General features: G+C 37.8%; 5 protein-coding genes and 1 long non-coding RNA gene across 9 annotated transcripts; 4 read left to right on the forward strand and 2 right to left on the reverse strand.

Moving 5' to 3' along the window:
- Positions 1–1,639: 1,639 nt before the first annotated feature.
- On the forward strand, positions 1,640–7,796 carry atf5a (activating transcription factor 5a). Its single transcript, XM_039659472.2, has 4 exons — positions 1,640–2,237; positions 3,761–4,006; positions 4,331–5,540; positions 5,749–7,796. Exons 2-4 carry the CDS (start codon positions 3,865–3,867, stop codon positions 5,939–5,941), a joined length of 1,545 nt encoding a protein of 514 aa, XP_039515406.2. The 5' UTR covers positions 1,640–2,237; positions 3,761–3,864; the 3' UTR covers positions 5,942–7,796.
- Positions 7,797–8,971: 1,175 nt separating this feature from the next.
- On the reverse strand, positions 8,972–18,685 carry stk36 (serine/threonine kinase 36 (fused homolog, Drosophila)). 2 transcript variants are annotated; one of them, XM_039659689.2, is made up of 20 exons: positions 18,556–18,685; positions 17,941–18,081; positions 17,533–17,610; positions 16,533–16,663; positions 15,703–15,952; positions 15,415–15,508; positions 15,087–15,253; positions 14,711–14,859; positions 14,322–14,463; positions 14,108–14,227; positions 13,847–14,023; positions 13,592–13,683; positions 13,285–13,348; positions 13,044–13,154; positions 12,802–12,876; positions 11,933–12,050; positions 11,710–11,836; positions 11,409–11,583; positions 9,932–11,296; positions 8,972–9,665 (listed from the first exon to the last, which is right to left on the reverse strand). In XM_039659689.2, the coding sequence occupies exons 1-20, from the start codon at positions 18,640–18,642 to the stop codon at positions 9,546–9,548; spliced, it is 3,783 nt and encodes a 1,260-aa protein (XP_039515623.2). In that variant the 5' UTR covers positions 18,643–18,685; the 3' UTR covers positions 8,972–9,545. The 2 variants fall into 2 exon arrangements, with proteins under 2 accessions (XP_039515623.2, XP_039515620.2); XM_039659686.2 differs by having other exon boundaries at positions 15,379–15,508.
- Positions 18,532–19,979, forward strand: LOC120470214 (uncharacterized). Its single transcript, XR_005620472.2, has 2 exons — positions 18,532–18,669; positions 19,776–19,979. It is a non-coding gene; the product is annotated as an uncharacterized LOC120470214 (long non-coding RNA).
- Positions 19,633–25,286, reverse strand: pou2af2b (POU class 2 homeobox associating factor 2b). Of its 2 annotated transcripts, none has more exons than XM_039659691.2 (5): positions 24,829–25,286; positions 23,018–23,118; positions 21,868–21,910; positions 21,423–21,733; positions 19,633–20,196 (listed from the first exon to the last, which is right to left on the reverse strand). In XM_039659691.2, the coding sequence occupies exons 1-5, from the start codon at positions 24,839–24,841 to the stop codon at positions 19,780–19,782; spliced, it is 885 nt and encodes a 294-aa protein (XP_039515625.1). In that variant the 5' UTR covers positions 24,842–25,286; the 3' UTR covers positions 19,633–19,779. The 2 variants fall into 2 exon arrangements, with proteins under 2 accessions (XP_039515625.1, XP_088986439.1); XM_089130313.1 differs by lacking the exon at positions 24,829–25,286 and adding an exon at positions 24,294–24,790.
- Positions 25,287–28,362: 3,076 nt separating this feature from the next.
- Positions 28,363–29,416, forward strand: gig2o (grass carp reovirus (GCRV)-induced gene 2o). Its single transcript, XM_039658262.2, has 2 exons — positions 28,363–28,468; positions 28,581–29,416. Exon 2 carries the CDS (start codon positions 28,582–28,584, stop codon positions 29,233–29,235), a length of 654 nt encoding a protein of 217 aa, XP_039514196.1. The 5' UTR covers positions 28,363–28,468; position 28,581; the 3' UTR covers positions 29,236–29,416.
- Positions 29,417–31,077: 1,661 nt separating this feature from the next.
- snx19a (sorting nexin 19a) lies at positions 31,078–49,767 on the forward strand. Of its 2 annotated transcripts, XM_039658416.2 has the most exons (11): positions 31,078–32,655; positions 32,833–32,965; positions 34,080–34,180; positions 34,278–34,394; positions 34,531–34,619; positions 34,706–34,799; positions 36,092–36,236; positions 36,538–36,661; positions 47,307–47,491; positions 47,703–47,790; positions 47,943–49,767. In XM_039658416.2, exons 1-11 carry the CDS (start codon positions 31,111–31,113, stop codon positions 48,070–48,072), a joined length of 2,751 nt encoding a protein of 916 aa, XP_039514350.2. In that variant the 5' UTR covers positions 31,078–31,110; the 3' UTR covers positions 48,073–49,767. The 2 variants fall into 2 exon arrangements, with proteins under 2 accessions (XP_039514350.2, XP_039514354.2); XM_039658420.2 differs by lacking the exons at positions 47,703–47,790; positions 47,943–49,767 and having other exon boundaries at positions 36,588–36,661; positions 47,307–47,436.
- The last annotated feature ends 21,217 nt before the right edge of the window (positions 49,768–70,984 follow it).

The following is a 70,984-nucleotide window of genomic DNA, read 5'->3' on the forward strand; positions in this document are numbered from 1 at the left end:
TAAGACACGGCGAGTTGGGAGAGTCAGCGCTTTCCTGGGAGAGATCCCACACTTCAACAACCATTATTATCTCAGTCTCTTCAACGTTACGACTGCGGTCACGAAGATTGCATCAGGCCTCACTTCTACAACTGCGAGGCTGAGCCGACTCACAAGAGGAATTACAGTATCACAGTACCTTCAGAAGCCCCTCTTTGATCCCGTCGCTCAACTGCTCCTCGAGAAAGCAGGTGTCATCTCGGTTCATGCAGGGCTATTAAGTGTAAATAAAATCAATTTCTCCTCAGTCGAGGAAGACGTAACCTTCTGCTAAAGCTACGGCATATTCCTTCTGACAGTTTTACACTTTCCTGTGTCTGTTCAGGTTTCCCATGTTTTGGCAAGACGATTGCATATGGCGCTTTTCGAATTTATTACATATCCCATCATCATAAACACAATATTTCTGAGGACTCAACTTGGTTCATTTGTGTGGTGACTATATCTGGACAGTGAAAAACTCGTATTAATTATTAAAAGGTCATTTCAATGGAAAAGGCTATCATTGACACTTGTTGCAGTTGTGTTTATTCAAGACTGAAGTTACTTTGCAGGGAATGTCGTTTTACTCAACAGAGACAAAACTGGAAAAACACGGGCCGAAAGGGGGAGCGAGAGCGCGCTCGTTGCAAATCCCATGGCAACAGCAACCAGAAAACATGTCTAAAATAGGGGGCAGTGTTCGCTATTACTATAGCAACAGGAAGACATCGCTCCTTCAATCAGCTTTAGGATTTGCTGAGGGGGGAAAACAAAGCTTGATTCTATGAAAACACGTTATTAAGGGGAATTAAGTTTGCGAGTTTGAGGGTAATAATTTGTCTAGTCTCACCGTGGCCGCGCATGACTTCATTGAAGCTCAGCGTAATGTGGCGCGGGGTCCTTCTGAAGTTGAAACTGAATATGGCAAAAAATGAATTAAACTTTCTTTCTCCCGCTAGATAGGGTTTGAGTTTTGCTCGATCGCAGAGTTTAACTCGCACTTTTCCCAATGGCAGTTATGCTGATGTTGAAACAATGATGTTAAGACGCCACCTGTTACACCACATTAGAATGTAAATATTGTTAATTTTTAAATGAAAATGGATGTTTCTCTTCAGAATTACGCAACTACGATGTCGGTTAATTAAGGGAACATATAATAATAAACCTGAGCATATTTGTGCTAATTGCACACCAAGTCAGTCGACATGTAGCCTAGATTACAAAATGTAATCACCCAACCAACAGTTGAAATGAACTTCCAGGCTACAACTCAACTGAACCGCTAAATACAGCGCCCAAAGTCAAGTGGGAAGCGTCCAAAACGCGTATCAGCAAATGCCACAACAAATGTTTTGTCAGTAAAGTTCCGTAAACTGCCCTTCCGCGACATGAAAGTTTTACCACTTTAAGAATTTGCTCTCGGGATGTTTACGTGAAACATGTGCAGGGAGAGTGGAAAACCGAAGACCACTGGGAAGCAACGTCTCTCTAGCGGCAGCCAATAAGGGAAGACAACAGTTCCTCTCCAGCCAATCGCTGCACGACAGGCTCAGTCCGTCCAGCGAATCTGCTTGCAGCTTGAAGCGCTGATGCAACTAAGCTGCAACAACAGCCACGTATCTCCTGGGTAGCAGAAAGTGTTCTTCCTCGCTAGAAGAAATCAAGTAGTCCCCGTGAAACAATACATATTTGAACGGCAGTGTATGCTATGCGTGATATAATATGAATTTTTCATGCATAACCAGATACTGCAACTGTATGATAATCATCCAAACTCTAGACGAACAGCCGCTTTCATCACATATTCTACTCTCAGAGCTTTAAAACCGTAGTATGTTCAAGTTGAGGACATGCCAACGGGATTTTGTGTTTTCTCGGAAGTTGTTGAGAAAGTGAGTCCTAATATTGTGGGCGTTTTCACCGGCCCGAAGTGTGAAAATTATCTCGCCCAATACATCCATAGGGCGGAGGAATCTATAGCCGACCGCGTGACGCAGCTGGTTGCTAGGTGTGGGTGACCTGATGCATTGACTCAATTAGCCGATTCTCAGTCATCAACTCCATCACAACAAAGCAAGACCAACAGCACTTCAGTCCTAGACACTCCGGAGGAGACATGGCTTTTTAATTTAGTAAAGTCTTCGATCCTAAAGAAACGCCGTGCTTTGCACTTGCAACGCACCCCAAACCCACAACATTTAAGCAAGAATGGAGTAAGTACAACTTATTTACTGCTTTTTGTCAGAAATTTGCTGTTTTGTCTCTTGGCTTGCACTTTTTGGGTGTATTGCTTTTGTTTAACTGTTGTTAAGCATGTTGTCACACTTGTAATAGCGCTTCAGCCGATGTTTTATGCACATTGCTGTCTTATTAGAAAGTTTCAGAAACTCACTTTAGCTGTATTAATCGTTGCTATATAGTTTTGCAACTTTAGGAGTGATCACACAATAATCAGTTTGACCTATTTACTTAGCATGTTTACATGTTACATTTATTTTTTAGACCCAATCCATTATTTTACGCATTTTGAAGTGATAGTTGTTTGTTGAACATCGTGTCTGCTGGTTTTATAGAGTGATTATCAATATTATACAGATGCATTACCTGTTTATTTAAACAATAGTCATCAGGGCCACACAGGGTCTTCTGTCATTATGTCATAGCAAAAGTTGTTCTTTTGTCCATTTGCGTCATCCATATCTGCTACATTATTGTATAGTTTCATGTTGCATGCAGCGATGTTGCTTTTCTTTTCTTAGAAATTGCCTTTGAGAAAAAGCTCGAGTCGTTTTCAGTGGTTTCACGAAGATTTGCTATCTTTAGTTTCGCATTACGTCATAGATTGTAACCCACGTGCTGGCCAAGTTCAGACATCCAGTTCAGAGGAGTATGCCTCTGCAATACTGCTAGAAAGAAGTACTTCTTTTAACTTTTTTTTTAAATACTTGTTTTTTAAAAAAAAAAAGGCTTTGTTTTGCTGTTTGTCATTTGTATTTAGAGTTGTTGAGTCTAATGATTCTGTCTGCATAAAATGTTGTCCTGTGTCTGACCTTAGACTGTAAACAAACTGGACTTCAGTGTAGGTGCAAAGGTTATTGGGGCGTTTGGAGGTGCTAGCTTAGGTTGTATCATACAAACAAAAGATGGTGGCGATAACTTATATATATATATATATATATATATATATATATATATATAAGAAAGTTCTTGGTATTGTGATTTATTATTGGCACGATCCAAAATATGATCTGAAGAAGTTTTACATTTGTGTGTGTGTTGTATATTTAGGCTGCTAATAAATTTCCCACAAGTAGAGCATTCGCCTGCTTCTCTAGGATCTCAGTAGAACTCCCCTAAGTAGGCACAAGGGACTTTGATGGATGGAAGAGTGGTAGTTTTCTAAATTGGTCCCTCGCTAATCACCAGTGTGTCTAAGCTGATGCTTTAGGAATATTGGGGGGTTATGGTTATTTTACTCAGTTTGCACTGCATCTCTCATTGTTAACAACCTAAAATAGGAATTCATGGTCAGTTGGAGATATTTTTAGATATTTTAGAAGAGACAGGATAAGTTTAGAATGGAAAGTCCCACCAACTAGGACATAATGATTTTTTTTCTCCTCCATCCTACTTTATCAACTAAAGAATTATGTTGGTGTCTTCTCAATACCAGATAGACCGAAACCTCCGTAGACATTAACACGCCATCCCTCATCATATTTTCCCTCTTTTTTAGGTTTCATAATGCTCACCCAGCCCTATTTTCTGTGGCTCAACTCTCAAACTTCACTATCGTGCACTGTAAGCTCGGACATTTGAATCGTAGGATCAACGGACAGGATGATGACAATGTCAGCACCTATTTGGAAGACTCTGCTCGTCTGCCCGGCAGACCCCCTCACTCTCTCTCACCCACAGGCTAACCACAGCCAATCGGAGGGGCGCAGAGGGGAGGGGCCAGAGGAGAACCAGCACTTAATTGGTGAGTTGCAGTGAATACAGTTTTTTATTTTTCCCAGTTTCAGGTGGGCACCGCACTGCAGCACATTTCGTTCTCCTTGAACAGTGAGTAAAACTACCAACGTGGATCTATTTTATATTGTTTGTTGATGACGTGTTAGTTTAATGCTGCCTTTCGCATTTTGGATTTAGGAAGCGCATTGAGATGTAATTCGAATTATTTTTTATTTTTTTTAACGAGTTGTTAAAATACTGCCGGTATAGTTGTTTATTTGGTTTAAATAATTGTGCTACATTAGATCTCTAGGCCAGTGATTAACATGTTGAACTCTTGTTTTCCCCATAGGTGATGGTCTTAGTGACTGGATGACGGAAGAAGTAGATTTCTCCTCTTACCTCCCAACCCCTCACTCCTCTCCCTCCCCCAATGCATCCCTTCCCCCCTCGCCCCTCCAGCATGACATCCAGGTGCCCTCAGATTTGGAGGTCATGACCTCTCTGCTGCAAGAGGAGCTTGCTCAGCTGGAGGATTACTTCCTGTCTGACCCACTCCCAGAAAAAGCCTCCAAACTGGGCAAATGCGACAAGGGTCCAACGGCTGTGTGTCCGCCGTCATATTACCAGTTGCCCTACGCATCATATTCTACTTCCAACCAATCCGAATCCAGCCCTCTACTTGTTACCCTGGCAACTGGGGAACTTGACTTGCTGAGCTTTTGTGGGGGTCCCATTGGCCGTACCAAGATTCCTAGACATGCCCCTTACAGTTGCAGCCGCCCCAACAGCAACGTCTTCAGCCGCAAGAGAGTTCCCGATGGGGTGAGGGTGGGTGACAGCTACGAGAGTAGCATCTGGAGTTCCAAAGGAAATTCCTCAGGTAACTCAGCTGTTGCGCCTGGTGGGAGCTACAGCTGTGCTGAAGAAGAACGGGTGGTAGGCAAAGGCTACTGCCTAGGCAGTGCAGTGGAGATCAGGAGGTGCGCCATTTTACCCAAAGAGGAGAAGAACTGCCGCTACACGGAAGAGGCCGGCGGGGCGAGCAAGGCCGGCGGCGGCTACAACTTCAGCGGAACCGTTCAAATTCCCCACAAGAAAGACGAAATGATGATGTATGGTGTCAGAGAAGTCAATTTAAGCGGCATAGGCGGAAGCGCAGAGATGGAGATGATGGGCGAAGTGAAGAACGGTGCTAGCGATGAGAAGGCCGACATCCCTTGGAAGTCCGAACCCAATGAAAGCTCTTTCATCCAAAGCACATCCCAAGAAGAGGCCTACCACAGCTTCCTCGGGGCCATCAATGACCCAGTAAAGGCAGAGAGCGTAGAGATTCACCGGCAACATAACTTCCACTGCAGCTTTCTTGAAGGCCAAAGCCCCGACTGCCTGAGCGGTGACCGCCACAGACCTGAAATGGGGTCCCCGTGTGCCAGAGGAGTCTGTGCGCTGAAAGACGACCCCTGCATTGTGAAACCAGACCTTGAGGAGGCACTAATCGAAGGGAACCACGGTCAGCGCAAACAGAAGAAGAGAGACCAGAACAAGACTGCAGCTCACAGGTATAGTATTTTCAGTCATAATGATCTCGAATGTATTCAACATGAGCAAATATAGAACAGTTTGGCTTTTTGTGACATTTAGTTCATCCTTAATAGAGAATTGTATTATGCTCCAGACTACAATGCCTGCGAACATTACAATGTTGCTGCTTGTGGAGGAAAAGTGTGACAATTTCTGACTTTCCTCTGTATTAATCGTTTTGAACAGATATCGTCAAAGGAAGCGAGCGGAGTTGGACACGTTGGAGGAACAGCTTCATGGTCTGGAGGGTAGAAACCGTGAGCTACGGGACAAGGCAGAATCGGTGGAACGGGAGATCCAGTACGTGAAAGACCTCCTGATTGAGGTGTACAAGGCCCGCAGCCAACGCCTCAAACAGGAAACCACAACCAGCGCCTGACCAAAAGCTCGACCACCTGACGATGGTCCTGCAAGTAGAATTGTAAGCAGTCTGAAAGGCAATGGAGATTTGAGTTGGAATGTTTTCAGACTGAATGTTTTTAGGATGTGGTGGAGGTTGTACTATTGCACGTTAATCAATCATTTCATTTTCGTTACAAACTGACAAAGTCCATCAACAGCTGCAGCACAGACATCCACTTTCTCAGAAATAACTCCAAATCAGTTAATATGCACTGTGATTATGTCTTTGACTGTAATGACAGCCGTTTTTTCTTTTCTCTTGCTTTTCTCAAGAGGGGCTAGACGACTCATCCTCTCGGTTTCATGAATGAGCTTTAACAACAGAGCATTTACGATTGACACAAATAAACCACCGAATAACGCAAGATAGACTTGAACGCATCTTCATTTATTTAGAAAAGGCTGTAAGGTAATATCACAAGTTCCGCATATGACCTGCATTGATCTTAATTTATACAGAGTTTTTTTTTTTTTTTTTAATTTAAAAAAAAATGTATTTATTTATTAGCAGTTTCAACATTTATGGTACTAATATTAACAATGTACAATTAGTACAACATTGGTAGCTCCTTTTTTTCCCTTCCGTACATTAAATAAGGAATAAGCACTGATATTAAAAGCAATCTGTTTCTTATATATTGAGTTTCAGGGGAAGCACTTCTCAAAACGAATTTCCCTCAGGAATAATGAACCTGAAGATGTGTTTTTGAATTCCCAATTTTAGATTAGTCCTGCAGCTCAGGTATATACGATTTATGTCCAAAGTCATGGAGGTATGTCAGTTTGTAACTGCTGAAGATATGGCACTGCCTAATAATGTTATGTGTGTTGTTTTCTTGTATTTTGATTCTTGCATGCAGAAGATTTCATGGCTCTTTACAAAGAATATTTGTTTTTCTTTCATCTGAATGACATGTTATTGCTAAAGTCTTTCTTGCTTAAGAAGCCCAATTTTATATTCTCTTGGCTAACACATTTCATTAGAGATGAATGAGTTGCATTTGATTCACAAACTACTGTTTGGCTCAATGTCTCTGCTGTTATTGCGACTACAATCAGGGTTTGTGATTTTATAAAGCTTGTTTGCTCTAATGTGCAAGTGTGTGTTGGGGGACAGAAAGTAAAATCTTTGTAGTGATACAGCTTTTTTTTTTTTTTAATAATCACTGAAATGATTGTGGTGGCTTTAGAATTGCAGATTTCCCAGCGTCTTAGCAATATTTCATCAACAATGTAAATGACTCAAGTTGTGAATTTTTTGCAATTGCGATCATACACAATCCTTGACAAATGTTATGATTTCATGTTTACAATTTAGTCAATTTCAGGAATTTATTAAGGTAAACCTGTTTAGTGACTGATTTTCTACTTGTTCAAATAGGAGACATGCATTTATCACAGTAACAACTGCAAATCAGGCTTTGATTAGTTACTCTTTATTCTTCCTATTTATTCATTTGAGGGCATTTTTACCGAGGTGTCGTGTGTACCTTAATACTACGTAGCAATATTACAAATATCATTTAATTCCTCTAAATAAGCAACATAGATACTGAGAGAGCATTGCATATCGAAATATGCTTTCCTTGGCGGTATACAATCATGTTTATGAAATATAGCTAATTATGCGCTGTGTTATGCGGTCATTTTGTGAAGTTGAGATTTTTTTTTTTACAACCCAAAATTAAGGCACAAGATTTCCAAGAGTTTACACCAGCTATAATACTAAGACTAGTCATTTTGTACCAGACATTCCGATGTATCGTCTCCGATTAATTCTTTGTGTTTCCTGTTATTCCATTGAATTCAAATAAAGTGATTTATGTCAGCAACTTTGCATGTTGGCGATGATGGCTTCATATGATATTTTTAGAGCTTAATATGTAGACCTTGAGTTTAACGTAAACGGAGTTTATCCCTTGTTTGGCCGGAAAATTGTGTATAGCTCTGAAAGCCAAATACAGCTATTCCAATATCCGCAATTCACGATGTGGAGGGAAAATAAACTCAAATGACATAGAAAACTCATATAGAGCGTGTCAGTTACGGTGTGTGTGTGTGTGTGTGTGTGTGTGTGTGTGTGTGTGTGTGTGTGAGAGAGAGAGAGAGAGAGAGAGAGAGACCGAGAGAATGAGCAAAAAAAAAAGGATAGCCTAGAACAATTCTTATCAACGCAGGATGTCTAAAATAATTACTTTTTTATTTTTATTATTAACCATAGTGTTCACTCCTGCATTTTTTTATCCCGAAATTCCTGAACACTGTTTTTTATTGAATAATTATTATTATAAAACCCAGACAGAACCAAATGTATAAAGAACAGATAATAGGCTAGGTGGGAAATCATATTTGTTCGTACCGTCAAAAGTCTTTTTTTTTTTTTTATGAAGCGCAATTATTAATATTTAGCCTATGTAAAATATGTTTTAACGGGTATGGCTGCGGTTCACAGTAGTGAACTATACCTATTTGAAATATAGTTTCTGAACACCGATCAGTCTTGTTTGTTGTTCAATTTATCTTCAAATAAAATCACATCGATCAGTAATCATCCGATTAGCTTTTTAGAGCATTTAAATAATCACACAATATAAAAAATAGCCTAATTAAATGTATTCAGTTTTTCTTTGAAAATGTGTAACAAGGCATCTTGAAAATATATATTTTTAAGTGTTCTGACAAGTACAAAGGGTGGGTTGATATTCAAAACAAATCTGCGCGCTATTTAATATTTTACTCTAGTGTTCGTTCAGTCTGTTTCACGCCTGCCTGAAAAAAAACCTGAAATATATAGGCTATAATATATTGGCTATATCTATCGATAGTGGCAATTACTGGAAAAGTTTCAAGTCGTTTCAGATAACAGATCTCCGGTAAATTAGCCATCTTGAAAACAAAACAAATTGATATGGTGAGAAGATATAACCTATATTCAGTGAAGACAAAACGAAAAAAAAAAAAAACTAAACTAAAAATAAAACACATAAAACAGACAAGACAGAAACAATTTTAGGAAATTGTCAATTTATTAATTTAAGATAACTAAATGGATTTCGCAATATTTTTCCCGTACATATTACATTTAGGCTACATCATAACAATAATCCTTTTTGATAGCCTTTCGATAACCCGAAATAAATAGGCCTATCGGATTTTTCGATACAGACAATTAACTTTGAGCTGAGGGTAATTAGCCTATATAAAACAGTGTGAAATAATAATAAATACACGTAAGTCTGGCAAATTAGTTAACGTCATAAAAAATGAAAGTTAAGTTTTGTTATTTTAAACAGAAAAAAAACAAGCAATCAACATCGCAACATTTTTAAATAACGTAGGCTATGTGAATCAAAAATGCGAATATTTGCTGAATTATATATATATTTGAAATACATTTTAATTTATTTTGAGGGTGTTTCTGAGTCGCTGCCATTTTCTTAAAATACATAACAGATTCAAATTCCGTCAAACTTTTGATCACAGATCAAATAAATATAGACAAAAAGAAAGCTATCCCAGCCACAGAAGCAGCTAGCAACCAATTTTTCCTCTCTCTTACACACAAACTATGAGGCTGACATTTATGTTTTTCCTTCAGCTGACCCGTCCAACTTGCTGACAAGCCATTGATAATCCCTCTGAAACAAAGAGCTTTGGGATGTGCCACAGAGTTTTCTTCCTGCATCTAGAGACCTAAGAGCCTTGAGGAAGGGAAGGAGAAAATGTGAAAATGACAGTAAGGATTTTTCCCCAACCAGCTTTGTCTGTCTTTCAAATTTTTTTTGCACAATTGTCAAAATGATGCAATACAGCACACAAGCAGCTCTATATTAATTTTGCTTCAGTGTTTAAATACAATTCGACAAAAACTGAACACTTTGTCTGACTGCAGGAGTGTAATGAATCCCATTACTCTCTTAATTCTTAAATAAATATTTTAGTCAAAACCAATTCACACTGCTCTTACCTGTAGCAATGTGTTTTGTTGGCTAAACACACGCAGAGTGGCCAGGGCTGCCCGTCGCACTGCATGATGGGAATCATTACAGGCAGTTTGGAGAATCAAGCCTGGAGCATCTACATTAAGAAGTGCTCTATCCCCACCGCTGAAAGCAGCCAGGTTACCCAAGGCCCCACAGCAGTGCTGTCGAATGACATTATCAGCATCTGACAGCAGTGACACGAGTGGAGGGGCGGCTCCTATGATGAGCTCCATCCATAGGTGTTCCTCACTATGTCTGACGCCTTCCACTGCTGGTGTCCTCCTTGATTTGCCTTGTGCCGACAAGGCATTTATGTCAGTCGTATTCTTGAAACCTTTACTGGAAATATTTAGATCGCTTCCCGTTCCACTTAGCCAGTTTCCCACCGCCTTGCAGGCCGTCCTGCGAACGGATGAAGCAGGATCGCACAGGCAACCTAACAGGTCTAGGAATAGGTCAAAGTTTGATTCATTAATGACCTGCCGTACACCTGAGCCCAGGTGGCCCAGCAAGCCACAGCATGCGGCTCGGATTCCATCATCTCGGTGGTGCAATGCAAGCCGCAGTTGGGCGATTTTGACGGGAACAAAGAAGGAAGATTGATTGGTGAGATGAAGTGTTAGCTGGGAGAGAAGGATAAGAAGTTCCACTGCACACCCACAGAGAACTTCACTTTGTAGCAGCACAGCCAACAGAGAACTTGCTGTTCTGACCTCTTCTGGTGAGGATCGAATTTTAGCCGTGGAGACCTTGGGGCGATCGCCACTTCTCCTTAACTCCTCCAGACTGTCCAAAAGCCAGCCGATGCTGCACCCTTGCTGAGCTGAAAGATCTTGGAGACGTCCTGCAGAACTGCCGAGGATCTCCAAACTGTCCATGAGCTCCTCTTTACAACCGCTCTGCTGCTCGATTTTCTCTCTTAGACGTTCCATGGTCTTCTGCGGATATATTTTGGTTTTTGGTTGCACCTCCCTGAACTTTTCAGTCTTGCTTTTGGATGGCTGGTGTTGAGCCTTTAGGGAATCATTTTTTTCCTTAGATGCATCTACACAGCCTTTGAGCACCTGTAGCCTCTTCTTCGAATTGTTGTCACCTTTGATTTGATCCATCTTGGTTTTCTTTGCAATTCTATTGCTCTTAAATTGCTCCACGCCATTCCCGAAGTGGTTAAGTTGATACTGAGTGTGGTCTGCTCCATTGTCTGGGCTTTCTGTGCCGTGAGGGAGGAAAGCAGAGGCCTGGGCTGCAGTGATAAGGCATGGAGCGGTGTGCTGTGGGTCAGATAGCAGTAGACGATTCAGAAGACACAGCGGAAGCTCCACCAGGGCAACGGGAAGAGTTTGAATCATCTGAGCAAGTAGACAAGTCAGCAGAAAAATAAGCAATACAAAAATTCCATTTTCCGATATTCCAATAGACATCCGCCATCTACAAATACTGGAGTATTTTTTTAAACCATACCTGCACTAGACCGGCCACAACATTTGCGCTTTGATACGATCGGAGAACAGACAGAAGTTTTTCTAAGGATAACTCCAAAGAGAATGGGATGCAGAGAAGATGACAGCTCATCACTGATATGCTGTTTATTTCTGAGTCACCCCAGAAAAGACCGTGCTCAAGCAATGCAGCGCTGCTGTGAGGAATAAAATGAGAAATATATATGAACTACTGAGAGATGCACTTAAAATAAGCACTAATATTAAAAAAAATAAACTGTTTGACACCAAAGTAAGGCTTTAAGGTGATGTTTGATGCTCACCAACTGGTGGTGAGAAGGTGGCTGAGGGCAGAAGAGCAGTTTGTGGAGTTATCTGATAGGAGAGCCACACAGTTGTATGGATGGCTGGAGAAAACCAATAAAGCGAGAGAGAGGAACACATACAGACCTGTGAGAAAAACAGAGGCAAATGTATGTTATTAAATTACTGGTATATTAAAGCTACAATAAAGAAATAAGTGAATGTTCTCTTGGTGTTCAGTACCATTAGGAGAGAAATGGCATCTCTGGGATGTTGTGTTTTCCAGTGTCGTGTTCACTTTAGCCCACAAGCAGGGCCAAAGCTCTGAGTCCTGAAACTCGAGCAGTGAGCTGCTTTCACACTTTCATAAGTGAAGGAAAAATAAATCATTTTATTTCTTTATCCAGAAAAAAAAATATTCACACTAAAATTCACGTATTTTGTAAATGCATATTATTGATCACGATTCTGAGCATGCGTTTCATTTTTCTTTTTTTAACTTCGAACTTGTAACCAAAATCTCATGACTCGTTTTTCTCGACAGTAAACTCGCTTTCATTTTCGAGTACAATGCCCACATCTCAAAAAAATAAACAATCGATGGAAAGAACCAAGTCCCCTCCCTACATTTTTTCTTCTTTAATCCACTACGATCGATCACAATATGTTCACACTCGATATTTTAGAGATACAGATGTTGAGTGTCCCATAAACAATATGCCAAACTGGTTTTAATTGTTGATTTATTTCTTGCTTATCTAAATAACTAATAATAATTCAATGATTTATTAGTAATTTAGTTCATATTAATTCAATGATTCATTACAACACTAACACATAGGACAATATGTGATATTAGTACTTATCAATGACAATCACATTCTGTTATATTTATGTAATATGTGTATATAAAAAAAAGTGAAGTAATACATTAGCTTCTTTATCTGTAAATACCGTTATTGGGTGCTGCTCCTAAAAGACTTCAAATGGTGTTATTTATTGTAGATCCAATATTAAATAATTGAAAAGCAATTATTCAGTCAAACCGATTATTGGTCTATCTCTAATTAACTCAGCACAGATTTTAGGGGAATTAATGTGAGAGGAATTACCTCGGACAGTCTGTGTAGAATCAGTGACAGAAGGCCGTCACACATGCCCCAACCTGCAGGTAAGGGGTTATGTGCCTATGCGAAAGAAAAAGAGAGAACAGACAGATGGTGGGAGGGGGAGAGGAAAAGAAAGAAAGAGAGAAAGAGTGGGGAACGACTACACTGGATTTCATCACATCAATGACATTAATTACTCCAAACAGGGTTAACACTTATTCACAGTTTAAATAATGGAACTATACCTCTGCCGTGTCTGTCAAGATATTCCCCAAAAAGCTTGTTAGCCTTTCTATACCAACATTCACAGCTATACCACGGTGGGTGAACAAGGTTAAGATGGCTGTTGCCAAAAGCTGTGGGAGAGACCACAAAATCACAAGAGTAATGCAAATGAAACCAGACATGCTACGATTATTGTACTTCATTTTTCCAGATTAAAATTGCATTTGACAGAGAGAAAATCGTTCAAACAGAGGCACTTACCGCTGAATGCTTCTGGACACGGCAGAGAAATACCGAAATAAATAGCTGACAGAGATCCTCAGCTCTGATGAGAAAAAAAACAAACAAACCATAAAATAACACTAAGATTAAAATTTCACTAAAAGCCCAGCAGCAGTAGAGATAACGACAGCATAACAAAGACTTCTGCAATTAACACTAAATATTCTTTCATTTTAAAAAAGGAACAATAGATTTACTGAAGTAATGAAAGTAAAAACAATTTCAGTGGAGAAAAAAAAAACTGTACTGTAACTCTGTACATTAAAAACGATTCAAAAATCCGTACCTCCTGCCTTTTATCTCCCAGCCCGGGCTCTTTTCCAGGTACATTATGAGAACTATCATCAGATCTTCTAATATTATCTCACCCTGGGGTTCCTTTAGCAAATAATAATCAGTCAGAAATCAAGTATGATTAATGAAACTATTAAAAGAATAGTTTACAAATTAAAATAAAATCATTTAAAACAACATATAAAATATATGTTTAAAACAATAATCAGATGAATAGAAGATACATATTCATTTTTTTGTCTCTGACCTGCATTAGATCTGGAATGTTCAGGATGTCCTCAATCAGGCTAAACAGTAAATGAGGCAGTTCCAACTCCTTCCCCACTGTTTCAACATCCCCGGACTGACAGCTTTGAACAATGTTCCTGAGGAGCTTTAGTGGCTGTACAATTGAAGAGGCCTCTTCACCTTTCCTGACCAATAGCTAGACAGATCAGTGAGTCTTTAATACACTAAATCACTCACTTACCCAGGTCAAAATCTCTTGTGACATTTAACAGAACGTTACCTGTTTTTTGGCTGAGAGCAGCTTGGTTTTTAACCTCGGAAGGATGGAGGTGTCCACAGGGCCCTGATCACTTAATTCAATCAATTGTTGCCACTCAGAATCACTGTCAATATCTTGTTCCTGCAGAACAGATTTAGTGGGTAAAACCTTGGGTGACAGATCTGACATTAGTAGTGTAATCCACAATACAATTTTAAGTTATTAAAACGACAACCTCACTGTCCATCCTGACAGAAGCCAGACTGGTCCGTGCATGTCCAGGGTGCTTCATAACTTGCCGGGGTCCCACCTCTACAGAAGGGAACTCCCTCTCGTAGTCTCTACTGATCTGGCCTTTATGTGGAGCTGAGCGAACTCTAAAAACAAAAGTGAACACAGAAACAATTTATATTTGAAAAATCTGATTCCTCGCAATATCTTTTACCCTTGGTTTAAACAAGCTTTTCGACTATTTCTCTTCTCTACATTTGGATTTATAATATATTAATTCCTTCATGCTGGTCAAACACATCAATTTCACTGTCACAGCAGCATTGTTAATATGCCCTTTTTTAAGTTGAGGCCTGGAGGTTTTCAAATTCAAATTCCAGATGAGAATACTACCTGGTAACACTGTTGTCATTTGCTTGATGCTGATTGGTTCCTGGCTGAGATGAATTTTGATACACTGAAAAGGTGCTGCCCAATGAGTGGCCAGTGGTGGGGGCTCTTCCAGCAGAAGCTGTCTTACAGCGTGTCTGACTCGCAGTCTCCTAGTAAAACAACATTTGAAAGCCCTTCTCAGCTGATTCCACATTTTCCCCACATTTCATTATAATGTAAATAGTCGAATTTTCACAAATCACACCAACAACAATTTAAATAAAGTTCATCTTACTGCAAAAATAAAACAAACAAGACCGGAAGACATCTAAAAGACAGATTCATAACCTCGTAACACAGAAAACGAAGAACTTCTTAGTTGTTAGCATGAGTTTACCCGTTTGTTAGTCTTCTCTTTCTCTCGAAGCTCTCTAGCTTTGCGCAGTAGTTTGCCCTCTCCATTGCGTGCTGTTGTCTTCTCTGCAGCCTGCTGGTGTTTCAGGGCCTGTCGGTCTGGGCTGGGTGGGACTGTAAGGGGGTTGCTCGAACCCTCATCTGACACCACTGTTAAAGCAATGAGCAGCCCTTTTAGTAACAATAACATATTTTCATTCTATTACATCATTATTATAATTTATTTTTATGTTTTTAATTATTTAACTTTGCAGATATGTGTACAAAGAAAATACCATTCATAGGATGATAAAAATGTAAGCAGTCCTCACTTAAAACTCCATCTGCAACAAAAGGGTGACGAAGCAAGTCAGGCCATGACAGCCTCTTCTCTGGGTCTTTCATCAACAACCCCTTCAGAAAACTCTAAATTAAGAGAACCCACAGAAAGAGCAATTGAAAACGCGGTGCTATTTAATGTTACCACAACCATAGTGCATACTGACATAAAGCAACACTGTTGTTTTTATCTGTGTGTCAAACACTTAATCAAAATCAGACTCATTTGATTTAAAAAGTCAGAGTCTGAGGTTTTCATGTGGGAAGTAACTACTCTGTACCAAGCAGTCTTGGCTCATGTTCTCTGGCCATTTGACTGGATCTCTCACTATCAGCTGCACCAGCTGAAAGATGGAGTTGGTGTAGAACGGAGGCGCCCCCGTGTGGAGCTCATAGAGGATGCAGCCCAGAGACCAAAGGTCAGCAGAGTGGTCATAAGGTTTCTCTTCCACTAATTCTGGAGACATGTAGAGAGGCGTCCCCTTAATAGAGGTCAACACCAAGGTGGACACACTCATGGCACGAGCAAATCTGTGAAGAGTCACGAGAATATGACACCATTATGCTATTAGAGGTCACATTAAGATTAATATATATAGTCAAACCAAACATTATTCAGGCAACAGATATATATATATATTTTTTGATATATTTTAATACTAGTGGGTAAAAAGAAAAGATTTGGGACAAAAAAATTATTCGGACACTTTGACCTGACCATGTTTTGCTTAAGTGTTTTTGCTTTATTTGCCAATGCGCCCTTTTCACACCACATAATTAACAAAATTAAAACATTGCTTGGTAATTGGTTGACCTAAATTGTTTTTTATATAATTGTGTTCTTAGATATAACAGCTGTCAACTGACAGCTATTCAACCTAATTCATTTGTGTGACAGTCTAACAGAACGATGGCCAAAACCAATAAAATATCCACTGTGATAACATGACAAGGTCTTGTCATGTTTTTTTTTTTTTTTTTTTTTACTATTTTCTTAACTATAGCGGAGAACCTGTGAAAAGTTGAAATGTTGAAGGTGTCTGAATAAATGTTGGTTTGACAAATATATATATATATAGTTTCTAAAGAACTACCAATTGGCAACACTAACCCAAAGTCACAGAGCTTTACTACTCCTCCTTTTCCCAGCAGGATGTTTTGTGGTTTCATGTCACGGTGCAAAATACGATGGGAGTGCAGATAATACAGGGCAGAAACAAGCTGGCAGGCTATTTCACACACCTACACAAGATAACAGGTTAGCAGGTGAGTGTGTCCCAGTTAAGAGGTCTGAGCAGCAGAAAACCCAGCACAACATCAAGTCAAAGAAATAAAAGTGATGAACTATATGATAAACCTTATGCGTTTTCCAAAAATACATTTACTTTAGGCTACATACAATGTGTATTCTAATTTGTATGACTTATTTAAATTTCTTAAATTCATCTCTGATGATATTATTAGCTTTTAAAGTCTAGAAAGATTTAAATGTGAACCAGGGGGCGGTTTCATAAAGATTTGACTATGGCTAAGATACAGTAGATAGTCAGACTTCAGATAGACATCTAAATTAAACCGTTACACAGACTCTGACTATCTTAAGTTAAATCAAAACAAAAAAACATGGCGGATCGAGTAAGCGCATTCAACAGCTCAGTGCAGTTTACCCCAGCAGAAAATATGTGTTTGTTGGAGGAGTATAACCATTACAAGGACATTTTACTTGGGATATTTAGCGGAGAATGTAGTAACAAGAAGAAATGTTACATTTGGAAAGGGCCATTTTCCCTTTTCTTTAGGCTACTTGTAATGTAACTGATTGTTACTGCTGGTTGCCAAGGTAACATAGAGTCTTAGACCTAAGTTAGCCTGGGGGTAAGGTGTCAATTGTTTTTTAATTTAAAATTAAGTCAGTCTTTATTTTTGTGAAACAGTCTGACTTGCATTTGACTAGTCTATGAGCAAATTTTCAACATGAAAGACCGGTCTAAAATAGCTTGTGAAACCGGCCCCAGGTCTTAGATAGTTCTAGCTTCATACACCAATACGATTATAAATTAAATATACGTTAAGTTGGCAGTTACAATAAAACAGTGTGACTGCTGATGTACCTGATTTTCAGGTAAACTGCCATCATCCTCCAGAATTTGAAACAGCTCACCCTCTGCATACTCTGTCACCACAACCACCTGTCAGAGGAATACATGCTCTAATTATTCCTCTGACACAAATTCAGCCCTATTTTTTCTTCTTCTCACTGATCCTTTTTTCTTTTACATAGGTTATGGGATGATCAAAGTCACAAGCTCACTGCTTTTGTACCCACACCAGTATCTTAATATTTAAACATTTTCTACACTTTGCCAACAAGAACTATTACCTAGAAATTTGAATGTTAAATTTGTGAACCCTGGGAGCTAAATTTCATTCAACGAGCCGTTACGCTGGAAGCACCAGGTCATACTGTAGGAACAGTGAAAAACGTAGCATGACTCGGGAGAAGGTTGTGACCGTCATACCTCCCTCTCTGTCTCAAAGCTGTCTAAAAGCAGCACTATGTTGGGATGCTTAAGCCCCCTCATGATGTCAATCTCTCTTTTCAAACTGCGCAGGTCCTTCTCTGAGCGGCCAACTTTGGGAATGAACTTCAGAGCCACGACCTAGGGAAAAAAATGGTTCATATTACTTGAATATTATCTGTTTAGATTATATTTGTTGTTTTCTTTGGATTTAATGTTTTGAAGGTGAGGGTTTTTGAATGTGTGGCTAATATGACATGTTTTTTTATGCATTAATATTGTTTTTTTTTAACACAGACAATTATAAAAACATCCAGAATATATCACAATTTGCTGTAATGCAGACACAGAACTGAATAATCCATAAAAGTGACCAGCAAATAATTCACATTTGTATCGCGAGACTCTAAAACGCGTGATTCTGATTGGCTGACTGATGTTTTAAGGTGTTAGTTTCTCTCTACGGTTCAGACGGAGTTTTAACCTAAATATAGGAAATGCTGTGTTATTATATAGTAAGAAAAAAAAATGGCCTCGTATACATATCCCTAAAATCAATTCCAGGGGGAAAAGAAATGGGATTTTCTGACACCGCGGTGCACATGGGGTGCTCACCTGGCCGCTAAACTTCCTGCGGCCTTTGTACACTCGCCCGAATGACCCTTCCCCGATAACCTCCAAAATATGATACAGATCCATCATGAAGGCCGGAGTCCGGAGACTTTTCAGGTAGGTTAAGTAAAAAATCAGAACAACGCACGTAAGCAAATCATTTAGCCAGTTTTCTCCTCGTGGCTTGTTTTTGCAACTGTAAGAGTTGCAGTATAAGGAAAGCAAGACAGACTTGCGACACGGACAAATTAGGTTTAGCTAGAGCACTGTTTTTATTAGATGAACTTTATCATTTGATCCTTACGGCAACTGCGAAACAACGCCTATTAATCGATTCATACTCCCGTGAATAATCTCGAATTTTATAACTAGTACAAGTAATTATAATCAAAAATGGTCTCTGAAAAGAAATAATGGTTTCATGATACATCCATAGACAGTGGATACATCAAGAATAAACTTCCGTAAGTTTGACTGGCGCTGCTTTCCAGAAGAACAAAAACAAAAAGCGCCTAGCAACGTGGTGGCTCACAAATAGAAGCCCTTATAAAAGTTAGTGCAAATTTAAACAACTTATTTTGACTAGTATATGTTTGACTGTATATTCATATTTTGTTTATTAGCGGGATAGTTTAATATCTTGAAAAATGCATAACTTATAAGAGATAAATCAAACGAAGGGGGAGAAATTTGAACAGGCGATGTGTTCGTGTCCTCATTCACTCCTGTCACTAAGGGGGCCTTAACTTAACAACGCAGTGGCGTCCTGACAACAGTACTCTTGTCGAGAGGTAAGTTCCAGTTCCTTAGAAAAGCTGTTCTGTTCTATTCTGTAAAGACAACACACCTTCTTTAAGCCAAAACATGTTTATTTTTATATAATGGCATTCCTGACAAAAGTCTAACATCGTTGTCTTTAAGTGCTTATTGGTATTATTGGCGAATTATAAATGTAGGAAAGAGGGGAAAAGGCGAGCAGTGCTTCTAATTCATTCTAAAACGTTTGGACATGTAAAAATGCATAATTAAATCCTGAATTAACTAAACTATCAGCCCAGGTTTTTGTTGTATGTTTACACAATATGAACAGTTTACAATTGTGATCATCATTTCTTGAGGAGGTCATCTTTATGATGGATGTATATAATCTCCTTCTGTATAAGAATAGAGAGGCTGTGTTAAGTGCAAATGATTCATTCACAGTTTCTGTATTGTCATTTAAGCCTTTCAAAAAGCCCTCCTAGTCTCATATGACAACCAGGAGCCAGTTCCATCATCTTTAGCCCATGATGTAGTGTCACTGAGAGACACCGCTCCACCACTAGTCTCCTCTGAGGTTACGGCTGTCATCTTCACCACGGCCAGATCTCCAGGTGTCACCATGTACGGTGGGCAGGAGTAGCTGGAGGCAGAGGTGTAGGATGCTGCTGGGTATGGGACATCTTCCAGGGGTTGTAGAGTATAAGGCTGAGAGCTGGAAGGGACGGAGCTCCCACTGCGCCCCGAGGATAGACGGTATGGAGAGGAACCGCCAGAGTCAGGCCCTCCGAGAGATGGTGAGTCTGCCACGGGGACTGGACCCTCAGGACATATGACTTCTGACTGAGTGACTGGGTCCTCTGATGGCTGCTCCCAAGGGTCTCTCTGCAGCATAGAGAAATAATTATAACAATTAATTTTCACATTCCCAAAGTGCCACAAAAATAGGAAATGGAGACAAAATAGAGAAACACAGACATGATACAAAACAATAAATATAGTAAAACAAAAAAAATAATGCAATTCCTTATTGAAAAAACAACATTGCTCTTTAATATTTTCATTAGTACAGTTAGAAAATGGGACAATGACTGACTTTTTTTTGCCCTATGTTAATCTTTCAAAAATACATTTCTGTATTAAAATAATTTTATGTATTTATATACTTGTGGGTGTGTCAAAAATGTCAGGGTGATATCATAATGAAGAAGAAAAGCCTAACTAAAAGAATAAATTGCTTGAAAAAAAAGTAGTAGTTTGGCATAATCTTTTTTTATTTTTATTAATAATAAAATAACCGTTTGTCCACAAAATCATGTTGTGCAACCTTTTTTAAAGTCAGTCTTTTTATTACAGGGCAATTATTATGTTAGGTTGTACACTACTTTTTTCATTGTTTTGAAAAAAGTCTCTTATTCTCACCAAGGCTGCGTTTATTTGATGAAGAAATACAGTGCAGTATTTATTGTGAAATATTATTACAATTTAAAATATATTTTCTATTACAATACATTTTAAACTGCAATTTATTCCTGTAATATCAAAGCCTAATTTTCAGCATCATCACTCCAGTCTTCAGTATCACATGATACTTCAGAAATCATATTTCTAATATGCTGATTTTGCTGCTTAAGAAACATTTCCTATTATTGTCAAGGTTAAAAATGGTTGTGCGGCTTAGCATTTTTGTCGAAATCCTGATTTTATTTCAGAATGATTTGATTAACAGAAGGTTCTTAAGAACAGCACTTATTGGAAATATAAATCTTTTGTAACCTTATAAATGTTTTTTTGGTCAATTTAATCTCCTTGCTGAATAAAAGTATTATTCTTACTTAATCTTACTGATGCAAATCTTCACCCAAAATGTATGATATTCATGAATGATATTTACAGATTAACTATTAAATTCAAGATATTAAAAAAAAAATCCATGAAAAATATATTTAAAATTAGCTTGATAATAATGTTTTTTTCTTTTGACTTGATGGGCGTTTATAGAGTTAAAACTTGAACAGAGTACATTTCTAAGAATGCTATCTAAAGGAGTAGAATTTGTGCTTTTCTTTATCAATGACCCAAATAATATCATCTGTAGGAAGTGTGAATACCAAGAGCAAGTGTGACGAAGACTCTCCACCAGACAGAGTTGGTAGTAGTGTTGGTAGTGTAGATGGTGGAAAAAGTGACCCTCCGCTGGTGGTATAAGACGCTGGCCCTCTGTAATCTCCATATGAATCAGGAGTGTAGTAGCTGTCAATGAAGGAAGGGTAAGTAGAGGGGTGGTCGTACGAAAAGGCCTTGCTTCCCAGTGCTGAAGAGTAAGTGTCTGATGATGAGTACTGCTTTATGGGATGGCAGAGGTCTGAGTCTGGGAGGAAGGATCTTCGCATACTGTAGTAACCAGGAAGCACGTGTGACCCTACAAGAGGAAGCAGGAAATTCAGTTAACTCCATGATTCAAGATGAATTACCCTCTCACTGAGGACACCTGTTAGATCTGAACATATCTAATTAGATCTAGCTGTGGACTATAGCTTTACCAGACGGACTCACCGGGCATTGGCACAAAAGCTGGCTGAGAGGAACTGCTGCTCGTCTGAAAACAAAAATATTAGAGAGTCATTGTCATTGACACAACATAGTTGTGTCTATGTGTGTGTGTGTGTTTCTCGTAAACTTCACTTAAGAAGACAGTGTGTAATGAAAACGCATGAAACCCCCTACAATATAAAGGCAAAGAGAAAAGTAGAACCCCCCCATTGGGCTGCTTTGTATTTTGCCTGACTCGCAGCCAGTGAGAATATGGAGGAAAAAGACAGGAAGGCTCAAGTTTTAGAGCTTGTTCTGTTGAAAGCCAGGCAAATCATGCGGGAGGATATTTGAATATGATTTGCCAGTGTCACAACAGTGCCCCCCCTCCCCCCTGCTCTCCGTGTGTACACTTGCCTCCGGTGGAGTGTGTACTCTTCTCATGAGATTTTGCCACAAGAATCTAAAGAAATCATGGGATGACTGGGATCATATCCCAGTTGACTCTGCGACGTGCCGCGGAAGTACACAGTGGAATTAAGTTCATTTGTTTAGTAGATATTGTTCTTTGTTAGAGACTTGCTGTCAATACATGACATACATAGAGGCCCTTTTCAACAATGTTCTATAAAGGGAATTCTTATAGTTTATATTTATATTTTATGAGTGCTTTTTATTTAACTCGTAGAATATGTAATGGTTATGTCTTTGCTATTATTCAGAGATGTGTTGAGGCCAACCACCCCGTCTGAGGCATTTGCATGAACCGACTGGTCCACTGGTTTCAGTAAGGACACAAAAGCAGACAACAACTTGCAGCAGAAGTTCACTTGAGCACAAGGATTGTCTGTTCTTTTGTATTTTGTTAGCAAATCCCTCAGTAATGACTCGGTTAAGGCTTGGGTTTAACCGTCTCCTGTAACAATGCCTGTCTGTCCCCTTTCAGGAAGGTAGATCTGATTTTGACAGGTGTGCCTGATATTTATCTCTTAAAGAACATGACTAGCATGGATGCTCTGAATACTGTTGCTGTGTGAGAGATATATTACACTTCATACTTCTGTTTGTTTGTATATTGTCAATGATTTCTTGATACTGAATAGACAAAATACAAAGTAAAACACAAGTTAATACTTAAGAACATCAGACAACAAGACTGAGAGTGATGGCTTACACTATATCGGGGCACATTTGTTTGTCGTAATCGCTTCTCTGCAAGAAGATCTTTGACCGTGTGCTTGACTCTGACACCTTGGTATACTCTCTTGGAATACTCTGTGGGGAGAAAGAAAGAAATTTACAATGTTTTATGACTTTTATTAAATAAATATCTTGCATCAAGAAATGGAAAATGAAAAATAAATAAATCCCCTGGTTAATCTGATGTTTCTGGAGTAGCCTGTCATGAATTAGTAACAACTACAAGCATTTAAATGAACCTTCATAATAGACATGCAAATAAAGTATGTTCCCAAAAGCTTTCCACATGGATAGGGACTTTACACTTCAGAGCAGTGACTTTTCAGTTCAACAAAAAAAAAATAATAGCCTAACAGTGATCATTTTTTAGAAGAGACTGCAAAACAAAATATTATCATATATGACTGTGAAATTAGTTATTGTTTTTTAATGTTTAGCCAGTGAACACTGGGAAATTATACAAAAACAAGAAAAAAAATACTTAAATCAACCTTATTGTGGATGCAGAATTTATTTTTTTATTTATTTTATGGTTTATTTTATCAGTAGACACAGTGCTTTGTTTTATCACAAAAACTACTTAATATCCACACTTGTCACATCCTTCACATGGACATATATCTATCGATAGAATAAACCATAAAGAGGAATACAAATAAAAATAAGTTGCATTAAAAATTTCCCATTGTTTAACTCCTTTAAAAGTTTCACAGCCATTTGATAATGTAGTTTTTTTGTTTGTTTGTTTTTGCAGACTGTTAAAAAATGTGCATATTGAGGAATTGAGATCTCCAGCAGTAAATCTCTGTTTAACCATAACTGAGATCCATGTTGCACACCAATTCATGAGGACAAATCATTGCAAAATACTTATTGTTAAACAAACAATTTAACATAAAGTTGCCTATTATTGGGCTTTTATATCGTTGGGTTTCAAATTCAGATATGTTTCAGATTCAATATGGTTAAACAGCTGTTTTCTCGTTTGGGAGTGAAATTTCACCCCAGTTCTCTTATGTTCTACGGCCAGTATCAGTTTTCAATGGTAGACTCGTCGTATCTTCTCTCTCTCTCTCTCTCTCTCTCTCTCTCTCTCTCTCTCTCTCTCTCTCTCTCTCTCTCTCTCTCTCTCTCTCTCTCTCTCTCTCTCTCTCTCTCTCTCTCTCTCTCTCTCTCTCTCTCTCTCTCTCTCTCTCTCTCTCTCTCTCTCTCTCTCTCTCTCTCTCTCTCTCTCTCTCTCTGACACACACCTGTCTCATCTGTGGTCTGGGGTGTGCACGCACAGTCATAGCCCGATGTCATAATCCACCCGTTAACAGTCATAATGCGGTAGGCTACTTGACATAGAAAGAGAAAAGGGTCTTAAATATTGTTCTGGTTTTAATAGAAGATACGACTATATTTAGGTATATATTTACTATTTTGAGACATCTGATATAGTCACGTGTCGATAACAGGCACTTTTAACTTATCGCACAAATTAATAAATCATTCTTAGTGCCAAAACCCCCGCTGAGGTGCAGACATTTGGCTATTTTGTTTACATTTCTGTTAGCTTTTAACAAGTAATTACGTCTCTCACAAGAGCCCGTATTTCAAAGCACTTCATTTTCACGTTTCAGGCTATACAGATTTTGCACACTTACTGTTTAAGTTCTAAAACAGGGTCAAGCCAGATTCTTTAAAAAAAGTGAGACGTTCACAACTGTTAACTGTAACCTATATTTAGAAAGAGCGAACACATTTTATGTTAAAAACACTAAAATACTTTTCACAAACTCTCACCTGTCTCCATCATATTTTTAGCCGAGTGCTGCCAGGTTTCTCAGGTCTTCAATTTTGATTCCTATTCCAGCAGAACTCATACCATGTTCATTATATCAAGGAAGAAAGAAGGTTTAAAACCCCAAGTATAGACATTCAGTAGCTTATGGTCAAGCTCACGCACCTCTATTCATACCCTTCACATGGCTTCGCCTGTGAAGCCTTCATAATTTGGATAAATGCAAATAACTGGCTTGGAGACGTTTCTTAATAATTTGCATCTACTGTAGATCAGAGTACACTATTAAGGCTGCACTGTTGAAAAAATGAAGAGACATTAAAAGCTGAATAGGAAAATGATTAAGTAAAAAGAGAAAAGTAATTGACCTAACAGTATGGTCTATTTAAACAAAAAAGATGAAGACAATGGAAAATAAATTAAACGTATATAAATCTGTTTTTCATTAGGGACTATTCGTTTTTTTTTTATTTGAGATGAGATCTGTAGTCAAAAAAGACTTGACCCTTTTTTCTATGACCCTCCAAAATGATTGTGAAAAAAGCATGACCCTCCCCGATAATGTAGCCTATTGATTAGGCTACTATACTGGTTTGCGCTTGGCAAAGATGTTCAGATAGCCATTTTTTTACAACCATGACAAACGACTAAACTCCTGCTTTCTCGTCGGCTGTAACGATAGACCAAACCTAGGCTACATTTCGGTTCATATCACGATTTTTGATTTGAAAAAAAAAAATAATAATAATAATAAATCGTGTTTTCCGTGCTGATGCAGTGGTGACTCGATCATGTAACATGATGTGCCAAGGGTGGCGCTGCCAATGAGCTATATATAAAGCTGCTACAAAGAACCGGCAGTTGGCCCTGTGTCAAGTAGCCTATAGCAGCCATAGAGACATTTTAATGGGTTAGTTCACCCAAAAATGAAAATTCTGTCAGTATTTACTAAAGCTCATGTTGTTCCAAAACTCTGTGTTTATCTGTTCTGCTGAACACAAAGGAAGATATTTGGAAGAATGTTTTAATCAAACAGATCTCATTCCCCATTGACTAGGAAAAAATACATAGCCTAGTCAATGAGATCTGTTTGATTAAAACATTCTTCCAAATATCTTCCTTTGTATTTAGCAGAACAAATAAACACATAGAGGTTTGGAACAACATGAGGGTGAGTAATGCTGACAGAATTTTAATTTTTGGGTGAACTAACCCTTTAATTGTTTATTAATAAGTATTTGTCAGTGTTGGCTGCAATAAAGGTGATTCCGACTCGCGATCAAAGCGCCAGAGAGAAATACACATTTCATATGAATTAAGCAGAGAGCAGTCCTCTGTTTTCTTTCGTTTTGAATTGTTAAAAAGTAGACATTTCAAGCTTTCTATATTTATCAGGTCTGGCAAGTAGCCTAGGCTACCCTAGGCTGCTGAGTTTCGGTTCAAATTATTAGACGAGAGTTTAATACCGAGGCGGTATTAACGGTATTCAGTGACATGGCATCTGACGCACAGACGCCAGTCACTCTGGTATTGGCACATCCGGTCTTCATTGGCATGTTCCAGTGGATAGTGGCATGTGCCAGTGGGACATGTGTGTTGTGACCGTCAGTAGTGACTGACAGATTAATCGAGCACCTATCCTGACGTAACTGTGACACAAAATGATAAATGAATAGCCTAATTTTGTGCTATTTTAAATATCGATTAAACGCATTAAAGTTTGTAGCCTAATATTTTTTCAAACGTTATTTGTGTTACATCTGTAGCCTATTTTGGTGTGTGCCACCGAATGTTTTGAAATAGGCTACAGTGCTAGCCTACTTTATGTTGTAGGCTATATCTCGAAAAGTCACAACCTGCTCTAGGACAGAATTAAATATATCATCACTATGAATAACGTAGTCTCGTCCGTTACTGTAAACCTTTATTTTTGCGCAATGCTGCACGGACGCACGCACGCCAGTTGGTGTCAGTATATATGTTGAGTGTAACACTGGCCAGCGCAAGATTATCATCTGTGCCTTTAATATTTCAAGTCCACAAAAAGTGTAAAAAAAAAATAAAATAAAATAAAAATCAATTATTAACAAAATTATGAGGCTATGTATCTGAAAAGGATTGCATACAGGGCTATAGCAATCTTCTTTATTTATTCAAGTGCAAAAAAAGTGCTCTGTGCATTTTAAAAATTCAACAAACGTTTCGGTCACGCAGGACCTTCCTCAGCTTTCAAAAATAATTTAATGGAATTATAATAATAAAATATTTTTTTGTTGTACAAATTATATGTGCATATAGCCTATGTTATAATCTATAGCCTACTCAGGCAGAGATCTGCAGGTGTAACTGGAGGTGCCACAACATAAAGAGATAGTGACATGCCAACTGGCATGTGCCAGTGGATATTGACATGCCACTAAAACGTGTGACACCTACTGGCGGCCATGATGTATTTAGTTCGTCTTTCCAGAGCAGTTTGTGACTGCGAGATAAACAACATAAAGTAGCACTCGTATTTCAAAACATTCGGTGGCAGATACCAATAAAATACAGACGTACACAAATAACATGTTTGAAAAAAATATGACTGACTTTAATGCGTTTAATTGATATTTAAAATATCACAAAATTAGGCTATTTATTTAGGATTTTGTGTCACAATTATGTCGGGATAGGTGCTCTATTAATCTGTCAGTCATTTACAAAGAGGTTATGGTGGGAAGTTTCTTAATTTATTAATGACAAATTGGATTGCAACTTCCTTTTGTTAAATGAACATGTAATAGGCTATTAGGTTTTGTCAAATATGAAAAACGTATGGAAAATGAACCATATATTATTAATTTGGTGATTATTTTTGTTAAGTTTCGTATTCATCGTTGTAAATTTAAGAATCAGAAACCTCTTTTTTTCCGTGGTTTTGAAAGGTCTAGAACATTATATGGTTTCTATTAAGGGCATACAAACAAAAAAGCTGTTTAAACCATTCATTTATTAAAAACATTTATGATTTTGTGAATTGTCAAAGCCTTTTAATGTCTGTTTGGTTTATTATATCGTTGTTTGTATCATAATTTTTGTATAACCCTGGCCCTTTTATTTTTGTTGTATTATAATGTATTTAATTTTATTTGTTCAAGTTTTGTAACTGTTGTTGAAACAATAAAAATAATAATAATAATAAAAAGGGAAACAGCAAAAAAAAAAAAAAGATTCATCTGTCACTAAATTTAAAGAATATTCGTTTTTAAAAAATATTGCTGTCTTATTTTTTATATAAGCAAAACCAAAGTGTTACGAGCTTAACTAATTGACAAAACTTAAAGTGTCAAGTTATTGGATGGAAACAAATATTAGGCCTAGCCTATTTACGGATAGTAATAGATTTAAATAGGCCTAGATAGGTTTTTTTTTCAGTGCATCAAAGGCAAATGTTGCTGGAACAGACTGTATAAAAGCAATGTAGCCTAGGCTACTTTATATATAGCCAATGTCATGCCTATTTAAAATAGAAAGCTGTCGTGAGAATGACGATTAAAGGTTTTGGAGGGGTTTGGTTTTTATTTTGCAAGAAACGAAATCGAAAGTAAAAAGTTATCAGCTGTAGGATAAAGGCTATAGCCTACTACGATCTCGGAGACGGTGAGCATATTTTCCCCTTTGATGATGATTTCATTGGATTTTAGTTAAACGTAAAAGACTGTTTTAGTGCTCCCATATAGGCTACTAATTCAATCCACGTATTCAATCTTAGAATGGAGAGAGAAGTGTCTTTCTGTGGCTGGAAAGCTGTTGAAGACCGCAGTAAGTTGTCCGAGAACCAGGAACCGGAGTCTGGCCGTGCATACACAATGTTTCACGGAGCACATTTAAACAACGCCATGGCTATCATTAATAAAGGATTTGTACCCTCTAAAGATGGAATGCTGGGCGCCGGGGTTTATGTCAGTCGTAACATTAAAAAAGCCATGTGTTACCCTCTCAATACTGACGTCAACGACAAAGTCGTTTTCAAACTGCGGGTGCGTGTTGGAAAAGTGAAGAAAATAGACCGTGATAATCATCCTCTCATGAAATCGTGGCACAGCGACGGGTACGACTGCGCGTGGGTTCCGCCAAACAGCAAAATCTCCACCATCAAGTCCGGTCGCGAGGAGGACTGCGTGTGGGACCCCAGTCGCATCGAGGTGGTTGACGTGGCGTGCTGTGTGGATAACGAAAAACGCAGGGAGCTTCGACGGCTGGTTCGCAGTAAAATGAAAAACAAGGGCTCAGGCTGCTATCTTTGTCATCGCGACACTTCTTATGGAGACCATGATATTCAGCCGTGCTGGGGGTGCAAGAAAGAAATCTGCTGTTTTCAGGGAAAACACTCGTGCAAAAGCAGAAAGTCCAGAAAAAGAGACTGAATCTGAAGGCTAACTTCAGATTATGAATGGATTCCTCCTTGATTTTTTGACATCTGTAGCTATTTTAGGTTGTAGTATCCATATCAGTTTGTTATTATTATTTTTTGTTGTTGTTGTCTTTTAACCCTCTGTAAACCATATTTAGGCCTATATAAATAAAAGTTTCATTTATCCATTAAAAGTTTCATTAGGCTTTTATTTTTCATTATTTTGATGAATTGATCAGTTAAATAATGCAATATGCTAATTTAGCATCCATTCTAAACTTTAGCCGTTTTATGGTTTATTATGTGTTTAGGCTATTTGTTTAAAATTAACATTTTATTTAGGCCAGTTTTTCTCATAAGGATATAGACTGTTGATAGGCCTTTGTTTCTTGTGAAAACAAACAAACAAAAATATCATAGGCCTATAATCCAAAATATAGCCTATTTAAATATTACATATTATAGACTACACTATATAGTCTAGTTTTTATATCAAATTGTTAATTTCTCATAAAGGAGTTGTACATTTTTAATAATACATCCTAATTGTTACAGCTATGATTTTATTAAAACCAATCATTTAATTAAGTTTGTCTACAAATATTTTTTCAAATGTTTTAGAAAATATTTTATTTCTTAAATAAACTGAGTATTTTTCATTATCAAAAATTTTAATTGGTCACCTAGTAGAAAGAACGCATAGTTTGTAGTGGAGAATAGGCAAAAAAAAAAAATGTTAAAATGAAGACAAACTGGTTTTATTATTATAATAATTAGTCACCTAGTAGAAAGAACATGGTTTTGTCCTTGTAATGTGCTAATTCCGATCTGAAAGTATTTTTGTTGTTGAACTTCACCGCTGCTGCAGTAAGAGGGCGCCGTTCAGTCGGTTTTTAATGACTGAAGTCTAATCTGAGGTGGACAGTTTGTTCGATGTTAATCCAATTACAGTGAAGTAGATTAGTAGATAGACTGCAAATGTAGAAAGCAACGACATGCAAGGCAAACACCAAGAATTTACTATATTGATAATATTGTTATACTGACCAAATCATTAACAGCTTTAGAGCGCATCTACTTGACGATAATATGGTCACGGATATAGTTTAATTATCAGGAACTGTGACCTGCTCAGTCTCTGCACACATCCTCTCTGAAACGGTAAGTTTCTCCAAATGTTGTTATTATTCGTTTGGAGGGTTTAGCTGCGTTAACCTTTTAACCCCTTAAGTGTTTACGGATTCTTGTAGAAGTGAAATATGAAGAAACAGAAAGAAGTTATAAAATTTTGAGTTCGTGAAAATGTACAATTTCTTATGTAATTATTTATATTTTATATAAAATCTATATTTTCAAAACATTATGAACTCTAAAACTGCAAAAAAGTCAAAGCCAAAAATATGAACAAGTTGTGTTTTAAATGGTACCCCCCAAAAATGAGCATTCAGTAAGATTTTGTTTTGGCGCAGTACCAAACTGAAGAATTTCAGACCTTGTTTTCCTCTAAAAAACTTGAATGGATGTTATATTTTGAACTCTTTTCATGAAAACCATTCTTTCATGATTTTTCATGTCCATCACTATTTCAAAATAAAGGTTTGAACACGCCTTGAAGTATGAACATTTTAGTGTTGCAAATTGTTAAATTACAGCTCCTCCGTAATTTATTTTGAAAATCAATCACAAAATATGAAAACTAGAGATTGTAAGCTTTCAAATGATATATAGTTTGTCAATAGGTTTAGTATAGGATAGGCCTATTACTGTTTTACATATGTAATGTGGCTAGGTAATAATGTAGAATGGCAAAACAAGGTCATTATTATAGTTTATTTATTTGACAGTCTGTCTATCTCTTTCCAATTTAAGAGCTCTGACTTGTGACAAAATGCCTGGTGTTGCCAATCCAAATCATTGGAGTCTCTCTGAGTTACTGGGACAGAGGAGCATTCTTGGAGTTGTAGTTCTGATTACATGGTTAGTTCTGTTCCATCTTCTTGTGAATGTGTGGCTGCTGTGCATCTTCACCAGTCTGTTGGTAGTGCTGGCTGGATGGCTGGGATCTCATGTCGCTTTGGATGCCAACAGCCTCCTTCATTTGGAGCACTTCCTGCCCCTGGGTGAGTCGCCTCAAGTTCACACTGCCTCAGAGAGTGAACAAAGACTGGACTGGGAGATTCAAAGTGCTGTTGACAAGGCTGTGCGGGACTTTGTGTCATCCTGGTACTGCAGTTCTGTTACTAAAGGAGGGGATGCATTTGAACAGGAGGTGAGGGACACTATGCTGGAGGCAGCCGCTGAACTGAAGAGGAGAGCGAGACAGGTGGACCGGAGAGCTCTGGCCCTGAGGATTCTTGAGCTTTGCGGACGCCATCTGCAGAGCTTCAGCCAAGCCAGGGAACTTCAACGAACACTGCAAGAAGAGTCCGACCAATCGCTTTCAAATTCACAAAAACTATGGAGGTTGTACAGTAGAGCCGATTTGCCTCACCCTGCCCTGACTGGACCAGCTAACCAGCTCTGCTACTCCAGAGCACTGGTAGATTTCCTCATGCACGTCCTTATTCCAAAATCTCACTTGGAAACACGAACAGGCTGCTACATGGTGGGAGAGCTCTTAACATGCAATGTTCTTTTGCCCCTTGTGGCAAGAATATCCAGTCCAGATTGGTTAAACCAGACCATCGTAGATGTGTTCACTCAGTCCACTGACAAAGAAGAAACAAGCTCACAGCAAACACCTCCAGCAGACCTGGACGATTCCCAAAGAAGCTTCTGGGATCATGACTCCCCGGTTTCTTTCGACTGTCCTGAAACCTCCAGCATGCAGACAGCTTGGTCTGTATCCACAGCCCCCCTCCTTGATTCCTCTGAAACAAGTTTCCAGAGTCAGTGGTCCTCTGATGAAAATGTACATAGGAGAAGAAGTTCTGGCTTACTTTTTCCAGAAAGAATGGTCCAAAATACAGCTGAACTTCTTAGATCTCCATACCGCACTAGCCGCCTCTATAGACACACAGACTGTGACCTGGAATCACCCTGTTCGGATGAGAGGAAGATGTCTAGTGACTCTTTGAAACGAACAGACTCCGATGCTGAGGACTTCTGTGACTGCATCTCTCCTTCAGACTTTTGTGGGCTGGTTTGTCTGGAGGAAGACACATTGGGTATTTTGGGGAAGTGTTTCAGGCAAAACATTGTTTCAGAGCCTCCTTTATCACTGGAGAGTATAGTGGAAGATTCTCTGGTCCGACCACTGACTAACACCTCAAACTCCGTCCCAAGAAGCCTTGGCCTGGACTCATTCGTTTTTGAAAACTTGCCGAATTTAGAGGGACCGGTATCTATTCAGAACTTGCAAATCGTTGGGACCATCACAGCCAAAGAGCAAAGAAGCAACAGCACTCATCCTTATACTCTTTACACTGTAAAGGTGAGATTCTCACACATGCATCAAACATCTCATGTTAAATACAGACTTTTTTGTTGTTGTTGTTAAATTTGGTTTGGAATCCGTTGTAATTAGGGATTTCATGAAAAGCAATGTTTTTAGGCTTCTTTCCCCTTTTTACTAATTCATTATCAATGTATTGTGTCTTTTCGTTTGTAGTTCGAAACTGCTTCAGATTCAAATAGCTCTGATCAGCCTGTCACATATCATATGGTGAACCGGCGCTACACTGAGTTCCTCAATCTGCAGGGCCGTTTGGAGGAAAGGCCAGATCTCAAGAAAGTGATCAAAAGTAAGACATTTTCACATATTAAAAATTAACATAAATACATTGAAATAAAATACACTTTATAGTCTCAGATCTAATAAGTACATCTTGTCAAAGTTGCATAGTACAAAGTAATATACATATTAAATAATTAAATTGCTCTCAGAATGGCATTATTAATCTACTGACTAATCCTAGTATAAGTGTTGTGCGTTACCAGTCACCTCTGTGGAAGCACTGGTATAACTGTCTTTTTAAATTCTGTTTTCTTTTTTTGTTGTGATTTTATTTTTATGGAGGTGTGTGGGTGTTTGTAGTGTTGTGTGGTGTTCTAATGGACCTTGAGTCTGGCAATAAAGATGAAATGAAATGAAAAATGCAATGAAATAAAATTCTGTTCAAAAGTTTGGGGTCAGTAAGATATAAACAGAAATGTATACTTTCACTCATAAGTGACAGTGAAGACCTTTACATTGTTAAAACAATCTATTTCAAATGCTTTAAAAATTAATTAATAAAAACTTTCTATTCATTAAATAATCCTGAAAAAATGTTTCCACAAATATTAAGCAGCACAACTGCATTCAACATTGTTGCATTGTGTGGTAGGGTTCCATGTGGGTGAAAGGAAGAAGACAGGGTCGGCGTGACCGGGACTAGTACTTTTTATTAACTCAAAATATAAAAGAAAACAAAGGCTGCGCCACAATCACATTCACTGTAGCCTCAGCTACAGCAATGTTCATAGAACACTCTTCCAGCTGAATCAGCTCACAAATCACTTAGATGAAAACTCCTTATGCTGTACCAGCTCTCAGTTTACGACGCACAAACACTCTTTCCGCCGTATCAGCTCTCAGTTCACGGCAGATGAACACTCGTCCCGCTGCACCTGCACTCAGTCCCGAGTCTATCTCTCTACAGTCACCAGATCTCAACCCAATAGTGCATATTTGGGATGTTATCTTATCAATATAGGCCAGCCTTTCTAGAGAATGCTTTCAGCACCTTGTTTAATCAATGCCACGTAGAATTAAGGCAGTTCTGAAGCGAAAGGGGGTCAAACACAGTATTTGTATGGTGTTTGTATTGTATGCATCATCTCGACTCCATATTAAAATATGTGCTCACATTTCAGATGTCAAAGGTCCAAAGAAACTTTTCCCAGACCTTCCCTTCAGCAGCCTGGACACAGAAAAAGTGGAAGCCAGGAGAAGCCAACTGGAATCATTCCTTAGGGTAAGAGATTTCCCTTCCCTAATAAAATGTTTCGGGCAAATTAAATGTGACTTTTATACAAAACCCTGGCCTCTCACACCTTTTTCCACTCCTGCAGAAACTGTGCACCATCCCAGAGGCAACTAACAGTGAGGAGGTGCGTGAATTCCTTGCCCTCAACACTGATGCCACAGCAGCTTTCCAGAAGAAGCCGTCGAGTTCACGCATAGACAAGGTCCCTCTGTCCTGAAACAAGATATATTTTGATTTCTTTTAATGTTTAGAAAAGACTTCCTCTTTCTTTTTAAACTTTTATTTTGACATTGCTGTTTAATTTTGCCTGTCTGCCTGTATGTTTTCCTAATAAACAGATGGTTGAGAACATAGTGGACACCCTGAAGACGGCATTTCCACGCCCAGAGCCTCAGAGCCCCACAGAGGAAAGAGACCCACAAAGAAAGTGAGAATGAGACTTAACACATATCAAGCATGCAAATTAATAATTCTCTTGTTTTTAATTCCACAAACTGTCCTCTCACATTTCAGGCCTCGTCTGAGATTCTCCAGTAAAATAGCTCCTACTCTTAACGTCCCAAGCCTGCAGCCTAAAGTGACATACTCGTTCAGTGAACGCTGCTCAGTGAGTTCTTCATGCCAATGCCACATAAAAAGTTATTCATAATCTGTCCATGCATCATTCACATAAAAAAAAAAAAGTTATATTGAGTATGGCAGGGTTTTTACTTATTTGCAATGTTTCTCAACCTTTTTTTGTCATATATACCCATCAGTAAGGCTCAGTACCCCTTAAAGCTGGGATACACAACACAACTTTTTAAAGCTGAACAGATTTTAAAACACTAGACATCATACACCTGCCGACATTGTTAATGGTTACAAAAGAAAATTTGGGCATCATACACTATATGACTGATGATCACACTCTACAATACTTGTTTAGCTTATTCTGAACACAACAAACTCATGCAAAAACACACACCTCGTTGCTAGGAGAAGCATGACAAATAATAAACGATACAGGTTTCACAATATTACGCTGGTTTTATATCTTCTCTCTGGATGGATTCATAGTCCAAAGCTAAAAACAGAGTCTGTGCCCATCATACACTTTTCTGTGAAATCTGTCAACTCTGACTGCCCGAAATCTGCAGACTGGCGCACACTTTCAGCAACTAATTGTGATGAAATTCTAAGGAAATGTCATGTTGTGTATTTCAGTCTTTAATCTACATCAAACCTTAAATTTGTTCCTTTATTTCCAAAATGTATGTTTTATGGCATTCAGTGAAAAAGAAAATCATGAGAACCGTTGTAATTAATTATAGCCACCCTTTATTATTTCACAGCAGTATATGTAGCCTATATATTTTTATTATTTTAGTTTGTTTTATAGGTTTTGCAAAGCAAAAGCAAAATAATTGTGAAGTACTCCTGAACCCTGTTTAGGTACTCCCAATTGTTGGCACTTATTGTGTTTATTAGTGATAATGACTTTTTTCAGAGTCAGAGTAGCTTTATTATCATTTCAGCTCTATAAAGGCTGTGTACAGTGAAACGAAACAATGTTCCTCCGGGACCATGGTGCTATATAAGACAAAAACCAACAGTACAAATTTTACATGGAACAGGGCACAGTAGTCTGGGTTTTTGAGTGAGAAAATGAGTTTGTGATGATGCTCTTCTCAGCTTTTCTCAATATCTGCTGCAGGTTCTTGTGATCTGAGATGGTCAGATCCCTTTGTAAAATGTTGTGAGGATGGGGGGTAGGAGATGGGGTTTCTTTATTCTTCGTAGAAAGTAGAGAGGCTGAAGGGCTTTCTTCGCTATGTTGAGAGACCAGGTGAGGAGCTCCACGATCTCCACGGAGGAGCTGTCGTTGCGGAGTGTTACGTACTTCATCCCTTTCTGTAGGTTCTTCGAGGTTTCTCGCTGTCAGATCTGGAGGGGTTTGTTGAGGAACAGGAAAAGCTGGTGGATGGTGGTGTCAGGAGTCATTTTGCTGGAGGAAGACACATGAGAGAGCAGAGACCTGTAGAAAAGAGAGGAAGAGGAGCAGGTAAATAAACTTCAAAAGCAGAGCTTGAAAACTTTTTTCTATTTTATTCTCATGCATATTAGAATTGTGTAGGATAAGGTGAAAATTAACTTTAATTTAACTTTAAGTTAAAAGATAACTGTGAGGAATGCTGTACACCCTATTAAACAGGAGATGGCAGCATATAATTGATGAATGAGAGCTGATTGAGAGCGAGTTGTAGCTTTAATTATTTTATGTGAGATTAAAACATTTATCTGATACAATCTAAAATCTAACCCTACCTTTACACTGCCAAATTTTGATGTTTGTGATGATGCAGACACTGCCCTGGCAGATATTGCTCTGAATATCTTGTGTTTGCTGATGAAGGACCAGTGGAGCTGGCTGTGTACAGAAAACATCCAGAAAACCATTAGACTGCTCTTTGGCACTTTTATTGAAAGGTGAGTACACGTTTGACAACTTTGAATTTGTACCAAAAAAAAAAAAGATGTATTATGATAGGAGTGATATCATAATACATCAATACATATGATAGGCTTATGATAGTAAGCAGACAGTACACTATCAGGAAAAAAGGTACAAAGCTGTCACTGGGGCTGTACCTTTTCAAAAGGTACACTTTTGTACCCAAAGGCTGCATATTGGTACCTTAATGGTACATATTACCACCTAAAATGTACATATTACCACCTAAAATGGACATATTAGCTCATGAAATGGACATATTAGCACATAAAATGTACATATTAACGCTTAAAATGTACATATTAGGACCTAAAATGGACTTATTAGTTCCTGAAATTGACATCTTAGCACCTAAAATGTACATATTAACACTTAGAATGTACATATTAGCACCTAAAATGTACATACTAGCACCTAAAATGTACATATTAACACCTAAAATGTACATATTAGCACCTAAATTTTACATATTACTTAAAATGTACATATTAGCACCTAAAATGGACAAAAGTTTACCTTTTGAAAAGGTACAGCCCCAGTGACAGAGGAAAAGTGTGTGTGGGGGTGTGTGGGGGTATGTCTATATGACAGTTCTGAATTGTAATGCCCATTTTCGTGGTGTATCTTTTATAATCTACCCTGTGTATGTTAACACAATGATCAAACCACTAAATAATCACTTTGCTGGCCATGATGTTCATTGTTACCCTTGAGTAATAGAAAATAAAAACCCTTGTTCATTAACACACATTAGAGTTTGTTGTTGACAGGAAAATCATTAGTTTTGAGATTATTGTAGTATTCCATCATGCTGGCTTTAGAGACAAGTCCGTTTAAAGCAACAATGTAGTCACTTGGAATGATATAATGGCTTTTCTAGGTGATTTTTTTGTTTGTTTTTCAAAAGACCCTGACTTAACTGATCTATGAGAACAAAAAAAACACTCAAGAACAGCAGGGTCATGTTCAAAGTATGTTGAAAGCATTTTTTGAGGCGGGGCTGATCATTAATGGTTATTCAATCATTCATTTGCGTAAGTCCTCATCAGACTTTAAGAGGGGAAAAATTCTTAAAACCATAGAAAGCAGAGCTTCTCGTGCATGTGTTGCACTCCACCCAATTAGAAGTAATGGAGGGCGAAGCGCAGGAAGGTGATTGGATGCAGCAGGGCTGGCTGATAACTGGCCAGCGAGCCATTCAACAGGATTGCATCTGGTTCAAGAGCCTTGCGTCATTTGTGTGGGCCAGACATATGTAAGCTGTCATAAGCAGTTAAGGAAGTGATGGCTAAAAAAACCCCAGCACATTGTGTAAAGACCACACAAGCCACTGTGTCTGGTTCACCATACGGTCCCAGGATTAATGAGTCCTTTAGTTTAATGATCATTATTTATTGTAGATTAAGCAACAATCTCAGCAGGGTAACAGATTATTATCTGGCCTACACATGCTTAACAAAGTACACAAATGGTTCTGTGATACGTTTGATAAATCGGAGGCGACTTTAAACCTTTTGCACTCAATGGCCCAGCGAGAATAGACAAGTAAGTATTGCCTGAGACAAACTGCCAGCTGCGAATCTGCATTATATGATCCCCTGTTGAACTTGATCGCATTTTTTACTCCAAAAGGAATCATAACAATGCATGAGCGTGTTCACATTTCCTGTGAGCTTATGTCTTCCTCGCGAGGATTACAGCATTTTTACAGAATGTGCTGTCACTCACTTCCCCAGAGTACATTACTCCTCATGCCAGCACTAATATTTGTTGTACGCACAGTGAAATATCCTCCATCAGTGCTTTCTGAACTTTAGCTAGAGTGGGTCAAAATGTTTTCTATGTTTCTCTCTGTGTAGCCAGAGAAAGAATGTTTATTGGATTAACAAGTATAATAAAGGTGTTTATTGCTGAATATTTTTATATCTTGTGTGTAATATATTGTAATATTAGTTTTTTATTCTGTTTAATGATACTATGAATGCCTACACTTTAGAGTCAGTCAGTACATTTACAACAAAACTTTGATTATAACTATCTAAAATGAGTAAATTATCAAAATCTGACAATTGCTGAAACTCACATTAACGTAGATTGTGAAATTGTCAGGTTTTTTTACTCTGGTTTGGACATTAAAATGTCAACGGAATCAAAATGTGCAAAAAACACGCCAGTACTTTATTTAATAAAACAAGACCTTTATTTAATAAAACACAGTTTATGCCATTTGCATGACTAATAAGCATCGTTTATGCAAATCATTTATGTGCATGTAAACACACTGGGCCCTATCATACACCCGGCGCAATGCGGCGTCAGGTGCAACGCAAGTGTCTCTTGCTAGTTTCAGCCCCACACAGTTTTTCATCATTTTCACGTACTGCACCACGTTGTTTAAATAGCTAATGCATTTGCACCCAATTGTGTTCCCATGGGAGTGCTGGTCTGATAAACGAGGTGTGTTCAGGCACATTATTGGTGCGTTGCTATTTTGAGGCAACTGAAATAGACTGCTCCTTTAACCAACTGAAATCTGGTCTAAAGTCAATGGCAAAATTTTATGTTTGTTATTTGAAGAGCGCATTAATAATATGCATCTACACTATTAGGGGTCCACAACAGGCATACACTTTGTCTCGTTGATGTTCGATGATCGCACGCTCTAACCTTGCACACCCACCATTTTTCCTGTTGTTAAACTAGGAAAAGTGGATTCGGACACGCCCTGAGTGCGCTTGCGCTGTGCACTTTAGACCATGCAATTGGATTGTAAAAATAGGGCTCACTCTGTTACTTTGTCATATATTTATGAGTAAATACTATGGCCAGAAGCAAACATTGTTACTGTTTTGTTGAAACTTTCCCTCTGACATGCATAAACATGCACCAATGGTCTTTGACCATTGTTTTACATTTGCTTTTTCAGCGACTTGCGTCTGAGTGTGAAGATTTCAAAAAAGACATGTCAAGCAGTTCAACTTTTAAAGATGCATCTCGGGACCTTGCTTGTTTTTCCATTCCATTGCAAACCATTCTGTGTAAATGGCCTCTTTGTTCATTCAGCTCACTGCAGTTCGCTAAATGCTAATCTAATCAGTGTTTTTCATAATTGGGAGAAATACTAGTACAGGGCTGGGCAAATCTGACCCTTGAGAACCACTTTTCCTTCAAAGTTTATCTCTAACCCTGATCAAGCTCTTTACCCTAACTTTTTTTGTTGGGGTTGGCACTCCTTGCCCACCTCTGGACTAATAGACTGACTGCATCGTTACATGAGAGACTGTCTAAAAACAGTATTGAATTCTCTTTGAAATTCAGAAAGGACAAACATGGCAAGGGAAAAGTTGGTCAAATTTTTCCAAAATTATTTTTGTTACATGATTACTGAGAAAACGCTAAGAACGTTAATTTTAGATGCAGATTAGCATTTGTAAATGATATATGCTCAGATTTCAGGGCTTCATTAAAAAAGTATGCCATGTGTCTGCAATTCTCCTTCATTAACGCAGAAGGCCTTGTCTGGTCACTTTGAGCATGTGTTTCTCGCATTGCCGTATTTAGGTTTGGGATAAAGTTAGGATTTTGGCCTCGCCCTCACTAAAAGCGATACACACAAGCCAAACTTGTTTTTCTGGAAGGTTATATTAGGCTGGGCCTTATGTCTGTTAAATGATGTGACAGTTAATGCTGCCGTTGTTTGTATGACATCACCAGAACAGGAGAGGTGTTAATTAGTGTGGCTAAAATCAGCACCTTATGTCAGCTGAATCTAAAGCTATTTTCTATGCATGACATCGTCTTCACTATTCCATGTGCAGTTACTCTGGCATGTTTTTTCCAACCAAGTTGGAGAGTTTATGTGGTTTGGGGTCAGCAAAATAATTGATGCTAAGTATAATTAGGATTACTGCAGTTTTAAAGAAATATTTCCTGTAAGAGGTGGACAGAATGTTCTGATGCTGAGAACAGATTTGAGATGTATGAAGAACGGATTTTAGATGTATGAAGTGTTGATGCAGAGTTAAGGATATTTGGTCAGATTGATTGACTGGTTATTGCAGGGGCGTAGCCAGTAATGGGCCAGGGTGGCACTGGCCTGCTCACCTTTGCACTCCCCGAGAAACTTTGCTTTCGCTCTCAAAACCTTTGCCTTCCCTGAGACACGTTGTGTTTGTTGGCAAAACCTTTGCTTTCCCCCGAGAAACTTTGCGTTGGCTCGAAAAACCTTTTCTTTCCCCAGTGAAACTTTGCGTTCTCTCCCAAACCTTTGCGTTCCCCTGAGTAACTCCTTGTGAGAGAACACAAAGTTTCTCGGTGGAACTCAAAAGTTTAAAACATTGAAAAATAATATTTCCTCAATCTCATATTTTTTTTTCTTCACCATGTCCTTTATGGGCACTGGAAACAATGTACACTTTTAGTTTTAGCCCCTTAGAAAATTGTCAATAAGCGGCTTTCATTTGAATTTATATCACGTTCTTTCCATAAAATATAAAATGTCTAAATGTTTTAGTATAAATGTACTCGGTGTTCTATCTTAGAGTTTTTCTACAGGACATGTGAGGCCATCATGTCTTCAATCACTTCTGAGTCCATCTGGTAAACATTTATTTGACTGTCAAGTACAAACTTCAGCACAGCATGTCATTGGGACCTGGAGTTCCGGAAATGTCTAATAATATGGAAACAGGCAACAAATATCCAAGCCTCACTGACCTTGTCTCTCCATCCTGTCTCCTTGAAAGCCAAGGCAGGGTTGGCAGACATATGGTAAGGCTTGTCCTTTTATCTAACTCTAATTTTATTAGCTTTACCATGAGAGATTAGATAAGCGGTAGAAATTAAAGAGAGGTCTTTATTGGTCTGGTCTTTATGTTAGCACCTTGGTCATGTAAAATAGCCACAACTTTTTTACATATCCACACTTCAGGCCAGCTCACGGGCGCTTCAGGGAAGTCTGTTCACATATATCATTTGAGAAGACCAGTTTGTTTCACCATTTGCCAGAAATGTGTATGTTTAGTTTGGCCAATCGTTTTCAAACTGTTAGCGAGGGTGTCTTATCTGCCTGGTTTCACACTAAATCACTGGTCCCTAAACAGCTATTTGTTCAAGTGGATAAACTTGCCGCAGGATAAAGCTTAAAGCTTTCTGTTAGCTGTTCCAGAATTTGGGAGTTTCTGTGGTGCTTAGATGGAGAAAAGTCTGGAAACTTATGGCTCTCTGTGGTTCAAAGCATGTATTGGCATCACTGGGGATGGACCATCTACAAACAGGGTTATTATGTAATGGTCTTGGTCCATTTGCTTCCTTCTCTGTGTGCTCAATGTGTGAGGTGTGCACACACTCTTCTTGCTTTGAAAATGTATTGTAGAAGTGCTGTTATACACACAAAAAAAGCCATAGTCTCCACTTGCGCCTACCGTGACTTACAGAGTGAAACTTCTTCCTGGTGATGTATGTCATTTAAATTCCGATGCATGTAATTTAAAATCTCACATGTAGCCGATCTGCCATGCCCCCATCCTACATTTTCTTTTTCAGTAGTATGTTTCACTCAGATGTAGGTCGAGCCCGTTCTCATCCTAGGTGACTCTATATGACAAAACGGCAAAATACTACGCACATGGCACCCTTTATCGTTAATATAACGCGCGAACCGCGTCATAAATCGAAAGGCGCGAAAGGCGTCATAAATCCTTTAGCGTTAATATGAGACTACCCTACCCCACACCTAAACCTACCAATCACAGCGCATGATATATTAACGATAACGGGTGCCATGTGCGTAGTATTTCGCCCTTTTGTCATATAGCGTCACATATAACGCTAAAAGATGAAAATGTGTTGGTATGTCACAATGCAGAGGAAAAGATATTACGCTACTTCTGACTTCAAGGGCCCAATGTTGATGGCTAAAGCTCTATGATTTGATCATAAACTTATTGTGAGTCTATTTGGATTTTTTATGTCTCAGAAACCAGAATAAATAAAATAAAGGTAATTGTGATATTTTTTAAATATCTCAGTGTGATATTATATCTTGCAATTTTGGATTTATAACTCCCAATGAGATTTTAGATCTCAAAATGAAACATTTCATCTTATTTAAAACTTTTTTACTCTGAAGTGGAAATGAGTTTCCATACAAAGCAGCAACCTTCTGATTGCCAGCCTTGGGGTTTTAGGCAATGCACCACCCCAAAGGGATAAGACTTGTACTTTTAGCTGAAATTCAACATGTTGTGTGTAACACAATGAGCAGTTTACCAGCCTGCAAACAAATGCCCACATAGGCCATACTTTTGCACTTATAAACATAAATACCAGTATGTAATGCACACCTGTCCGAGAATAAAACGTCCCACTGGAAATGTAAACCAAACGTGGGCTGGGAATGTTGTTGCTCTGTAGACACTGACATTACTATGAAGTCACTGGGTTAGGATGCTTTGGGTTTTTTGATTTCAGCCCTGACTAGATCCTGTTTCGTCCAGTTGCTGGATTTGGAGATGCCCATTAAATGTGGTGGCATAAACACCACAGTGGGTTGTATATTTCTGCATCAGACCTTATGTCACCACAAGAGCATCTTGGCTGGATACATCTGTGTTCTGATGGTCTGTGTGTGTGGAAATCATCTGTTCTGGTTTTCTGTTTTCATGTTGCATCATGCCAATTAATTAAACCTAATTTTGAAAACTAGCCTATTGTGTGCATGTCCAGTTGTATAAGTCGTAGATATAATTGTCTAACTCTATTTGGTGGTTAAAGAGAGCTTGTGAGAAACTAGAATTGAGGCCACTCTAAACAATTCGTTAAAAAAAAATCTTGTTCTTCATTATGTCGGGATTTTTTTCACTTATTAGTATTAGACCACTGCTGGATGACCTTTTTAAGCAGACACTTTCCAGATTTGCTGGAAATAATATTGAACAGATGTAGATGCCTTACTGCAGGAACTCACTTACACAGTAACTGTAAAATCCCTGGTCAAATTAGCAGCTCCCAGTAGATCCACGGATACTCATGTAAATGAACATCATCATGTGGTGTTATTCTTATTCTGCAAGTATTATAAATACAACTCAAAACCTATTCTAAAAAACTAGATGCTCCTTAGCCTTATAGTTGTGCATGTTTTTCTATTTTTCTTAGACAGTGTCAGGAGACATTTTTCAAAATGGCAGAAACAAGGACTTTCATAATGAAGCTGATCATCAGCACATTTCTCCAGGTTTTTTTTTTTTTACCAAAAGGGGGCAGCACACACCATTAAGATCTTCACACAAGTGATTATGTAATTGATGTCCTATAACTTCTAAAGTCAGAGTACATAGACTACTATTATCTTTTTTTTCCCCTAAAATAAGTAATTTACTTAGCTTATAGTTTGCCATTTCAGACTTTTGTCTTCTTTTTTCCAATGGATGTTGGAAATTTTGTTAGGTGATCTGAAAAATTGGCTGATTCATGTAATTAGATCAGTGGCTCTGTCATCTGTTGTTACTATTCAGTCAATGGTAAAGTCACAGCAGTTATAGCACAGGCTATAAAACAGCAGACCTTGGAACTGTGTCATTTCTCTCTTTGTCTGAATGGTGTGATGAGTGTCTAGCATTCACCATCATTCTGACTCATTTACACTATTGCCCTGTGCACAAGTGTGTGGTCTTATTGACTGCTGTTAGTGTAGTAGTTTCATCATGAGATGTCTAGGCGGGTGAACCATGTGGTGTATATGAGCAACAAACAAAACCTGTATAATACACATTTTGTCATATTTCAGTATTTTATATGTAAAATGTAACATTTAGAATGCCTCATATACTAATTTACCACTGTTCAAAAGTTTGGGTTTTCTGAATGAAGTCTCTTATCATCAACACTCTGCATTTATTTGTTTGTCATATTGTGAAATACTACTACAATTTAAGCTATATATAATTTTTTTCCTGTGATGAAAATGTATTCCTGTAATGGCAAAACTAGATTTTCAGTATCAATGCTGATTCAGTCTTCAGTGGCACATGCATGACATCCTTTAGAAATAATTCCAATTTGCTGATTTGCTGCTCAAGAAATGTTTATTATTATTATTATTATTATTATTATCAATGCAAACAGTTGTGCTGATTATTTCTGTGGAAATGGTTATACATTTTGATGATCCTTTGATGAATAGAAAGTACGAAAGTACATAATTTACCTGAAATAGAATTTTAAATGCACATTTGATCAATTTAATGCATCCTAGTTGAATAAAAGTGTTATCTTAAACATACTCACACTAAACTTTTAACTGGTATAGTGTGTGTGTGTATAGCTAACTTCAGAAGAATGAAGTAAACTTTAGTAAGGATGTTGAAGTGTGTGACTGGGACAGAGCTTCTCTTTTGAACCTGTGTATTCCTGTTTCGTTTTTTTACTTTTCCCTTTTTCTCCTTGTCCATTTGCTCACACACATACACATGCACACAGAGATTGTTAGATTAAAACCTGTCTGTCAAGGCGGTCAGATGTGATTCTTTTTCTATTCATACTTGTACTAGAACATGTTGTTGTATAACCCAACAATTTGATGATTTTTGTGTTATCTGAACTAGTGCCTAGCCATATTTTCTTTTATGACTTGGCAGAAGACTGTTTCACAAGATTCAAAATCAATAAAGCATTTCTTTTTAAGCACGAGGAGGTTAGGATAAAGAACGCATGTGGGAATGAGAGAAAGTAATGCAGAACGTCATATTTTGCAGCATATGTGAAAGTACAGAACTTTTTCATTGTGAAATAATACTTGGACGATCATCGTTTGGAGCTGTTGTCTGATGTCTGACAGAGGTAATGTCAGGTCTCAGAATTTATTAGGAGAAATTCTGAACATCCACAAACACAAATTTTCAATAAAGCTTTCCTGTAAAAGTTTCATAGTTTATTAATCATATTTGCATTCAGGATAAAAAATCCTTCCTGTGTATTTATTTCTCGACACCTCCCTAGAAACCAATCCTTCCCTCGCGGGTCAAAATGACCCGAAGCCTTAAAATTTTACTTGTCAATTGTTTTTGTCCGCTTCTTCCGTACGAACCTTTGTTTTCTCATATTTAACTCAGAGGGTTTTGAAAGTCTTGACATTGATTAAAATCTATCTCCACTGTGCAGCATGCCTGTTTGTATCCATGCATGCACAAGTGTTTGTTTGTTTGAGACATTGAGGACATGTGTTTGCGTGGTAGTATCCACAAAAAAAGTCTTTCTACGAATGTGTATCAATCAAATTCAGTTCAAAATTTGTAGCAATTTCCGACAGTAACTGTTTTTGTGCATGTCTGTCTCCATGTGTAGTCTACTATAGTTAACACACATCATGCTGGCTGCTATTTCTAGAGAGGAGGCACGCGACCCTGGAGACCGCTTTAGCTCCCCGCAGTCCATCACACAGGTGACATGCGAAGACCTCGGAGAACATGTGCACCGCATGCCAGAGAAATGGAAAAATAAACAGCTGTTAGCAGAACACGGGCCCCTCCTGACCCACCACATTTGAGCTCCTCTTATGCACTTGTGAAGTTTATTGTGTTTCCTTTGCCTGATCGTAGAGTGTGCAGACCTCTTTTTAGTAGTAAGGCTTAGTGTGCATAATAGCCATGAGATTTCATAGAAAGTAACAATGAGCTAAAGATAGAGGTGATGACAGGGCCCAGCCTGAGTGACAATGAATGTTTCCAGTGCAGTTGGCATTCAAGACACATTTATCATATTTTTAGACAGTGAAGGTTCTGAAGTCTTTCTAAAGACTTTGACTTGAACATCATATGTCTTTACTAAACTGAGATGTTTAAATTGTTTTAAAAAGTCATGGCCACTCTAGGACTGAGTTTCGGTATTAGATTTCCTGATTAGAATGTGATTCACAAGCTCTCGATTTGGTTCAATTCCCATACATGTTAATGAATTTCAGCTATATAGTCAATTTTGCTGACATGAAAGCATTTTCAAGAATCTCTCTCTCTCTCTGCTAATGATGCTAATTATGCAGAGCAGTATTCCAGATTGATTCAAACCAGTAACTCGGGCTTTGGGCTACACTGGTCTTGGTGGATGTTTTTGATCCACTAAAAAGAACTGTAATGACAAAAGTGTCATTTTTGGTTGGGTGCATTGGACCATTCCATATATATTATTATAATTATTTTTACATGGAATTACTTTAATCTGATTCTAGGCATTAAATTTTTTTTAAATATTATGGTTAACAATGGTATTACATTAAATAAAATAAATCTGAAAAAAAAAAAAAATGTAAATATTAGATAAAGATCCAGAACTTTTGGGGAAAAAAACTGAATTTGAAATGTTGCCTAACTAACTGAAATAAGTACAAGTACTAATATGACTAAAACCGAAATAAAAATAAAGCTAAATAGAAATATAAAAAAAATCAAAATCATATAACACAATTGCTAAAACTTAGACCTGAAAATATAATAATAAATCTAATTCAAAATATATATATAAAAAAATACTACAATTATATCTAAACCATAATGATATAATGCTGGAAACACCATAGAAACCTTAGGCCCATTCTCAATTTCCTTGTCTTTCTGTCTTACCCAGGTGGCTTGATGTAGGCATAGCCCACCTGAGCAGCGCCCCATGCTGGGTGATCTACCTGCGGGTTCTCCAGGATGCAGTGTGGCCCGGAGGTGAGCTGCCTGCGGTGCCACGACCAGAGAGAAGCCCAGAGCAGAGAGAGAAGACCAGACTTCAGTGCCTGCACTGCCTTATGCAGCTGTTCCCAGGTCAGTTCACAACATTAGAGCAGCTTCAGAATTAATGAGCAAGATCCTCTTCATTCCCATCACGTTGTATCTACTATTGTATCTAAAACGTTTGAGGTTCATATGGTGTGTGGTTTCACATTACTGTGGAACTCAAACTGGAGGAGAACACATTTTCATGGCAAGCAGTACATACTGACAGTATACAAAATTGTTTTTGTGTGAATTGTAGAGTTAATTACAGACATGCTTGGCTCAGGGAAATTCAGGCTAGTGTGGGAGCATTTGCTGGAATCTCTACAGGACCCCACTATCAACAGGTATTATTTTTTAAATTTACAATATCAGAGTCCTCCTAACAACAACAGATAATCCTCAATGACCTTAATTTTTAAGAATCTGTTGTGTTTATGAACTATAACCTAACTATGCTGGAAGTAAATGCCTATTAACAATTAAACTTGTAATGCAGGCACTTGGTGTACTGTGTTTTTGACCTGCTGCTGGAGTTCCTTGTTCCAGAATTTTCTGAGGAGTCGTTCCAGAGGTATTTACTTCAGAATCTCCCTGGAGATGTAGAGAGAACACCTTCATCCTCATAAGGACGCAGTTTCTTTTCTTCCATATTTCTGAATGCTGATGACAATTGGATGTGTTTATCAGATTTGCTTATCAGATTGGCAGGCTTTGTGGACAGCTGCTTTTGTCTTACAATGTTCATCTGACTCCCTAACCCGCAGTACATTTCAGATGGGTTTGGCATAGTGGTTTGGGAAGATGTTTGCCCCATTCTGAACTTAAACCTACTTATGTTGGCGCTTGAATATCGCATGTCATTTTAATTTGTTTATTCAAACTAAATCTAAAGCCACCTTCATTTCACATCATAGTCCTGGCAGGCCACTCAGATGGACACTTGAATGTAATTGAAATGTTCATACCTTTTATAATACCGTCTGAACCTTTTCCTAACCAATGCGTACTCATATTGCATCTTTGACCATAATCGTTTTATTTATATTATAGCAGATACACATCAGCACACATTTTCAAACATTTCCTGTCTGAGAAACAGACAATTCAAATGAGCATTTGTCAAATATAAGATCTTTCATTGATGGGAATAGACCTGTTTTTAAATTGTTTAATTTGTAGTTGCTGCTCTGTGCGGTTTGTAGACAAAACATGAAGAGGGTCAGTCAAAATCCTTTCTTGGCAAAATTGTTGTTTGGATATGAATGTCCTCCCTGTGACTCTTTGAAATGAAGGAACAGCGGATGTACAGTGTTGGGATGTCTAAAGGTATTAAAGGATATAAAATACAATAATATTTTGGTCCTTGTCCTACTATTGGTTGTCCTTGTTACAGTGTATATAAACGTTTTAGTACGGAGTAATATAAATTAACATGTACTTACTGGTACTATAGGGGTAGGATCAGGTTTGGGTCAGGATTAGTTGCATGTAATTATGCACAATTTATAATTACCATAGAAATTACATGTAACATGTAACAAGGACACCGTAAATAAAGTGTTACTAATAGTTTATACCTATACAATGCCATTGAAAAGTTTGAGGTCGGTAATCAGCGAGGATGAAATGACATAGACATTTACAATGTTACAAAAGATGTTCTTATCATATTAACTAAAAAAAAAAAATAGCATCTCTGTTTCCATAAAAACAGCGTAGCCATTTTTACCATTGATAGAATTGTTTTTTGAGCAACAAATCAGCTTATTTGAATAATTCCTAAAGGATCATGTGACAATTCCGCTTTGCCATCATTGAAATTAATTATATAAAATAGAAAACTGTTATTTTTAAATTGTAATAATATTTCACAGTTTGACTCTTTTTTTTACTGTTTTTGATCAAACACATTCAGCCTCATTGAGAATAAGAGACCACTTTCAAAAACATAGCAAAATATACCTACCCCAAACTACTGAATTTGTATAGTGTGTATGTTTTTAGTTTTGTTTATTGTTCCATTAAAAGTAACAAAGATTATTAAGAATATCTATATAGATCTTAGTCAGGTAATGTATTTATCACTCTGATGTAGTCTTTGTAAACAGTTTTGATTCTTGCTGGGCTCTGTTCACTGTCAGATTACAGTAGGTTAGTCAATTGGGGACCACAAGTTAGACTTATAAGTAAGACTAGGTCCAGGGTTAGACTTAGTCAGGCTGCTGTAAGAGGGAGCTTCATTCCTAAAATTGCAAGTCTTCTATTTCCACGTCATCTGGCCTTGCAAATCTGGATCCAGAGTTGGACCTTTTTCAAACGTCTGTAACCAAGGCTAAGCTTAAAGGGATAGTTCACTTTGAAATTAATTGTTGATATGTTTTAGCTTACCTCAAGGGCATCCAAGATGTAGGTGTCTTTGTTTCTACAGTATTTTCAATTTTAATATTTTTAGGTCAAACCGTTGTTGTCTGTCAGTCATATAATGGAAGTCTATGGGGATCTCCTAGATCAGTTGGACATGACTGTGGTAACACGAGGTAAAAACGATATAAATACTGTTTGTTTTCTCACACAAACCGCTCGTTTCTTGTCTTAAGCCATCAATGTGTACTTACATTTACGAGTCATTCAATCATGTTTAATTTTGACTTCTCTGTGCATGCTCTTTGAGGTAAACCGAGGGGAGGACCCCCAAACCTCCATTATTTGACTGGTCGACAACAACGGTTTGACCAAAAAATATCAAAATTGAAAATACTGTGGAAACAAAGACACCTACATCTTGGATGCCCTTGAGGTAAGCTAAAACATATCAAAAATTCATTTCAAAGTGAACTATCCCTTTAAATCATGTTTAATTTTTATACTTCTCTGTGCATGCTCTTTTACGAGAATCCCCATAGACTTCCATTATATGACTGACAGACAACAATGGTTTGACCTAAAAATATCAAAATTGAAAATACTGTGGAAACAAAGACACCTACATCTTGGATGCCCTTGCCATGAGGTAAGCTAAAACATATCAAAAATTCATTTCAAAGTGAACTATCCCCCAAGGAAGCAAAATTAGATAAATATTTTTTGTTATTTTCATTCTTGCGAGCATAGCCATCAGATGTCTGGTTTTATAATAAAGTCCATGTGTTATAATTTGGTGGTTTGCTAAACACACATTCTAGAAGCACTTTGTGTATTTGTCTCAGATGCTGGATTTGCGTACTAGATTTACGAGCGATGACTGCATGATAGCAACAGGTGTACAGAGACTTCAAATTCAAACACAGATGTATAATGCTTTCAACACTCTTTTAAAACAAAAAAGACAGAACTAAACAGGGGAAAACACAAGAATTTAAACACTTGTCTGAAAGATAAACTGTTATTTGTATGTATTTGCTCATATTTGTGGACAAACACATCCTACCGAGCTATGGACTCTGGGCTTTGTAGATACATTAAAAAGACATAATGTACAATCATGGCATGTTATGTATCAATATCCATGGTTATTTATTGTTAATTATTGTCTCAGCATATAAGCAATAAACTTTGAAACAAATCTGTTGTACTTCTGTAAAAAATGGAGGCCATATAAATGTCTACTGACATATAAGTCTTACTGACATTGTTATTGTTTGTGGATCTGCATTTATCTTTTTTGACAGATTCTTCATACCAAAACAATATGAGCATTTACTAGAGCAGGTTGTTGAGAAAAACCTTCAATTCTGCAAGGAATGTTTTTTTTAATTAACATTTTAAATCTTACTGTAGATTATAAACATTGTAGTAAAGCAAGCATTCATATTCTTGTGGCATTTGTTTACTTTTGGTTTTAGATTGAACTTTTTTTTCTCCATTCTCTCACCTGATGGATTTTGGGTTCCTTGCCACTATAGCCTCTGGCTTGCTTAGTTGCAAACACTTAATATTCAATAATATTATTGATCTGACTGAACTGAAGCAGTTGTATAAGAACTGAACTGAGCTGGACGATTGCATCACTGTTTCCTACAGAGCTGATTTATAGCCAAATTTAACCAATTTTAATAATTGATGATCTTTATAATGGAACTGAATCAACACTGAACTGACTTCATCTAAACAATGACATTTCTTCTTTTTAAAGCTGCTTTACAGCTGAATCGATCTCTCATTGAATCATTATTTTCATGTTGATCACTGTAAAGCTGCTTTGAAACAATCTGTAGGCCTGTTGTCATCAAGTATACTATAAAAATAAAGGTGATTTGATTTGGCTTATCTTTATTTATACTATTTCATTTACATTTCAGTTAAATGTCCATCAAAAAAAATAGGAAAAAAAAAAATAGGATGAAATCAGGTTATTTGCTAACGCTTTATTTTGTTGGTCCCCCAACAGACTTTCTCTGACTATTAGTAACTTGGCAACTACAAGTCAACTTATTCAACTAACCTGAACCCTAACACCTAACCATAACCCACCAGTCTACTGACAGTCTAATAATACTCTAATGAGAGTTAGTTGACATGTAGTTGAAAAGTTAATTATAGTTAGTAGAATGTCTAAAGTGGACTATCGAAATAAAGTGTAACCCACTTTTCCCTCAATCGTCTCAATTGAAAAAAGTGTACCAATCAAGTTAAATGGTGTCGTTCCAAACCATGCCCCCCTTCATCACAATGCATAACTTTCTTTATTAAAAAAAAGTTCTCTCAAGAATGGTTAGGGTAAGGTGTTGGGGTGAGGGTTAGTAGAATAAGCACATATACTTGCAAAGTTTCTTGTAGTCAGTAGAATGTCTGTTGGGGGATCATCAAAATAAAGTCTCAAGTAAGTCAGATATTAAGCAGGCAGTCTACATAATACTCTAATGTTTGGTAGTTGCAAAAAGTTACTTATTGAGTAAAATGTCAACAGTGAACTATCGAAATAGTGTGTTAGCTTTTTGCTTAGTTTATTGATTCCCTCCTGTGATTTTCCTATCATTATGATTCTCTTCTTGGTCGTTCTATAATCAGTGGGTTTGATGACAACTGTGATTGAAAGCAGTGTCAGTTTTACTGCCCATAAGTGGAAGATCAGTGACGTCAGCTGCTCACTTATGGGCAGTAATAATAACGTCAAGGTTTCACTGTTTTTATGGCAGATTTAACAGAAATGGTGAATTTAGCATGAGAACATACAAAAGCTCAAGGAAAGATGAGAGCAGGATATGCTATGAAGGTTTGAGAGGTGCTTGCAGAAAGATTCATGAAAGGGTGTAAATCAATAGTATGTGCCCTGTTTGAAGTGGAGAGCTCCAAAGTCCATGTTAAAGAAGATAAATGAGTCCATATCTTTTTCCATGGCTCCAGTTTCTCTCTCGTAACACTGACGTGTTTGCTTTCTCAATGCTCATCTGTTTGGGAAAGACTTCATTTGCATGTGTTGTACTTTTGTTGCCATATTGTGTTGTCTGTTTACTATGAGAAAACATTTTGGCTCTTAAAACCTGAACATGGTTTTGACTTTGAACCTTTGATCAGGACAAGCCATTTGCATTCTGAACAGCTGGAATCTTTAACAGACACTTTACGCGCAATAACAAGTGATTTTGATCGAGAGACAGGAACGTGACAAAGTGTACTAAGAATGTTTCCAACATCAATATCATTACTTATCCCAAAAGAGCACATGTGATAATCAAGATCAGATCAGAACAAATATACAACCCTTAATCTCATTAAATGACAGAGCACTGTGGTGGAGTTTACAAGGTGATGGCTGTTAATATCAAAGAACTATACGTGCTGGTCCGAACGAGGTGAAAATTCAGTGTTCAATTACCCATTGCCGTCATTATTCGAGAGAGACAGGATGGATGATTATGTAAAACGCAGGTGGTAGAAGCCGAAATGCTTGAGTGTTGTCTGGGCCTTACGTAAGGGTACGGTATGTTTTTAATCACTGTCAGATGAGAGGAGAAACGGAGGTATTTCACTCACGTGCAAGTGTGTGCAGAAAGAGAACATAAGATTACAAAGCATTGACATCCTCCACTTTTAATAAGGACCAAGACAGGGTTCTTTCCAAACAAGCAGTGGCGATCTTGTACTTATTGTCCCGCAATAGCTGTTTTGCCTTAGCATAGTTAAAGTCAGGGATCATGTATAGGCAATTACATACCAGCTCCCTTGGCTGCACCCTAGTAAATATAAGCAATCACTATAGCTTGCCTTCTCCTCCACTCTCTTTTCAAATGAAATGTTTGACTGATGAAACAAACTGAAGGGAAACCTCCATCAAATAAAGGAATATCTCTTGTTGGTAAAGATGAGGAACATTACTGTTGGACACAATCTGCTGTTGTTTCATCGTCTTTGCATTATAGTGACAATGTCACCTGAATTTGTGCAGTATGAACCTCTGAACCACTAAACAAATCAATATATAAGTCAATAAATCCACCGTTTCAGTCATTCACCATTATTTTTCAGCATAACCTAGCTTACCAGTCAAAACACTGTGTGCACCTTCCCTCCAGCAACACCTGTTACCTGTGGGAAGGTTGGTCTCAACAGTGGCCCCTACTGGACACATACCTATTAAAGACTTTTTGTTTGTACAGAAAATGTTGTGAAGCCAGTAGATGATGGGGTGAGAGGTGGTTTCAGTTTCTGGTTGCACGTCAATAGCTTTTTCTTTAGTATACAGTTCTTGTTTTCCTCTTGTCTTCAGATCAGTCCTAATAAATAGGTATTTTCATTAAAGATAAGAGAGCGAACCCTCATTGTCAGTTTAAGTCAAAGCAGACAACCTCCCACAGCTACCCTTAAGAACAGGCAATGAACTCACGTGCCAAACTAGTGAGGATGCCTAGTGTGTGAGAAAAGTGCTTTGCACATCGGTTGTCATGGGCACATGTCTGATGGGACTAAAACTGAGCATTCTTTGAGTTTGGCCCAGCAGTTCATAATGACCATGACATATGAGGAAATCACCCCATAGAGGGTAATCACACACAGGCTCTTTTCTGAAGCCCTGACTGCCATGCAGGTGGTTGTGATGTCATGGGATGTCATGGAGAGGACTATGTTAATGCTGATCATTTCCAGTAACACTGCATTGCTTATTTGCATCTTGACAACAAAATGCCAACTGAACGCTTTCATTTATAAAGGTCTGATGTTAAACGATGACGTTAAAAAGATAATGGTGACATATCGTGAGCTTAGAATTATAAGGTTCTATCTCTACTTTTGGTCGAAATTGAGTTTTTGACATAATCTGATCCATTAGGTGTTTATTAATGCCTGTGTGGTGTTATTTTTGTAAAAAAAAAAAAAAAAAAAGATTAATAGATAAAGCTATAATAGAAGATTATACTAACAGTTTTGCCAGCTGGGATGTAAAAACTTTGATGCTCAATATCTCAGAACTACCCTAAACGGAGATAGAACATTATAATTCTAAGCTCACGATATTTTAATATTTTCATCAGAATATAATAATAACTAAACTAATATTAGTTGGTGTAGATGGACATTTTTGGTTTGGCTTAGCCTCCTTCTACTATTCTTGCTGTCTAAACAGATCTCTGATGCTTGGCTGTTGGACAGTTGGCTATCGTGGCTTTGGCAGAACTTTCTGGTTTGAGACATTCGGATGACATGTTGTGACATGTTGTAATTTAATAACAGGCCACCCAGGATAGACTTATTGGTGAGAAGAAACACAGATCTAGTGTTCCACATCTCTGTATTCCCTCTAGGTTTTCCATTTAATGGAAAACCTGTCTCTTTTTCCTTTATGTAAACAAAGGACTTTGCCTCAGATGCTATGTAGCCTATTAGTGGTCCCTAGCAGTAAATTAAAATGTTGCAATTTATCGGTCTTGTGCTGGGTTTTTTTTTTCTTTTTTTTTTCTTTCTTTGCTGTTGCACATTGTGAAATCACATGAACAAGACAATTGTGATATTCAGACCAAAATCGAAAATGAATGAAAAATCGAATGAAATGGTTCACTCGTCAACGTGTAGCCTAACCTATCACATATCTTGTTGAAAGAGCCATTGAAAAATCTCAGTAAACATGTCTGTCTATGTCCCTTTGCATGTCAAAAAACATGCCTTTATACGTACAGCCCATCTAAATATGAATTCTTATACTTTGTGGCCATGTTTTATCAGACCATTTTAATTAAATTGTGATCACAGGGAATAAAAATTTTAAATTCAATTTCAAAATCTCTTGATACATAACCTATAGGCTATATATATATATATAAATATATACACACACACACACACACACACACACACACACACACACACACACACACACACACGTGACACGTTATTGGCTCCATAGAAGTCTGTTTTCCCCTATATGTTTCCTTTGATTTTAGTTGATTATAGCACATCCTGTGAGATGGGTGTCCTAGGATAAATAGAAGAATAGAAAGAAAGAGCAAGAGTTTGTGAGGGACTCGAGGCCGATGTTATGATTCAGTTCCTCCAGTCTCACGTCCAGCATCAGTCACACTATTGATCCCACACGCATCAGTTCCTCTGACCTGCCAATAAACACGCTTCTCCATTTAACCTCCTTTGTTTCGCTTAGCTGAGTTCTCAAGGGTTCTGTACTTTGGCCCTGTGTCTGAGGCTGTGGAGAGTTAGTGGTGGATTGAGGAAGGGAATCTATGGGTCAGGAACAGGTCGGACTGGATTTATGAGCTGATGCTTTGTGCCTTTCCCAGACTGAAGAACATCAGGGTGAGAGTCATGGGAACACTCCACTCTTGTTCTGTCTCAGATTCAGACCATCTAGTACAGCTGAGAGTTGATTTTTACTAAATGAGCCTCGAATGACGTGTGAAACAAATGAGGAATTAAACTGCTTTACGAGTTGCTGGTTCAGATGAACTTTGGCTTGAACTTTGAACACATACCAGTTTATTTCAGAATCAATTAATCCAAAATGATGGTAAAATAATGATGATATTGTCATTATCGGTCTAAAGCACGCGGTTACTTCATTGTACAGGTTTGAGTCGCTGTCTCTAGACATCTAAACCCTGCAATGTTACCTTTCATCCGACAGATGGCAGTATTGGAATATTTTACCTACAGATGGGCGAGTTTCCTGGACTCTAATTTGTAAGGACGATGGCAGTATGACTCTAAAAGTGGAGAGCCAGTGTAACAAGAATGCTATGACATATTAGATGCTTTTAATATTTTTTATTTATTTAAATTACTTATGGATGCACTTAAAACGCGACATTTTTGCAATAAAGTTGCAGAACAATTTTGTTAGCCTAACATAATAATGACCAGCATGCTTTGATTCCAGCATATTTTAATAAGCTGTAGCTACAACTACAGCAAAATATCGTATGTTTTAACAATAAAGACATTTATTTTGTAAAATATACATCTAGAAACAAAATGTGAATTGTAGCCTACAATTAATATAACTGTTGCTGATGTTTATTGTCCCCATAACATGCATTAGGCTATTTTTATTGAAGTTGTTTCCCGCTGACATGTACATTTTAATGCAATTTAACTGTTAGCCTGAAAAAAGTTAAATAACTAGCTTAATTTTCCTTTATGTAAACAAAGGACTTTGCCTCAGATGCAATGTTCATGGATTAGTGGTCCCTAGCAGTAAATTAAAATGTTGCAATTTATTGGTCGTGTGCTGGGTTTTTTTCTGTTTTTTTTTTTTCTTTCTTTGCTGTTGCACATTGTGAAATCACTGTGAATAACAGAATAACTGTTAGCCTGAAATAACTAGCTTAATTTCCTCTGACATGCTAATATTTTATGTTGTTTTAAAATAAATTAATTTAGGGTTAGTGTTTTGTCTTATGAATAGATGAAATTAATGTAATAACTAATATCACACAATCAAGTTGTGCATAGTATGAGTAGAGTGTTGTAATCATAGCCGTGTTGATATATACTATAGCACGATTGTGAGGGTGAACAGTTCCATAAATCACAATGTAATATTGAGTCATTTCTAAGTTCTAAGTTTGTTGTGTCCCAGCTGAATCAGCTGTATATCAGTACTATTGGAATGCAGCTTGTCCAATCAGATTACAGAACCAGAACTAACTGTTGTATGATATTGTACTACATTCCGTTCCATTTATCATTATGGATTTTTTACTTTACAAAATGGTAATAATTCGTCCATGTAATTTCGTCCATGTTTTTTTTTTTTTTTCCTTAAAGAAATAATTTCTGATGAACTCCAAATAAATCAAAAATCTTACAAAATTAGAACATGAACAGTATCCTCTCCATTACTGGGTCTGTATCTTTTCCCCTGCCTGATCTGGCTCCACTCCCTCAGCTCAGATAAAACCAAACTCTTTCTCTCACAGCCATTGCCAAGAGTGTAGTCCAACATCAGAGAAGCCTGATTAGCAACGGACAGCTTTAACAAAGAGTCAAGAGACGAGAGAGAACGAAATGTTTTGCAATCCCTGTCATTCAGGTCAGGACAGACATAACACATAGCCCTCATAGCTTGATCTCAGAGATTCTCTAATTTCAGACACTTCTTTCCTTAATCAAATGAATGTTTGTAGATATTGTGGCATCTAAGGCTGACTGGCATGCAAAATGCTGGCATACAATGAGTGAAATTGCTGGGGAGTGAGTGTGAAGTGGAATCATTTTCAAATCAAATCTGCATTTTGACTATGTTGAGCCAGTTCCAAAAAGTATAGGACAACACTTGATTTTAATGATATTTGTTGGAATATGAAATTTAATTTAATTCTATAAACTTTAAATCCACATGTTCATTAACTGGTTTCCCACTTGAGTCTGTTTTTTTCTCATGCCGTAGCTGTCTGTCGTGATGGAACTTTCTTTTTCGATTGTACTTAACCAAATCTGTTTTTTCTTTGTTTTAATGTCATTGCCAGGTTTCAAGTTTCTATTTTAATGGCTCTGCTCTCTCCTTCTTTCCCTTTGCACTTTCTCACTCCCTTTCCCTACATATGCTCTAAACCAATGCCACATGATGCTGAGCATGCAAACTCGCCTTTTTTTTAGTTAATTTGAGGTTTGAGGATTAAAAATGTTCTTCATCTTGGCCTACCGTCAAGAGGACATTTTCCTTCCAAAAAAGGCATGCCTTTTGATGTGTGTTTGGACATTGTATAAGAAAGGACCATGTCGGGCCTCTAGGGCAGAGGTCAGGGAACTGCAGTGTAAATTCTTGACAAGCGAGGGTGTCCTCGCAGTGCTGGACAACATCACAAATGTTTTCCCACCCAAATACTCGTCTTTGTTCGAGTCATGTCTTGAAATGTGATTTATATGCATTTTTCTGTCTTTTCCAGACACTTAAGCTCTCACTTAAGTGTGAATAATTTGGATGTAGTGGGAAACATTCACCTCATTACTCAAGTGCCCTTTCTGGAAAGAGATGTAGTTGTCATTGTACCCATTTGAAATTTACAGCTGACAGATCAAACACATTCCCTTCACAGCTGAAGATGTGGTGATGCTGTAATCGAAAAGAGTCACCGTTTGTCATCCTTTAACCTCATATAGAACGCTATATGCAAAAACGGCGCTATACTACGCACATGGCACCCTTTATCGTTAATATAACACGCGAACCCAAGACGTCATAAATCCTTTAGCGTGAATATGACACGCACACCCTACCCCACACCTAAACTTAGCCCTCACAGCACGTGTTATATTAACGATAACGGGTGCCATGTGCGTAGCGCCGTTTTTGCATATAGCGTTCTATATGACGTTAAAGGATGAGAATGCGTTGGAAGGACACAGGCTGAAGTGAAGCCAAGCATTCTGAATCTCAGAACTGCATATTTAAGCATTTCTATATGTAATATCAACCCTGTGGTTCTCCCAGGGCAGCTGATTCTTGCTGCTTTCAGCTCATTTTTCTCTTTCAACTTATCTTAGATCAAAATTATCCGTTTCATCACTGCCTTGTTTTGGCTGCCAAGTCACTGTGAGAAGGCCAGCATGGGTGAAGGCAATGTGCAGGTTATGACTCCTTTTTTCATATAGAGAGGATGTTCTTTGTGATAGATCAGTTTAGGGTGAGGAGAGGGCTAAGGGTTTTTTTAAATCTTTTTTTTTCTTCTTTATTTTACCAGGATAGTTCCATTGAGATAAAAAGCTCTTCTTCCAGGGAGTCATTCAAGGAAAAAAGGACTACCAGCAAACATTTCTAACATTTAAAGGGATAGTGCATCATGCACCCTCATGTTGTTCCAAACCCAACCCGATCTCACAGCAATTTATACAAATTTTATGAGGTGACTAATTTGTACAAATTCATATGAATTTTGCTAAATCACATTTGTGAGTTGCCGAATTCGTACGGATGACAAAATATTTTGAAAGTCAATGAGGTTAAAAGCACTACACCCCATTGACTTTCTTTATATTCATTTATTTATTTATTATTATTTAATTATTTTTACAAATTATTTTCCAGTACTTTGTGTTCATCGGGTTTGCAACCACATAAAGGATGTAATGTTTATGCTTAAAATTCAGATTTGCCATCACAGAAATGAGTTACATTTTGGAACGGTATTGAATTTCATTTTCTAGCTATCACTGTAATTAGACCAAATGTACAATAGAACGATACAGGCATTTTGGCCTTCCACATTCCCTCCTTATTTGGATAATGTCTGGACATGCATGGAGCAGAGTGTTGGATGAATGGTTCAGTTTGCCAAGTGAGGCTGAGTATATGGACATGGTCTGGTCTCCATTGCCTGCTCTGTGACTCCTAATCACAGCGGTAATCTGGAGCATATCCAGATATATTACACATTAGCTCAAACAGCCAGTCTATGAGATTGCACAGAACATATCCATCAAAACTTCTGTCAGTCCAAATCACTGAATATGGGAGAAAAGGAAAAGAGAGAGAGAGAGAGAGAGAGAGAGAGAGAGAGAGAGAGAGAGAGAGAGAGAGAGAGAGAGAGAGAGAGAGAGAGTGCTCCGCTAGTCTGGATCAGAACATAAGCAGTCAGAAGTAGAGCACACATGATGTGACGAACATGAACCAACTGCAAGTGAATGCAGGCTAATTTTATTGAGTCTAATAGTACAGTAATCATGCATCAGTTTTGCCATTATTTTTATTTATTTTAAGTTTTCAGATTTTGGGTGGTGCTTTTCTCATAAGATTAAGGTATTTTGAAGTTTGTCATTTAACAGTTTTATGTTGGTTGAGAACATCTCTGTTCTGGATTCTTAGTGACGTTGCTGTGCCTGATAGTACATCTGTGTTGTGTGTAGGGTTGGGAACCGAGAACCGGTTCTTTTCCAGAACCGGTTGTGTTTTTGAAAAAATACCGGAACCGTGCAAAATTCCTAAGTTTCGGTTCCGAAAACGGTTCTGATGCCGATGCGATATCATCATGTGGGCGAAGTGCTGGGAGTAGAAGACGCCGTCTTATTCCTAAATGACAAAAACTTCACCACTGAAGTTGCGATTTGCTCTCACACGCGCTGCATTTGTCACACACAGACACACGCACGCTGCGCGCGCCGACCGCCGAGTCACTCTCTAGCCTACATTCAAATCTGTTTGCGCTGAGAGAGAGAGAGAGAGCAGTTGTCGATATGAAACTGCTTTACAATCACACAGTCTCAATATTTATTTGTTTCACATATTCAAATGATTTCCGTTACAGAATTAGTGAGATTATAGTTTGAGTAAACATTGACGGTAGTGGTCAAAACAGATGCAGTCCGTATATTTTTTGTGTTCAGAATTTACAAAATATATACAATGAGCGAGTACATCATAATGTTTTTTTTTCAAACCGTGCTTTTGTCTTATCTTGAATCACTACGTAAAGCCTGTAATAAGCGTTAATACTCGGACTTCTTGTTTAGACTGGCCGGCGGATCGCAGCTGCTGCGGAGTAGCCCAATGCCTGCGTGACTCGTCATGGACATAAACAGAGAGAAGTAGCTCCGGCAACAATGTTCTTCCGCAAGACGCATGCAGTTCTGTTTATTAACTGCTAGAGCGCCGATTTATCCAGTAATGAAATAAGTAAAGTCTTTATAAATCAATCATTCAAACCGTTTTAAAAAATAATCTGTTCTACACACATATGTGTGTTAAAGCATATTCTACTCCTTCTGAGAGGGTATTCTTCACTGTTGGAGATACAATAAAGGAGAGGTCTAAATTATTATAGAGACTGCAGAATTTTTTAATTTCCTTTATATATATATATATATATATATATATATATATTTTTTTTTTTTTTTTTTGCAAAGATTGCTTAATAATATTTTGAGTTTGTTTACATTACCAGTCTGTTAAACTAATTTGTCAATTACTATAAGAAATAAACACAAAAAGGATTGTGGATTTTTCTCTTACTAATATTTTTAATTGAATGGGAACCGGAACCGGAACCGGAATCGTTTGGCGGAACCGGAATCGGAACCGGAACCGGAAAATTTCTCACGATTCCCAACCCTAGTTGTGTGTTTGCTAGTCATAAATTGAAGCTGTTTGATGTCGGCAGGCTGTTTATGAGGGGTGCATAAGACACTGAGTCCTCTACATCCAGTCTGTTTATGGAAATCCCCTTCATTTTGCTGTTAGATCATCATCTGTCTTTGCTGCCCAGCTGCAACTTCAAACTCGGTGTGTGTGTGTGTGTAAAACATCTGCAATCTGAGTGACAGTTGGGCTTTCTCTTGGGATATATCAGCAGGCCAAATATGCATTAAGGCAGGGTATTTTGTTTTAAGAGTTTGTGTTTGTGTGCAGTTAGCAAGCCAGTGTTTCATTGTATATGTGGGGTTGTCTTCAATATGCACACATGTGGGTTTGTGTGTAACTCACAGCTGTGACCTGACTACATGCCTCCATCGCTCTTGGGTCAGAACAACCCCAATACTTGTCAGCTAAGCATCACTGGGTTTGTGTGGGCTTACGTTTCAGTTTGTGGTTCTTAAGGCACCTTGGTGAATATTAGGTCAATGTGCGTTTGTTTCTGCAGGCATATTTACACTTTCTTATTCTTCGGGTGTTGCTTTTCTTGTGAGTGTTCTCAATAAGCATTAGCATTTGTCAGAGTAATGTCAACCGCATTAGGATAAGTATTTAGGATAGATAGGGTCATAGTGTTCAGTTTGGCTTGATGGTGAAGTCCGGATGTGAAGTTCATTTTGAAGGCCCAGATGGCTTATATTTATTCACTAGTTTTGTCCAAGTTGTGTTGACTTGACTTGAACCCTCAAAGTTTACAGGATGCAGCTGGAGTATTATATAGGTGATAGTAACACATCAATCAGCAACAGGAGCACATTCACTATAAGAACACAGTATGGACATGCTATTTATTATCAATGTTGAAAGAAGTGGACTTTGCAACACTTGCAACGGCAACAAAAAAAAACAACAACAATACAATAAGTAAAGAAAAATAGCAAAAATAGTGGCTCGTAAAACATTTCAGACAGAGGAATTCACTTTTAAAATATTTGTAGTATGTGTGGGTTTTGAATGGGGCCAGAGACACAACAGTGGTATTTTGGTCAAGTCTTGGTTTCTGTTTTCTGATGTGGTTTCTGAGGCAAAAACCAGTTACCATTTAAAAAAAAACTTTTACTTTTTTACAAAGTGTAATTGCAGATTTAAATGTACTTTATTTGTCCTGAATAAGGCTGTTTATATTTAGCATTATATTCACACATTTTTTATAAAGCACTGTCTTAATAGCTTTCACTCTGAAGAGCATTTTTTTTGCCAGGAATCACAACCTTTGTTTCTCGTAACCTTTTTTCCCCACTGTTTCTCATAGCATACCCGACCCATTATGGAATGATATGGAAGACAGAGGAGGGGGAGACTGAGATCCAGCTTAGGACAGCCCATGATATCATGGGAAAGAAAACAGGCCACACAAAACACGATAAAGCTATCCAATTTATGGAGTGTTTATATTGGATTTTCTCTGCTAAGAGTGACAGGGAGGGAGTAATGAGACAGTGAAAGGGAAAACAGGACAAGAGTCACTAAGAAGAGACAGTTGATGAAACATTATCAGAGTCAGGTCAGGCAACAAAGCAGCCAAACGTGTGGAAAAGCAGCAGTTCAGTCTGTATCTTCACTAGTTTGTGCACTCTCACACACACACACTGAAATAGTGTTATAATGTTTCATTTGTTTATGGGAGCATCAATGAAGCCTTTTCTCTCCACTAATCATCTTGTTTATGAATGTTGTTGCCTCTAGCGAAGGGTACAATGGCCCAGCGTGAACTGCAAATGTGTGTGCATGAGCATGTGTAGCTTATGCCTGTAGGCCAGTGTTGAAGTGTTTGTATGTGTAAATGCTTCTTGTGCGTGTGTGGGCCAGTGTGGAAACATTCGCGCATGTACGTGTGCTGTTTTAGGAAGGGTCATGTTTAAACACAAAAGCAGTGGGGCGTTCTCCATCCATCATATTCTCATCGTGCCATGGATGGATCAGAGTTTGGAAGGTAACATAGGAAAAGCTGCTGACAAAGCGTGTGGTCTGACTGATGAGTAAGTGTTCAGGTGTAGCGGAAACTGTTTAGATTATGTTACAAGCCTCACGGCACTTTTGCATCCTGCCTGTCAGAAGATCCTAATAAGCTGGAAGTATGTCAAACTTGAGCAAAGCATTATGAAAAGATTTGATCATCAACACAACAAGGGGAAAAAATGACACATGCTTTAAACAGGTGTCTGTTTGATTATAATTTGTTATGTTTTGGCTTTCCTGGCTCAAGCTTCACGAGTACAGTTTGTGCCTCTTGTAGTAACTGCCAGCACAGTGATATCACTGACTTTGAGTAGGTAACATTCAAACTATCTGCTTGTGTTTTTCTTCCTGAATGTTTTATTTTCCATAATTAGCAGCAACTAAACAGGACCAAGTTTTTCGGTATCTTATGATTATGATATTTATTATATTCTCATTATTTCTTAATCAAATCAAGATTCGAATTTGATTAGGGAATGCGGATCTGTGCCAGCAAACCAAAAACAAGCTCTACTTTAGTGCCAGGTGTTCTACAAGAAAGTTTATGTTGGCTTTGAAATTGAAGGTCTGACTAATTACAGTACAGATCAAAAGAAAAAAAAAGTTTTTGTGGCAGATGAAAAACCCTGGGGATTAATTGATGTGGGATTGTTTTGCGGTTCAGGTGTAACTAGTGTAGAGTTTTTGGTGAGTCTTAAACTGAGTTCTTCACTCTGCAGCCGACCAAAACGTTTCTGAGTTACATTATGGAGAAAGGGCGTTTATCTTGGCAGACATTGAGTAGCTGATGGCAGAACCCTAGCTCAGTAAAATCTCTGTTCAAATGAGGTCACTCAGGGTGGAAAAAGGCAACACATACTTGTCTATTTCTAGAGACATGCAGTAATGCAGAATAGTGTAAGGCAAACTAAAACTTGTGTTATCACTGCTCATTAAACATCAGTTCATTAAACATCAGGTAAAGCACAAACAAGAGCATGCGTGAGACATGTTTCCTACAGTTTTAGCTGTGTGCACTGAAGCTCAGTTCAAATCCAACCTAATAAAAATCAAGTTAAAATTGTAGCTGATCATTATGCATTTTTGTTGTGTGTTAAGGAGGAGCTTTTACATTTTAATAATAACTCTTATTGTGTTGTACTGATAACCTGGCTGATACTGATAAGACAAAAATGATCTTCATGCTGCCAATGTTAAGTTATATACAAATAAATAAAAAAATTAAAAAAGATCTACAGTATTAAAAATGGATATTCATTTTGAGATTTGCTAAAGATTTAACAGTGTTATTAAATATCTGGAAATCTATTTCTGTTTAAAGGGATACTCCACTTTTTTGTAAATAGGCTCATTTTACCACTCCCCTAGAGTTAAACAGTTGAGTTTTACCATTTTTGAATCCATTCAGCTGATTTTTTGATATTTAGAAGAATATCAGTAACCAGTTTTTTTCCTACTATGCAAGTCAATGAGACCAGAAATTGTCAGGTTACTGATATTCTTCTAAATATAAAAAAATTGGCTGAATGGATTTAAAAACAGTAAAACTCAACAGTTTAACTCTGGGGGAGTTATAAAATGAGCCTATTTCCAAAAAAAAGTGGATTATCCCTTTAAAGCAAATCATCTTGAAGTTGCCACTGTGTAGGAGAAACTTGTGTGTATATGTATGTGAGATATGAATGAGTAATGTCATATATGTTTCTGTCTATGTGCCCAGTTTGAATGTTTTCCAGGTTAAGATTATGCCGTGTCTGTATTTGATTGATTGTTGCTGTAAAACGTGTTCCAGCTGAAATTTCTCAAATCATCTGGAGAAGATGGATAGAAAGGAAAGAATCAAGATCATCCGTCCTTTGTAGCTGACATAGGGGAGGGGGCATGAGAGAACGAAGGAGAAAGAAGAAAAGTTGGCCATTTACTGGTCAGCGAAAAACCTTTGGAGAAAGAAAGAGAGTGAGAAATGACGTTCTTTAACACGCAGAACAGCTGAGCACTCCCCGCCTCATTCTGCCAAGCCAAGTGTCAAGATGTCAAGTAAAAAATGAGTGTAAAATAGAATAAGCTTGAGAAAGAATATTAGAAGACAGCTGGAGGGGATGGAAGAGTTAATGAGTCTGGAGGGATTGAGGTCTATGGGAAGAGTCCAGCTTCCACATGAGAGAAAGAGAGAGAGAGAGAGATGAACTGCAATGTTTTTTGTTTTTTTTTAATAATAATTATGCATGCTCATTTTGCATGCCATTTTATCAGTTATTAGAATACATATCAGTTGATCTATATTGGTCAGAATTTTTAAATCAGTGTATCCCACTTCATTTTAAACCATTACTGGTACTGTAGCTCTTCATTGGACAGAGCGGTTTATGAACTATATGCAATGGGATCTACCTAGTTGGGAGCCCAACTAATTTTCACATTAGCTTATAAACCTTGCTCTAGACCGAGATGATCAATCCGCTTCAGCTATGTGTATATTAGTCTCCATCAGGTCAGTAACTAGTTAAAGGGATAGTTCACTTTGAAATTAATTTTTGATGTGTTTTAGCTTACCTCAAGGGCATCAAATATGTAGGTGTCTTTGTTTCCACAGAATTTTCAATTTTGATATGTTTAGGTCAAACTGTTCTTGTCTGTCAGTCAAATAATGAAAGTTTATGGGGTCTACCCTGGGTTCACCTCAATGAGCATGCATAGAAAAGTCAAAATTAAACATGATTTAATGACTCGTAAATACATTGATGGCCTAAGACACGAATCGAGCGGTTTGTGTGAGAAAACAAACAGTATTTATATTGTTTTTTACCTCTTGTAACCGCGGCTACGTCCAAGTGATGTCACGTTAAGCCACGTCCAAATTCTTTTATTCAAACTCACGAGAGTTTTGCTAGAATGTAAATATTGAGGATGGCGTCAATTTAAAACCAGTTTGAGCCCGATTCAGATCCTGATAATGTTAACAAACGAGAGAATTGTTTAGAACGGATTTCATGCACAGACTTTGCAAGCACGGATTTCACAGGACGTTTCAGTATGTTTTTAAGTAATTTTCTTATAGATCCGATGTTATCAATCATTTAACCACAATATTTTTTTGGAAAACTTAGGTAATACAAACAGTAATCGTAACAGTACTGCACTTGAACTTGGGATAGCTGTGTTTCTCAGTGAGACTATCACTCTAGGTCTTGACTGATGATATGAACTAACAGTAATTCTGTGGGCCGTGATAGTAATGAGGAACACTGTGCCCAGAAAAATCGCATTAGTCCAAACGAGCCGTTCGCTGTAGTTCTGGAAAAGTGAATTCTGTTAAATAAAATATCTCCGTTTGAAGTGCACTTTGAGCTCTGTAATGTTGCAGAACTTTTTTAATGCTCAATCAGCAACATTACGTACAACCACATTATGTTGAAAAAGTGGGAAAGCATAATAGGACCCCTTTAAAAGCCTAGCTGTCAATCATCATTAAAGCGCCACCCTCAAACTGAATATCCCAACCTCCGCCAAAAGTGTTCAGCAATAAAAATATAAAGTTTACAAAAATGTTTATCATAAACTATAGCAGTAAGACCCAGAATCAGCCCCATATAAATTTACGGTCAGGAGCTGCTAATGGTCCGGAGTAACTCACAATTACAGTATAAGAAATAATGTAATAGAGAAGATGGTGAGTGAGCAGGTGAGTGAGAAAACCACTGAACTGGAATATAGGGATCACATCCAATTCCACTTTGTAAATTTACTGGCATTGCCCTGTCAGCAAATATAACATTCAAAGCATTAATTGCCCCATTTTTTAGACAATCAGTCGGAAATTTGGATGTTGAATGTGGCATCTGTTCACAGAGGAGTTAACGCTTTTAATGGTTCAGCGATTCAGCTTTTCTCTTCCAATAGACAACTTAAGCCCTAATGCTGACTATCACTATAGTGTGAGCAACTCACAAACTAGTCAGAATAGCAATTATTTGTTTGAAACTTTGTTTTTTTTTTAGTCTGAAACTGCACCACTGTGTTGCTCCCACATAGGACGTCCATTAGCAGTGTGCTCACTATGTAAAGGGGCTTTTTATTTTCATAGCTGCATGTGTTGGTAAGTCTGTGCCAAGTTACCTATAGGTTACAGTATATTCCACTTGGCGCTCCAGTATGACTCGTGGGAATCATTCTCCAGCCTCCAATCCATGCCAGGACAGAATGACTCTTCTTGGAGCCTATTTCTTACTTGCAAAGATAAAGATGCATTTGGTGATAAAATAAATGGTTGGGTGATTGTAATTGATCAGCATTGGGTGTAAGAAAGGGATGATAAATGTATGGATAAATAAATGTATTTCTACTTTGCAATGACAAGAGATGAAATCATTATTATTCCACTCTAGAGTTCCTGGGGTTAGAATAATGAATGAACTGATCTTGTGTCTGGTTTCAGGAGAATGAGTGACTGGAATGGGGAAGAGGAGGAGGGGATATTAACAAATGAAGGGGCATTATGTAATTCCTAAAAGGAGCCATGGGATTTCTGAACGTGAAACAGGTGTGAGAGGGACACCTTTGGAGAGCGAGACTGAAATGTTCTCACACTGCTTCATAGTTTGGCAAATGTTGAAAGTCTTTAATCTTCATAACTGGAGGAATTATATGTTGTGTCTGCACTTGAACTTGGGATAGCTGTGTTTCTCAGTGAGACTATCACTCTAGGTCTTGACTGATGATATGAATTTATTGCCATACAGAACTAGGTCAAAAAGAAGAAAGATTGTGTCCATGTATAGTTGAAATGTATATTGGACAGTATATCAAATGTGTGTTACAGTGTGAAATGACACGAGGCTGAGTGAATGATGGAACAATTGAAGTTTCTCTTGTGAACTATCCCTTAAAGTCTGAAGTTTCAGTGCAGAGTGCAGTTTTTGAGTTGTGGTCATCATAGTACTTTCGTATTATGATTAATTGTTTGCGGGTACACTTAAGCCGTAGAAGGGATTCCAGCATGTTATGGCATTCTGAATAATATGCAGCCCCTGTCTGTATGTTTGGTCAATGAGATTAATGACAAATTAATGCCATTAATAAAGCAAATCTTCAAGTTTTCAGCATTTTTTCCAAGCTCTGCAAGAGAGCTGTATGTCTAAACCATCAAGGTTTGGCAGAAGAAACAAGGGTAGTGTGTGTGAGGAAAAAAAACCTAAGGGAGAAGAAGAATTATTGGATTTAGGTTTCATTGTGGTATAGCACATTAAAAAAGGCTTTAGTCCCTTTCCCAGTTTTAAATTAATGGTTGATCAATTTGGGTTTTTTCCAATAAAACCTCTTTAATTTATCAAAAAATTAATAGTAAGTCTTTAGCTTTGCCAAACCAAATTCTTAACAAGATTTAAAGCTGTTTATGTATAATCCAGTTGTAATTTGGGGGTTCTTTTGGCTTAAGTGTTCCATGGTTTAGAGTTGGGGAAGATACTGGGGATGAAACTGTGGCTTTCCAAGCAACAAGCTAATTTAAAGTTAAACTACTCAATCTACTACCCCTATCACTATTCAAACAGTGGAGTATGGCACTTGCAAGACCATGGTCATCGGTTTGTTTTCCAGGGAATACAATGCAACCTTAAATGCAAGTTGTATGGTGACATCAGCATTACTACTTTTAGATTGTTATTCCCCCATACTGCATGTATAATACTGAAAGCTGCATTAGCGTCATCCATTATGATGACAAGTGAGAAACCCTGTACGTTAACATATCTGCAGCTACATTCTTCAAAGTAAATCCCTTACATGAATTTTAACTTGAGCGTGCACGATAACCTTTTGGACCTTATGTTGTTGTTCAAATAACAAGCTCCGCTGTTTTGCAATGTTCACTGGACCTAAAAAGTACCCGTAGCCCGCAGTCCTCTCAGAATTAAATATGTGAATCATTCATCACATGATGCATATTGTACATATTTTCACAAGCCCAAATCCAGGACTCCCACACAGAGCAGATTTCAATTCATTCAACGGGTGTTTCAGTGTGTGTGTGTGTGTGTGTGTGTTTGTTCTCAGTTTGTTGTCCTGCCATGTAATGGAGCAGATGTTTACATTATGCATGCATTTAAAATTTACGCACATTTAACACCACAGGAAAACATCCTGTGAATCATCACCAGGATATCAAGCAGTCTGTGTGATGGCTATCACATACACTCACACATGTTCTCTCTCTCTCTCTCTCTCTCTCTCTCTCTCTCTCTCTCTCTCTCTCTCTCTCTCTCTCTCTCTCTCTCTCTCTCACTCACTCAACAAGTCAAGTCAGTGGCGAAATTAGACAAAAGCTATCAACATCATTAACTATAATGTCTTATATAATCCACAGGCAACAATGAACTTTCGGAAGAGCTAGAGGATGGAGACTGCAAAACTCTAGTTACAAAATGCCTTCACTGCTGGACATATAGTATCGTTTATGCCTCAGAATGGAAGTAGCCTATTACAAATGTCAAATAGTCTTTATAATTTTTCATCCTCTTATCAATATGTTAGATCAGAGCTAGAAACATGTGTTTAATGTGATTTGAATGAATATTTTTTTATGATTCACTTAACAATATTTTTCGCTAAGAGAGAGTTGCATTTAAATTTAAAACTTGGTATCTTTGAAGAGCAAATTCCTTGTGAGAGCAACATCTCATTTTATAAATAATTTTCTCCCTGTATTAAAGAGCTAGGAAACAAGGCACTCTAAAATTGAAAACAGGCATTCCAAAGGGGGAAGGTAATAGCATAGGGGGGAAATCCAAAGGGTATGATTCAACAGTCTCAGTGTGTTAAATGTTTCCCATTAATCTGTGCGTGGCTGTGCACACACACACTCTGATCTGGGGCTTCACTATGGATGACGTCATCTGTTTTTATTCTGATCCGAGTGCATTTAAGTCAATGCAGAATGTCTTTCCCGCTTGACATGCTGCTTTCGCCATAAATGGCAGGGAATTGTGACTTTATTGGGAAAGTTTTATGCA

Source organism: Pimephales promelas, chromosome 4 (assembly GCF_988280905.1).
Source record: "Pimephales promelas chromosome 4, fPimPro1.hap1.1, whole genome shotgun sequence".
Taxonomy (NCBI): domain Eukaryota; kingdom Metazoa; phylum Chordata; class Actinopteri; order Cypriniformes; family Leuciscidae; genus Pimephales; species Pimephales promelas.

What these genes read in the sequence shown, in the direction of transcription:
- gig2o (XM_039658262.2), top strand. Translation starts at nt 28,582, where the DNA reads ATGGAGAGAGAAGTGTCTTTCTGTGGCTGGAAAGCTGTTGAAGACCGC.
- atf5a (XM_039659472.2), top strand. Translation starts at nt 3,865, where the DNA reads ATGATGACAATGTCAGCACCTATTTGGAAGACTCTGCTCGTCTGCCCG. An exon ending in GGAGAACCAGCACTTAATTG is followed by an intron (nt 4,007 to 4,330) that starts GTGAGTTGCAGT and finishes TTTTCCCCATAG; the next exon opens with GTGATGGTCTTAGTGACTGG. An exon ending in AACAAGACTGCAGCTCACAG is followed by an intron (nt 5,541 to 5,748) that starts GTATAGTATTTT and finishes CGTTTTGAACAG; the next exon opens with ATATCGTCAAAGGAAGCGAG.
- stk36 (XM_039659686.2), bottom strand. Translation starts at nt 18,642, where the DNA reads ATGATGGATCTGTATCATATTTTGGAGGTTATCGGGGAAGGGTCATTC. An exon ending in TGCTCTCAGCCAAAAAACAG is followed by an intron (nt 14,024 to 14,107) that starts GTAACGTTCTGT and finishes TGATCTGTCTAG; the next exon opens with CTATTGGTCAGGAAAGGTGA. An exon ending in GTGTCCAGAAGCATTCAGCG is followed by an intron (nt 13,155 to 13,284) that starts GTAAGTGCCTCT and finishes TCTCTCCCACAG; the next exon opens with CTTTTGGCAACAGCCATCTT.
- pou2af2b (XM_089130313.1), bottom strand. Translation starts at nt 24,366, where the DNA reads ATGACTGTTAACGGGTGGATTATGACATCGGGCTATGACTGTGCGTGC. An exon ending in CCAGACCACAGATGAGACAG is followed by an intron (nt 23,119 to 24,293) that starts GTGTGTGTCAGA and finishes TTCTCCCCACAG; the next exon opens with AGTATTCCAAGAGAGTATAC. An exon ending in CAAATGTGCCCCGATATAGT is followed by an intron (nt 21,911 to 23,017) that starts GTAAGCCATCAC and finishes TTTTGTTTTCAG; the next exon opens with ACGAGCAGCAGTTCCTCTCA.
- snx19a (XM_039658416.2), top strand. Translation starts at nt 31,111, where the DNA reads ATGCCTGGTGTTGCCAATCCAAATCATTGGAGTCTCTCTGAGTTACTG. An exon ending in AACTGGAATCATTCCTTAGG is followed by an intron (nt 34,181 to 34,277) that starts GTAAGAGATTTC and finishes CCACTCCTGCAG; the next exon opens with AAACTGTGCACCATCCCAGA. An exon ending in AAAGAGAGGAAGAGGAGCAG is followed by an intron (nt 36,237 to 36,537) that starts GTAAATAAACTT and finishes GTGATGATGCAG; the next exon opens with ACACTGCCCTGGCAGATATT.